This window comes from Rhea americana, unplaced genomic scaffold, assembly GCF_003343005.1.
Source record: "Rhea americana isolate MKP2758 unplaced genomic scaffold, rheAme1 scaffold_16, whole genome shotgun sequence".
NCBI lineage: Eukaryota > Metazoa > Chordata > Aves > Rheiformes > Rheidae > Rhea > Rhea americana.
Window position 1 is genome coordinate 7,467,343 of NW_028185705.1, and position 72,089 is coordinate 7,539,431.

General features: G+C 45.8%; 2 protein-coding genes across 2 annotated transcripts; both read right to left on the reverse strand.

Annotated features, from left to right (window-relative positions):
• Positions 1–6,535: 6,535 nt before the first annotated feature.
• SNTN (sentan, cilia apical structure protein) lies at positions 6,536–9,567 on the reverse strand. Its single transcript, XM_085300013.1, is given in 7 exon segments — positions 6,536–6,757; positions 7,585–7,724; positions 8,189–8,223; positions 8,676–8,782; positions 8,784–8,816; positions 8,818–8,969; positions 9,402–9,567. Coding segments are annotated over 7 exon segments (792 nt in total). The 3' UTR covers positions 6,536–6,598.
• A 5,190-nt stretch (positions 9,568–14,757) lies between these two features.
• Positions 14,758–57,701, reverse strand: SYNPR (synaptoporin). The gene is made up of 5 exons (XM_085300001.1): positions 57,521–57,701; positions 41,687–41,811; positions 24,702–24,900; positions 17,340–17,531; positions 14,758–16,481 (listed from the first exon to the last, which is right to left on the reverse strand). The coding sequence occupies exons 1-5, from the start codon at positions 57,542–57,544 to the stop codon at positions 16,215–16,217; spliced, it is 807 nt and encodes a 268-aa protein (XP_085156127.1). The 5' UTR covers positions 57,545–57,701; the 3' UTR covers positions 14,758–16,214.
• Positions 57,702–72,089: the final 14,388 nt, after the last annotated feature.

Sequence of the window (72,089 nt, forward strand, 5' to 3'; positions counted from 1 at the left end):
ATTAGATTTTTACCTGAAGRGAACAGCTTCTTTAYATCACTCTGTACATAGTACAGTATTAAWACAGCATTTGACAAAGCCACATCTAGTGTGATCTGTTTTTAATTTGTGCTCTTTATTACCGTTTGTTGTAGCTGCCTAATTAAAGTTTGTCAGGCAAGTAATCAACCTTATTTCCATAGTGAGATCAGTTTAATAAGAAGATAATTTTGCAATTTGTTTTCTTTAGTTAATTAGGCTAAACCCTATGAAATCCACATTGTGGGGTACGAAGCCAGGGAAGCTGTAATATTAGTTTAGGGCATCCAAGGAAAGGCGATATTTTACCTGCTGAAGGTCTCCCTCCAGTGTGGTTTTCATRCTTGCCAAACCCAATAGCATTTCCAGTTTTGTAGATACAAACCCTACCACATAATGCTTGGCCTGGATGTCTCCCTTTGTGCATGTTGTCTCCAAACAGAAGACCATCATGTGGAGATGAAAGCTGGAACTAACTACAGAACAACTAGATTGAGAAAAAGCCACCAGCAGATGAGGGAAATGTATCAACATTCATACACAGGCTCCCTCTAACAGCCACAGATATCGGAGTAAACCATCTTACACTCCTGGGAAAGGGAACTAAACTCATTGCTGAAGGACTCTAGGTTGCTGCTAGAGAAGGAAAGGTTTCTAGGTTGGGCTGTAGATCTTTGTCCCTACTGCAAAAGTATTTGACCCATCTCTGGTTCTAATCAACCTTATTTTTCTAGCCAAATCAGAGACCTAGCGTACATCCATTTATCCAGACAAAAAGTTGTTCTARCCTTATCAGCTTTTCCAGAGAGCTCAGATGTTGCTTTGTAACATTGACTAATTACTTAACAAGCCATGCTGCAATCATTTGCAGTAGGGCAAGGCTTCCACCAAAGATCATTTACTGTGACACTTGTCCCCTTTTGCTCCAGTGGTGGTGGTAGGGTGCCCCAAGGCCAAATCGTTGCTGCTTGTTATCGGAGAGTTGCGAGGGTAGAAGAATTTCGCACATCCTGTACATCATTTATTGATCAACCTAAGACAGACAGGGGCTTGATTCAGCAGGCTGATGAACTTCTCTGTCTATCTGGGCTGCCAGTTTTACTGCAGGGTTAGAGGAAAAAAAGCCTTCTGGAGAAGATGCCTCCTTCCATCTGAGAGGTCCTGGCCTCTCATCGACTTTAGCAGCTGCTGCATAGGAATGTGTACTGCGGCCCCTTGTGTTTCCGTAGACACCAAGATCATGCACATAATGAAGACAAAAGTCAGATTATAGGTCAAGAAATAAACAATGAGGAGGAAATAAGCTCAAAGCAGCTCCTCGGCTACAAGAAGAGCACTGTGGGMAACAAAAGCGTGAAGGTGCCACCCCTTCTGAACAAATCCCCCTTCTTGTGGGTCATTGCTGAGTAGGGGTCAATCCATGCAGGACCAGCCCTTCAAGATTGCCCTGCTGCTCCCCAAACCTCCCACCCACCCTACGGAGCTAARTTATTTTTGAGGTGGAGGGTTGCTGCTCCAGCATTTTGCAAGGAGCCCATCACTTGGAGCAGCTCAGCAAGCTGGGGTCCCCACCTGCCCATGAATCGTCTCTATTCCCAGTTCTGTTTGAGACTCACTGGCTCTTTGACACGCTATTACACGTTCATTSACTGTAAAATCCAATTTGCTTTTTGGCCCAGTGGAAGGGAGGACCATTTTTGGTTTGCTGTACAGGATGGCCTTTACAATGCTGCCTTTTTAGGTGCCTTGAACAGGAGGAGCAAACGACAAGTGCACAGCCAGCCTCGGACTCGGGCTGAACCCAGGAGATTCTTGGTGCTCAGCTTGAGCAAATCGGAATTATGATTTTGCCTCCTCTATTTGTGTTGGAGGCTGAGACTGGCTCTCATTATGGATATGCATGGCATAAATTCACTCCTACAATAACAATGAATAAAAGATAAATCCCATGGCTCTGAATCTATCTAAGTCTAATGGCTGATGTGTGTGGTTGGGGATTAAAGACACAGTCTGATATATCTGACCACTGAACATCATTTGCTGTTTACCTTTGCTGAGGGAGGACTCAGAACTAAGGCTATAAACACTTGCGAGGTGAGGGAGCAGCAGATGAACAAAGCAAGGAGAGAAGATGCTTATAGCTTCTCTGGAAACCTTGCAAACCAATGACTGCAATAAAAGTCAATGCAGGAATTAAAAGCTGTCTGCTTGGAAAGCCGTAAAATACACCATTTGTTCTTTATCTRCCTTCCCTGACTGAGCTTGAAAGAAACAGATTTTCTTTTTTTTTCCAGAAGCATTTCAGAGTGCTCCTTCGTGGATAACAAACTGTAACGCTTTGGAGAGAACATAAGTCTCAGACGAAGCTTTTCATCTGCTCTGTAGTGAACTCCTAAGGGACTGCACCACGTAACCTCTCTGAGTCATTCCAACACCCCTGAAGAGGGCTTTTCTATTGTGTGGGTGCAATTTAACTGCTGCCCAGTGGTGGGCTAAGATGCAAACTTGTATCCCTTATCCCTCTCCGCAAGGTGACCTGATGCAATTAGTGCTTGAGTGCATGTTGCAAACAGCTGCCGAAGAAGCTCTCACAGGCCAAAACACATGAAAGTATTGAGGTGGGTGTGTGCATYGCACCCCTGCTTGGAAAGCATGTGCAGCCCAGGCAATTCTTCTTTGATGTGAAAAAGCAACACAAGACTTACTTTGAAGGAGGAGGAGATAGAGCAGGCAAAAAGTCTATATCTGACTGCAAGGTTTCCTTAGCAACTAGGGCCCCAGCACCCCAGACAGGAGGTTATATTGAAGGTGCAGTAAAAACGAGCCAGCTGGGGAGCTGAAAAATACATGCAAAATTGGACGCACGGTGCATGTGGCCTTATGCTCCTGGCAGAAAGCTCCCCGTGCAAAACCCTGCTGTGACTCACCTGCTGAGCATCAGCCAGTTGGGATCTGAGGACTCCCCTACCACCTGTGAGAACATCTTAGAGATTATACTAATGCCAGATTTTCAAAACCTTCCAAGTCCAGCAGACTATAGAGTTAAGGCAAGATCTAAAGTCAAAAGTTGTGGGGAGAAGCTGCAGCTCTATGTGTGCCAACTAAAATATGAGAATGAACTTGCCTTCCTGAGCTGATATTTGGAAATGGGAGCTGAAGACTTGAAGCTGAAGGTTTTAGCCCAGCTCTCCTTGACCCCCACTTCTCCTCCGACAGTCATTTGAAAGCTCACATAACTGCAGGAATGACTCAGGCTTTTCAGAACAGAACTTAAAAAAACTCGGAGCTGGAGTTTGCAGAGCCTCCCCAGGGTGGTGATTTGCACCTGAACAGTGCAGCTGCAAAAATCCCAACCCTACCCCAGCCCACAGAGGTYGGATTTTGACTAGCTGCTCTTAATGTTGTTTTCACTTCCAGGGRGGATCATACACTGATACGATATTTGCACTTGCCAAGGCAGAAAAGCCTGTGGATTTCATTTCAGTTTAGCTGCCTGCGCAACTCTTTAGCACTTGCGTGGGCTCGGCTGTGTGAAATCGATGATGAACTCCCATCATTCCCAATAGGAGCAAGCTAGGAATGAAATAAAACACAACAGTAGCCTTTTAAGCTAGCTTTTAGCCAGCTCCCCAAGGACACAGCCAGACACGCTGTCTGTGCCAGATCAGCTTCAAAGCCTTAGCTGAGAGTGCTCAGGGCAGCCACAAATAGTCTGAGCTAATAAAAGAGCATCTTCCACAGCTGAGTTGCAAACTTCTGCCTACCCCTAGCTATAAGAAGATGCTGTGGCTCTTCCAAGCATATATTTTGACTTTGAGCATCAGGCAGAATCTTGAAGGACTGCTGCAGATTGCACCTTGCACATCCCGTTTGCCTTGCTCAGAAACTCTTGCAGAAACCATCACTGTCTCTTTGGAAAGCCATGGTCTGTCATCCAGGCCTTTAGGAGAAGTCTGAGATAGCTCAGCTCCTACTTCCAGCTCTGCTACAGGTGTTGAGCAAGGCACTTGATTTCTCAGCGCTTTCCTACCATTTGAATATCTTGCCTGTTGAACTGTTCTGGAATTGCCCCTAACTTTGGATTTGTGCTGCGCTTAGCCCAAGAGGCTTTTGATTGAAGCTGGGGGCTCTAGATGCCAGTACACAACACATACTGCATTAGAATAAGAAGGACTTGCATATGATGAGGTGGCAGAGTGAACTGAGACGATAAAAGGCTCTTAAGTCATTAATTCAAGGCACGCAAGATGAAGAAACCTTTCAGCAATAACAGAAGTTGTGTTAGGGCCCTAGCAATTTCAAAGAACACATTCCTAATTGGCTTCACAATATCATTCCTTTCTGCTTTTTGTTGTAGCAGAGCTGTATTATGAAATTCATGCTTTTAAAGTTATCAGTGGCTCCCAAACAAGCTTTTCAGGGCTGTGCAGTGTTTACTTTAGTAATGCGAAAAGCCTACTAGGGACTCTCACATTCAATCCATATTTTTACCCTGGAGAAGGAGCATCAGCTGATTGTTTTAAGCTTTCRCAGATCTTCTGCCTAGCCAAAAAATAAGAGATGAGGAGAAGAGGGTGAGAAACATGAGGATAAATTACTGTAGTTGCATCCACCCTACAACACATCCCTCTCCGTGACTCCTGCATGGATTATGCTGCCAGATTAAGCTCTCACTTTGAACTGGGGGTGCTTGACCACGGTCTACTTCAGAGACGAACGGAAAGGTCGGTCACTAAGAGAGGCTGCTTGTCTCTGCCTGCCCAGTGCTGTCTCCAGGATCACTGGTGCTCATCTTGCAAAGGCAGTTTGCTGGGGGAGCTGGACCTCGCAGCACGGTGCTGTGTACCCACCGGTCCCTCAGTAGGACCTGTGCAGGTTGGGTATCCCCATGAGCAAGCAAACAGCCAGAAACAACTGCTTGTTGATTTTCTTACTATTTCTTGYTGGGGCTTTGGTAGTGCCTATTCTGGCATCCCACCATCAGAAACAGGGATTTAACTAAACCTAGTTTTTATTTGTAGGAGGAACATTTATGAGTGTTTAGCCTCTAGGTCTGCTCATAACGGCAGGCACCAGCCCAGGGACAAATGCCACAGAGCAGCACCTTACCTGTTGAGCTTCATTTCAAAATCCACCACATCAACTCACGTTCCTTCTTTAACTCCATCCCACGTTGCACAAACGCCTCCYGATATTGCACAAAGACACAGTCCTTCCTCTCACAAAACAACTTATTTGCAAGCCTCCTACTGCAACATGTCTTTCCTTTGCAACGACATCTACTACAAAACATCCTGTTAGTTTCTGGAAGCAGAAAGGCTTTTTAAGTCAATGAGTTAAATCTGGCTATTCAGATAGTGTTGATTTAAAGGGCAATGTATATGCTAATTTTKGATCCTTTCTGCTTAAAAAAAAATCCACCAAAACTAAATCATTTTCATCTCTTTCTTTCAGACAAGGAAGAGAAAATTAAAGGGATTGCACTGTTTTGTTGGCTCCATCATCTTCTCTGCTTTATTAGAGGTGGTTAAATTCTTACAGAGGATATTCTGCTACTGAGGTGCAGGATTGTCTTTTTGTACCTTAAAAGGATATTACAGTAGGCTAAATACTGGTTGTCAGATAAGACCTTATAGGCAGGAATAAAACCAAAGATCAGGATCATGAACATTTACTACTGAGSATCTGACCCTGCCCAGGTCCATGCCCAGGCCGTCAGCACCACTCAGTTGCACTATTAGCTGTCCTTTTCCCACCATTCCTAGTCCTGACTGTCTCTTAGCTTTTCTGGTTCCTCTTCTTCACAGTTTCACAAAGTAATGAACTTAGCTGACTGACATGATTAATTAACTCAGCCCTGTGGTCACACAACTTCTCCTCTACCAAAGACACATTGCAAGCCTTGGATTCAATTTCCTCAATGGTGCTCATTCAGTAAAAACTACAACAACAACTAAAACAAAATAGACACGCTCCTTTCCAAAGGGCTAATGGTGGGGTGGAAACCACACAAAGTAAAGTCAATGTTTACCAAGGGCTGCAACAGGTTTCTCCTTTGCTGCTAATTTTGGAAAGTGATGCCTGTTATGGGCAAGGCCTAAGGCTTAAGTTCTCCAGGGCTGACAAGAGAGCCATGGAGAGCTAGTTGGCCATGGCATGCCAGTAGCCCTGTCTCAGTCTGGGCAGGAACGTGGTCCTGTAGTGACAACCCATCACCCCACGGGCAGCACTTGGGCTTGGAGAGCACCGACTGCAGTCCCTTGGGATGAAGTGGTGCTGGAGGACGTGCTCCAGCCACCCACCGCTGCTCAGCCCTGGGGACCAGCCCAGAGGCGGTCCACAGCACACCCTCACAACGTGCGAGGTCCACTGTGTCACTCCACAGATCTGCTCCTGCCGGGACATAGCCTACGATTTATTTCTCTGCACAGAAGTGAATTCASCCAGGTTTCAAAAAGACTTTATTCCGTTAAAAGGAAGTAGCATAAGGTATTCAGCCATTTAGCATTATCTCTGTGTGCTTCACTGTACGAAACTTTCCTCATAATGTGCGTAGCTATTTCTTCTTTTATAGCACTGATCACTTTRTGGTTTTCACATTTCTGATCTCCCGCAGCAGGTCAGACATTAGAGCGAGACTGACTAACAAAATCATGAAGTCTTCAAAATCAATTTTGTTCTCCGACTCCTCATCCAGGGCAGAAATTATTTCCTGGTATTTTGGTTTGCTTTCTTGGCCCTGTGGAGAATTTTAATGAAAGATAGTTAGCATAAAATTCCTTTCTTCCCACTCAGGTTTTTATGTCCGTGTTCATATTGGTTTTCCCTGAAGGTATCCCAAGAAATTCAACTAGAAATATTACTGCAATCAGACAGCAGAACAACCAGCCCTCAGTTGCTGCCCAAATGCAGAATATATCAAAGAGCCCTGTTCTGCACCGACAGCCTGGCAGTGATGAGAGTAGCTGGGAACTGCRGTAGTGTGCCAGCAGCTCCAGAGGACACTACTGGGAGAAGTGCAGTCCTCTCCGTGTCCAGCAGACTGGGGAGAGGAAACGAACACAAACCCACCTGGCTTTAATGTTCAAGACAGATATTTGAACACGTGCYGTGAAGTTTGCAGAAACTGTTAAGTTTAAATACATAGCTTCAGCAGCTGCTGCTTCAGGTCCTCCCTGGTATTTGGTGCTCTGGCAAACAAATGAGTTCCTAAATAAATGTATTGGGTTTCTTCTCCCCACAAACGCATGGTCCCTTCTCACAGCGTGATTTTTCTTTTTAATCTTTAAATTTTTTACAACTGTGCTATTTCTTCATGAAGATGCAGACGGGCATGTCAACAGTGGTTTACTGGTGTCGCTCTCCTCCTTGAGCCCTGTGTTACACACAGGCTCGAGTCACATCAACCAGCCCCTCGGAGAGGCTCTTAGCTGGTCGCTGAAGTCCCGCTTGCGATGGCCCCGCGAGGGGGGCACCGGCGGCTGCGGGACGCCCTCCCCGTGCCCGGAACGGCCGCGAGAGCCGCACGGGGAGCCCGTCCTGCTGGCGGCCCCACCACCCCCTCACCTCTATGAACCTCAGAAACTGGGCTTGCAGCAGGCTTTTGGCTTCCCCTTTGCCCAGTTTGCCCTCGGGGCCGGCGGAGTTGTTATACACCAAAGCGGCGGTTGCAAAAGCTTTTTCAAGGTCTGAGCCTTTCCGAAGAGCTGGAGGGAGAGAAAGAGATGCAGGCTGGCGTTCGAGATATAATTGAAAGGAACCCGTCAGAAACATCCTGAGTGGGTGGAAATCAGTGTAGTTTCATTAAAGTTAATGAGCCTGCAACTGTTTATACCCGCAGAGGGCCTGGCCTACATTTTACTGGGGGGGGGTCAGCAATACACCTTGCATCCCAGAGCTGCCATGTGCCCCCACAGGAGGCTTTCGAGCCCGGCGACGGAGTTCACGCGCCGGGGACCTGCCATGCCGGGGTGGGGGGACCGGCCACTCCAGCCACTCTCCCGGGGCGTGGGGTGGTGGCACGGGGACCGCGTCTGCCAGAGACCCCCCTCTTCCTCCTGTGCAGACTCGGGGTGCGCAAGGTCTCGGCGGCTCTGCTCAGCCACCCCCCTTTTCTGCTGCGTCCTGGGGAAATCCAGCCCCCCGCGGTTCAACGCCGCGGTCGCCTTACCTTTGACGGAGGCCAGCTGCCTGGGGATAGGTATGCTGGTAGYGAGAGAGGAGAGAGGCACAGTTACCACCCGACGGCTCCACTGCAGGTGCACGCAGGCTCTCCACGAGAGCGTTGCCCATTTCTAGCTATTTCGKTTAATTCCCCCAAAGGCGAGTGGCTTTCCTTTACCCCCCCGAAGGAGCGAGCGCCTCCACGATCCGCCGCTCCCGACTCCGCACCCAAGCAACAAACCCGGAGCTTTTAAAAGCCGCTCATCAGGCAACTTGACTGCCGGAGAGGGGCATTTCGGCACGTTTATAGTTCACTTCTCCAGCACGTGCAAGAGCGCCAGGAAGTTTTGAGGTTTTTTTCAGCCCGACCTGCGGCGGCCGCCCGCTCCTGCTGCCCCTGCGTGCGGGAAGCCTCCCTGCTTTCCCTTAAAGCCCGGTTATTTTTTTTTGCTAAAGCGACTGCCGAAGACGCACGGAGCGGAGCGGTCGCCTACCGTCCGGGYACGGGCGCCGGCGGGCTCCTTCGGGGCTCGGCGCGGGCGGGCCGGCCGGCGGAGCGCCGCGCCGCGCCGGGCACGCTGGCTCTGCAGCCGCACATCTCGCCGGAGCCCGGCTGTTTCGTGATCTCCAAGCAACCCGAGCAAGAGCAAACAGGCGMGCGGGAGCTCTGCCCCGCGGCCCTGCCCTGGCGACTGCCTGCCCACGCCAGCCCCCGCGGGGCCTGCCGTCCCGGCGTCCAAACCGCCCGGAAAGAAGAGACTTCACGTAGCAGTCCCCGTAACAGGGGACTGCAACAGATGGCCTGGAGAATTAAAATGTTTTCCTCATTTAGTAGAAGCTAAATTACTGAAGGCTAATGAATAAGGATGTTCACCACCTTACTGTTCCTGGATTTTAATTATCTTAAAAAGCATGGGAAAAGAGAACCTTTAATTTTCCATCTAAGAGTGTCATTACTCAAACAATTCAGAGCTTTTTTCTGAGAGGTTTTAAGCTGTCTTAGATCTCTAGTGCGTTCTTTAGGACTGGCTCATGAATAAAACAGAGCCTGTAATTGCAGTGACGCAGCCAAAACACATATAATCAATGCTCATTATCCCATCAATTAACACACTAAAATTAAACAAGAATTCAGGCTTAGTAATCTGCCAAAAAAAAAAAAAAAAAAAGATCATCTTGATATCATGTTGAAGTGATAATTCCCTTTTGCATCTGCTGACCTCCGCCGCATGGCACGAAGAGCCTCACCTCCTGGTTAATGCCCAGAACGGCGGTGCTTGCTCTTAGCATCCAAGGTAGAAAAAGAGAGCGAGAAGGAGACCCTGTTGCACGTCGCTGGGCTGCTGGCAGCGCTGGGAGCTGGCTTGCGAAGCCAGCCTGCCGCATTTTGGGTTGTWTCCCTTGCAGATCAGATTTCAGCTCACTGCTTCTCTTTTCTATTTGTTTATTACTTTTTTTTTTTAACTCAGACTTCTCAGCGGCTGCGCTCTGGAGCAGGTCATTTGCTTTGCCGGGACGTTAACAAGTTCAGGCACGCCTGGGCGACGTTAGCTCCCTAGCATACATTAATAAGCGCACGCAGGAGTGTCAGCGCGCGGCGCACAGCGAGTTGCACGAGGGAACCCTCGCCTTTGCAGACCGTCGGCTGTGAAGACAGCACGATTTCGGTTTTGTGCATTGACACAGTAATCTGGCCGGCCCCCAAACGCGGCAAGGTGTGCCGGGAGCAGGCCATCTGCTCTGTAGCTATTTTGATACACTCTATTTATGTTCGAAATATCCAGGTGCTCTCATCGGCCGATTTTTAGCACGTTTCACTCGTTCAGAGCATTGTCTGCACAGAATAATGCAACCTCATCCTTACAGCTGCAAAACCTTTACGGGCAGTCGCTTTGCAAGAAGCCACTGTCGCCACCCCATTTTTGGTATTTTCCTGGAGTCTTTCCATTCCTTTGACCTACTCCTTAGAGGACTTCTGCAGTTCAAGGAGACCCACGTTTCTAAAGCGCCGGATGGATGGCAGAGCCCTGGCTCCCTTCGAGACGCCCCCATGCCCCTAAGGAGAGGCAGGAGCGGGCAAGCCCGCACAGGCACAGGTACAGCCATGGGACAGAGGCTGCRGCAATACCCGAGACCGAAGACGAGGTCAGACGATCCCCACTCAAGACCTCACCTCTTCAGCAAACCCTTTGGTGGCTGCCGCAGAAGTGCTGCTAACTGGCACCCTGGGAGGTGATAGCCTGAGCTTTTTGTGACCGGACCATGATCATTTTGAGCTTACATGACAGTTTTTTTTAAAAAAGAACTGAACCTGAGAAGTCCCCACTGCATCTTCTTAGCCCAAAGCAGGCCAGGCTACCACAGCTCTATACTATTTTCCGATCAGTTCCTTAATGGGGAAAAAGCTAGCTGAGGCAGCAGGTCCAAGCGCRCTCAACCTACCAATGCCAGCCAAAACCTGCAGTGCCTTCAGCACTGTCCATCCTCCTCTTCCTCCCCAAGGCAGCAAAGGAGATGCCACYGGGTGCAGGGCCTTCTCCTGCTCTTCTGGATGGTGGCATGCCCGGAGGACACACGGGGCAGCCCAGTTTAACAGGCACGAGGGATGGTATCTTCGCTGCTGGAATGAGCAGCACGTTTTGCACAGTGTAATTTAGCCAACGGCTGTTGCACCCTGCTAGTCGCAGAGCCAAAGCCTCCCACGGCCACCGCTCTCCAGCAGCTGGTGCTTCTGGGTGAGGATACATGGGAGCAGCCAGCGGCCAGGTTCAGCCCAGCCCGGTGATCTCTGAGGTCTTTCCCAGCATGTGAGAAATCACAGCATGGATTTATTTCAGAGGAAAGYTGTGATTGCTCCTCACTGGGGGTGGAGGGGAGGAGTCCCAAAGAGCATGAAACTGGGGCCAAGGGGACCRAACCGAAAGGGGTGAACAGATCCCTCTGCAAAGAGCAGAGGTTCCCGTCGGCCCCGAGGAGGAGCAGAGCTGCAGCCTCCTGCTGAGCCTTCTCAATCGCCTTTATTCAGCTAACATGCTGCTAAGCACCCCCCCCCCCAAAAAAAAGAAAACAACCTCCAAACCTCTGTATTTATTTCAAGAGCTGGGAATGAGGATTGATAACTAAAAACTTAACACTTTGACCCCTGCTATCCTTCTACAACTGCGTGTCATGCTCAATCCTCAGCCTGGGATTTAACTCCAGGGTCATTAATGATTAAAATATTAATGAATCCCACCACTGAGCTTGAGCAGGTAAAATGTCATTTAAGGAAAGCTATTAGAATCAGGTTGCCTGTGGGGAAAATGTCGTTTGTCACTTCATGTCTAGGCGCTTTTCCGAGCGCGGCACGGCGCTTTGCCCAGCGCAGCCTCGAGGGTGCCAGGGAGCTCAGCGGCTGCGGGAATCCCCGGCACTCGGCTCTCCTCAGCTGCATCGAAGRTCTTACTTGTAGAGGACGATCTCAGCATGTTTGGTACATGATTAATTTTCAGATGCAACTCAGAAAACAGTCCTACGAAATAATTTCTCCTCCAAGAAACATTTGGTTATAGGAAATGTACACTAAAAAAAAAGGCATCTGTACTCAGCAAAAGCTACGGTCTTAGTAAAGAAAGATGAAAGAATAAAAATGGAAGAAAAGAAACTAGTAGCTAAATGCAACAGTAGGAATACCTCTCCTGCTCAATTACTAAAATTTCATACCAAAATGCTAAGATCTTCTTGGAAGGGTGTATGGCACTGATGAAGGAAGAAAAGCAGCACGTGATTTTAATACTGAAATGTAGATTATTGCTGCTGTTAGAAAATTCTGGGAGAAAAAGCTCTAGATTTTAATAGAAGGAAAGAATAAAAAGTAATCCCACAAAAGAATAAAGTCAGGCAGAGCATAAGCTAGCATAAGCTAAATAGCCCATTAGTTCACCTGTATAAAGACTTTGACTCAAATCTGGCTTAAAACTAGTAGACAGAGAACTAAATACTTATAATATGATGTGGCAAAATATGAGAAGAAGTTTTTTCTGAAAAGGATGAAATAACAGCAATTTTAATTCTTTTTTTTTTTTTTTTATCTGTCTGGAGTATTAAATGTGAAACTCTGGAGAGAGATTGTCAGGAGCAAACTATAGACAGATGCAATGAATGTTGCATGCAGCTGCCTCTTTCATCAGTACATCAGAGGTTTGGCCAGAAATAATTCAGGGCTGGAGCTCTATTTGCTCATCCAGATTCAGAGCATAAGCAAATTGGAAATAAATTGGAAATAATTAACTTAGGTCAGAAAATTGCAATACAAATTCATGCAATAAGCTCTCTGCGTTCTGGTCACCACTCTGTTATGGGCACCCTGATGGCCACGGAGGAGGTATGGACAGTCATTGGGAAAGTACTGCATACTAAGGAAATATCCAGTCAAGCAGAAGCACAGTCCTATGCGCTGGATAAACTCATCCTCGTGTCCTTGATGTGCCAGGCAGGGAGAAAAGCAGGCTACAATGCCACGAGGTACACCAGAGCCATGCTCCCCGCCTTCTCCGTGGAGAACATTAAGATGTAGCTCAAGAGCAATGCCAAGAAGCTCCTCTTGCTCCTTGGCTTCAGACCAAGAGCTGGGAAACGTTAAGACAACACCCAATCACACATTCGTCCTTGGCTGGGGACTGAAACATGTCTGCACAGTGCTGCTGTGCATAGCAGAGGTACCAGCTTGCTCCGGGTGTGGGGGGTTGTCAGTACTATCAGCCCTTACGTACGCTGTGGATAAGTCTGAGRAGGAATTTGGGCAAATCCCTCTCCTTTCCCAGGAAAAAGGAAAGGCTTGAGAGAGCAGGTCCTGTGCTCCCATCTCCCCCACCACGCTCAGAGGTGTCCGCCTCTCCTCTAGAGCTACACACTTGGCAATGYAAATGTGCTCCCATCCAGGGTAGCTGAGAAATAGGCTATAAAGAGAAACACATGGGAAAACAGGAGGGCCAGCACAGAAGATCAAGGAACATGTTTTTTTTCCCAGGCTGACCTAGTTATTTAGCTAACTGGCAGAGATATTCACTAATGATGAAGCAGGAAAGCAATCAGTCTGCCAGCAGCAGTTTCACAGAGGATGCTAGAGTTTATTTAGCTATTTGTCTTAAAACCGGTAAACATCAAAAATGGTCTTTTTTCTATTGCTGCTTAACATTTTGCTACACAGCCACTATTCCCATTTCAAATAAGCTTCCAATTTCTCAGCAATTACAAAAGAATGCGATAAGACTTGAACAGAGGAAATATTCAGATATATTCCCTTATGTAACAAAGGCAAGCGCACATACCATTTTTGTTTTCACTTTTGCTCCTGCCACATTCTATTAATCAGAGATGTTATAGATGAAGAGATTTTTCATCCCTCCTAAGTCACAGTGAAGACTATTGTGCCCGAAGGATATCTCAGATAGCAATCAGCTCGTCTATATTGTGTGGCAGTGAGGAGATAGTGTACCTATTCCTACTGAATAAAGCAAAGTGCAATTCTTTTCTGAAAAATGCATCTTTTTCACGGCTTTTGTAAACTTCTCCATCAGCTCTGTCCTTCATGAGAAAATCTGTGCTTCATCTTGAAGTTACACAAATAATACTCAAAATAAGTCAACTTCCTAATTCAGACCCCAATCTTACATCAGGAACTGCTTCTGCTGTCCCTCCAGAGAGGTCAACTCTTGAAGCCTAGAAAGCTGCAGTTCTTGTGCTCCAGTGACTACACAAGAATTTCAGCTTGTTTGAAATACAAGAATGAACCTAAGCAAAACTCAAGTTTCCAACCCTCTTCATTGCATAAAAAATTTTGGAAATGTGATCCTGCTGATCTAGAGGGAAAAGCTGATTAAAAGAAAGCCAGATCACACGTAAAAACTTCTCCACGTGCTTCTATGGAAGGGCCTAATGGAGACAACTTGGGATATCCCTGATCAGCTAACACAAAGTAAACTTCTTTCAAACAAAAAGGATGCGTGGAGAAGTGGGACTGAATGGGCCTGGGGGTATAAAGAGCATACTTCCCATCTCCTTCCCTGCCCCACTTGCACAGATTTCAATTTCTTCTGACTTGTCTATATTTAGCATTTTCCAAACTTAAAAACCACAGAACAAAAGAACTGAAAAACCAAATTTTCATTGACCTGGGTTTTGCTCCAGTTTGGAATATAAGGACATTTAGATATTCAGGTTTGTCCTTTCTACAGCACTGGAGATGGCTTTCCAGCAATCCCTGGCACTGGGCTACTTAGTACAGCACTAGGCTAATTTTTCTGACAGGTGGAAAAAAAGATGATGAAACAGGCAGATACTAAATTACAAACATTTAAACGATTTTTTAAAATTTATGATACTGACCTTTAATGACAAGTGTGTCTGCAGATGTCTTGTACTTCGTTGTACATTAAACAATCCTCAGGAAAGTGCTGGCAAACAGTAAGACTATGACTGATAAGGTCAAGCACACAGATAATATTCTATCCATCTTTTTGGTTGTTTTACACTGACATTTTAATACTACCATACTCCTAAAATATGAATTGTATGCAATAACTTTATTAGGGTCAAATAGATATCACAATATAGATTCATCCACCGAGTAGCCATAAATTGGTTACAACAATCATAGAAGAGACTAAGCCATTTAAGCTAAGATGCTTTCAACATTACAGCTCATACAATAAGATTATATACTGTTACACTTTTATTTAGAAATGCAGATGATCAGTTTTTATTAGTATATTGTGCTTCAGCCTTTAAATTGTGTTAGAAAAGATGGTGCTGCAATGGATCCCATATGCTGTTGTAAGGGAGGGCTCAATTCTCCGGGGAGAAATCTGGACAGGCTACAGGTCTGGCCCGGGTGTTTTGAGGTGAATTCCTTTGAACCTGGGCTATTTGGTCGATCTGGTTACATTCTCTGGTAGCACCAAGCTAACGCTCAGAGCAGCGATGGGACAGAGGGATATCCGACAATTCTTAAACAGCATGGATAGAAGGACTTTTTTATTATAAGAGGGCATAAAGGAGTATTAACAATACATGCATTTCCCCTGTTTTGCTCTGTAAAGCATAGGGGCACTTTCACATGGTTTTGTGTACTGATATCTGCACCTCTGTTATCTTAGTTAAATAAATACCTTTGTAAACATATAACACAGTTACTTGGTCCTTATTCTTCACAGCTCACATTAAAAGATTCACAAAACACCCATAGAAATAGTGATTTATAGAATGAATACTTAGCTTAGTTAAATAGAATAAACATTGGTCAGGTACCATATAGACTACTGAATGCCATTTCAAGGAAAAACATTTTAGTTACAAAGCATTCAGAACTTGGGTAAGCCATATATTCAACTCTGCAAAATATATAAAAGATGCATACTTCTCTTAAACATACATTTGACAAAATGTAGTGGCAGAAGTTGAGAAGCTCCATTTACACAGTCCAAACATTTGGTAATATGAAACTGCTTATCCATGCACTAAATTACGGATGACTTAAGTGAAATAATAGTAAAATCTTCTGAAACAAAAGATATAATCAAAACGAATGCTCTGAATAGTCACAGACAGGCAGTTTTGAAAATTTAGGAGCAATGTTACATGCATGGATATACAGAATAATCTGTAGAAATAAYAGCAAAACACTGTTGTTTTTTCACCAAAATGCAGAAGGAAATCTAGTTATTGTATGCATATTAAATACTACAGACTCGAGGCTACAAAAYGCTTCTACCATCGTAACACATACAAAACTACCATAAGGTTATCTCTACGGTACATACTACAACACTGACGCCAGGTCACCACCAGCGGCGAGCGCGCCGGCCGCCCCGGGCTACGCGGGGACGAAGCGCCGCCTCCGGCACACCGGCCACCTCCCCGCCACCTCAGGAGGCACCGYGAGGTCTTCGGCCGACATGAACCACCGCGTCGCAGTACCGATTTAGACCCCCCGAAAGAAAACCTGGTGCCGCTGAAACTGAGACCCATGAAACTCGCTGCGCGCGAGGGCTGCGCTAGATTTGGTTGGCGAAGGAGGTCGGCCCGCTCTGGCCGTAGCCCTGCTGCTGGCCGTACTCACCCACCTGGCCGTAGGTGCCCGGCTGGTTGTAGCCACCCGCGGGGCCGTAGCTGTCCTGGTTGTAGCCGCCCTGGCCGTAGCTGCCGGACTGCTTCTCCATGGTGTCCGCGGCRTGCCTCTGGCCCGACGAGTGCCAGCCCGTCTCCTTAAAGACGAACCAAATGTTGCCTGCCCAGAGGATAAAGTTCAAGAATCCAAAGACCTGGAGGAGACAAGAAGCGGCGCGTCACCCAACCGGCCGGGCCCCGCGGGCACGGGGGACGCTCCAGCTGCCCGAGCCTGCTGCTCTTCTTAACCTTTTGTCCTTCTTCACTGGGAGAAACATCACTCAGCACTGGGGGGGAAATTTTTGCTACCATTTTTCCCATTGCAAAGCACCTGTTGGCAAAACTGTGCTTTTCAGAATAAATGCTAAYTACTGACAAACTTCCTGCTCAGGAATTAAAAAAGAAACAGTACTGAAATTATCAAAATATTTTCCKTTTTACTTTCAAAGAAAGGTTCACTTTTTAGGTCACAATAACTTTTTGTCTGAAAATGTAATCTGATTTAAAGAAACTCTGAAAAGATAAAATTGAAATTATTTAATATATCTAAAGTATCTAGAAAGATATTTAAAGAAAATATTTAGAAAGAGCTAAAGAGATTGCTCGGTTGGCCAGAAGTCATCGTTTTGGGTTTTTTTAAAACGTTTTGAAGACCAATTTTTTCTTTTTGAGGATTTTTGAAGAAACATGCGCAATAAAATCTTTTCTTCCTCAAGGAGAATCACAGAATCCTTTTCACGAGCTCGGTGGTGTAAATGAAAAGTAAACAGGCTAATCAGCACACTTGGAAAGATGCTTTGCTTTTTCCTAACCCATCCCGCTCACCCTGCCGCTGCAGCTGGCTAGCTCTGAGTCGGGCTCTACCTTTCTCTGCAGCAGGATCATAGATAATTCCAATCAAAACGCATCAGCTACCTGGTTTACACCATCCGATTTAGGTCGATACGCAGGTCCAAGGAGAAGAAAATATATTTAGAAGGTAACAGTGGAAAGCAGCAACCAAATTCACTTACAACCGAGGTGTTTAGGCTCGACATAACAGGACTGCGGACAGGCAAGCATTTGTTGGACTGCTGTTTGCAGGCTGACATCAGCAATAGCACTTCATCCGGATCCGTCGCAATCTTTACATCCGACAGCCCCTTGGCCCAAGCAGATGAGCCCACTAGCCACAAGAAGGAGAAGACCACTGTCACAATGAAATCCTAAAAGACAGATTAGGTTGGAGCATTATACTGCTGCATCCACTGGGAAGAAAAACATTAAAAAAATCAGCAGAAAACTGAAAACTTGCGTCAGAGGAGAGAAAACACAAAAGCCTTTTATTTCCTGACGGGTTGTGGTTACTGTCGTAACCTGCAACGATAGTCTGCAGAAGGGCTTAACATGCCCAAACGGGGAGAGCCCTGCAGTGCCCCTTTGGACCTCCGGCCCTGAGACCAGGCGGTACCAAGTGCTGAGCTGCCTTGAAATCTGGCCATCCGTGGTGCCTGGCTACTGCATTAGGAGCCATTTTAGGTGCTGTTTAGATGCCTTGGAAGGTGATGAGCCCTGCTGAAGGCCAGCCCTCACTCGGGGCACTCTACCCACAGCCAGCATAGGTTTCTGCTAGAAAACATTTCCATCAGCAGCAGCATCTCTGGCAGAGCCCCAAACTGGCTAATCCCCAGCTACCAAATGAGAAGTTTTCTCACAGGCTACAGGTAAGATCAAATGTCCCCATTGCATGAACCATGTAACTGCCAATTATCAGGAGCAAACAAAYAAACAGAAATATTTGCCAAGCCCAGAGACTCTTCAGCTCTTCTCTATCCCTGGCAATTCATTTCTAGCTCCCATCCATGTGAAACCCAGGGAAAATGCATGGTGCTACCTTGAGGATCTAACAGCTCCTAGTAGCTCTGCTCTGAACCACTCTGCTCACTTTTCCTTCAAAAGACTGTCAGGAGCATGCACATGCAGAAACTTTTCCTTGTCTTGGCCAGAACAAGTGGCCAAATGACACCGTTGTTGTGTGGGTTTGGGGGGAAAGGAGGGAGGAAGTGTGATTTTTCAAGCTTTCTTGTGTCTTGTTAAAACAGAAGAGCCTTTCCACTGTCATATTTCATCCCATCTGTCAGCCCACAGCAGATGGTAGCGGTGCCAAAGTCTCACATACCACTAACTGCATCACTGTGTCTTGCTATCCCATCTCCCATGGAGGCTGCTTCCTCTCGCTTGCCCTTTCTCCTTACAAAGTAAAGGTGTACGTAAAAGGAAGAGAAAACGTTTGCGAAGAGCACGGGTGCGTTGGGTCGCCAGCCAAAGAAAGAGGTGCTCCCTGCGAAATCCGAGTCTCGTCTCCAAACGCAGCTGACRCTGGGGGAAGGAGCGCCGTGCCGYGCCGYGCCGYGCCGYGCCGCGYGAGAGGGGCCACGCGCCTGCTCCGCAACGCAAGGCGCGAGCCAACGCTCCAGCCTCGTCCCGAGGAACCGACAAAGGATTTCTCCGCTCACACAGATGGGATTAAATTAACTGCGCTTGGACGCTATCCCGGAAGAGAGCTCTCTCCCTCTGAAAGATGCCACCGTTTATTTTCTGCAGGCTTGTGTCTGCCGCGGGGCTCGGATTTAGCCTGACCTCGCTTCACGCCATCCAAGTGGGCTCTCTTCAAGAGCGTGCTGCAAAGTCCAGGAACTGACAACTATCTTAATACCCGCAGAGACTCAGTGTAGGCAGAGGCATGTAGCCCAGGGTACATTTTCCTTTCAGGGAGATTTCCAGCAAAAGAAATTATCGTATGTTAAAAGTTCCAGCAGTAACTGAATGAGAAATGAACTCCTAGAGGCAACAGTTTAATAGTAAATATTTTCCTAGAAATTCCAGCTGGTAGAAATRTCAGATATTCTCTAAGCTGAGGATTATGATGATATATGCTTCTTATTTGTTAAGAGGCTTGGGATCTGAGTGCCAAGCCYGTGCATAGGTTTCCATCGATGCTATGAGCCTGGGACACGCCAGAGGTTTGGGGCACACGTTTTGAAAAAAATCACTGAGACTTTCCAAATGGAGCCAGACTGTAACGCTTTGCTCACTTTCAAGCTTTTCCTTTTTTAGTAAATTTAATCCCCTGCATTGTGTTAGTTTTGCTCAATTTGTCTGTTTGCCTCAAATTTCTACTTACTGCCACTTATTTATTTTGCTGCTATTGTCAGAGGCRCTGACTCCACAGCTTGATTTAGCTTGCAAAGTTCATCAAGCRGATGACAACAACAGAGGATCTTCAGACCTGCTGTCAAGCTCGCAATCCCCCTGGCAGTGCGCTAAACCTTGCCWTTCCTCAAGCATCATTTGCTGATGATTTGTCACTGACTGTCCTATTTGAAAGTGGATTTGAGTCCAAAGGAAACCCACGGAAAGGTCCCATCTGCTGCAAGGAAGGGCCTGCAGCCCTTTCACACAGCTGCTCCTGGAAACTCTAATTCTGGGGACAAAGCCTGGATGGGTGCAGGGGACAGCTCACCAAAGGGGAAACATCAGACAGGAGGACTTGGAAAGGAAACCATTGGCCCTCCCCAAAAGAGGTGACAGGGCCAATAGCTTCTCTAAAAGATTGGACCAAAAGGCTCCTGAAATGTACAGATTTTTCAGCAGTTACTTTCATCAAGGTTACAGGCCTGGATTCAGGCTCTGAGGATTTCTTCCATCTCCTTCTTCCCCAAGAAGGAAATGACACTATGCACAGAGTAAGAATATATGACTAGAGCAAACTTGAATCTTCCCATTTATTTTGAATCTTTGCTAACCCCCAAGCTTTGGCTGGAACCTGAACYTCTCTTGTTTTCAAGTGGGTTTGGATTTCTGGCTGAACATTTTCACAGCTCTGGGTGGAACAGAGTTACAAGATAATGACATGCTGAAAATAAAAGTGAATTTCAAGCTAAGCTGTTCTGTGGCTTAATGTCTATCTGGGGAATTTCTTCTTGGTAATTAAAGCCAGAATGTCTGCATACTAAAACAAATCTTGTATTTGAATGTTTAATATCCCCATAGCATGTTTTTTTTCCTCCTTTAGAACAAAGTAATTTTTGTAGTTGCTCTCTTGAAATGATGTCTACAGACCTCTTCAATGTGTATTGTTGTATGGTTACAGTGCACTCCTAATTGCAAAGTTTCTTTTTCAGATCTCAGTAGAGACGCTTTGGTCTGCTTACAGGTGCCTTCAGGAGGGAGGCAAAATAGCAACATGTAAGAGAAAGTAGAAATCAAGATTTAAAATACACTGAATATCCAAGACCAGAGTTTTTAAGAGTTTGGTGAGGCATACATAGGGAAAAAAAATGCCTTTTTCAAATTGAAACTTGGTGTTATTGAGTCTGCTGAAAATGTCTAATTGGAAGAATTTATTATATGTTTTAGGATGAAACTGTGACTGCTCCTTTTCCTTTCATGATAACTGAAACATTACACTTTGCTCCCAAACCACTAGCTTTTTACAAAATTCACGTATTTGCTGGGGCAGTTAAGTGTGGCCCCTTCAGTCTCTGGAGAGCAGCTTTGGGCGTCCCACTGCCCAACGCAATCCCAGTCAGCCAAAAGGGCCTGGAGACAGCATGCTTTCAGCAYCTCTCCACAAACATTTCCAGCCACTAACGCTCACGCTGCAAAGCCTTTTTGTTCAACAAACTCCCCCTCTTCTACACTTAGAGCGTGCAAGGGAGCTGCTCCTCAAACACCAAAGCTAGAGACCGTCCCAGTGCGAGCCTCTCGGAGCCGCCCGTGCCACCAAAAGGTCTCCCTCGCAGCGGTTCGGGGAGAGGGGAGCTTTCCTTTCCCAGCCAGGGACAAAGCACGGAAAGGGAATGCTTTCCCCACCACAACCAGCCTAGGAAGACCAGCAGCAGCCAAGGGGGCCCGCAGCCCTGCGAAGCGGCCAGCAGCAGGGCGCTGCAGGCAGCCAGCGTCCCCGCGCAGTGGCATTTCTGCTCTTTTTCAGCAGAGACGGGCGTCATCCTTCCAAACGTCACCTGCGCCTCTCGCACGCAGGGCCGCCGACCCCACAGGGGAGGGTGCCCACCACGGGGGTAGGGAAGCCGATGCCTCGGGCTCTTCACTTGCGCTGTGTTTTGAGCAAGGTCCCACTCCAGATTTTCTACAGGATGAAGCTGAGAAAGAACTGCACATTTTTACCTAGGGTTTATATACTGCAAGCTTGTTTCTGGCAGGGAAGCCTGGAGCCTGTTGGGAGGCACTGGTGTGCACAGCAAGGTCACCACGGCTTCAAAAAGAAGATGACAGAAGTGGGCTGAAATAGCTCTTTGAAATGCAAAAAGTTCTTCAGCTTATCCAAAGTTTTTTTTTTTTTTAATCTGAAAAAGATGCAGTCTTTGCTTCATGGACTTAAATGTCTCTATTCATTTCCTCGATATTTGCGGGAATCTTGTGTTATTTTCTGGATAGTAAGACAGATGGGAGGAAATAAGATACGTATAACCAAAGATATCTCCAAAAAGAACAAGGCATTTACCTTAACTCACTTGGCGCACAGGATATGTAAAATATCTAATGCCTTTCTGCTTAATGTAATTGTTCACAGGACTCCAGATGCAAAGAAAAGATCTCATCTTCTTACGCAGTGTAATAATCAGATTATCAAGTAATCACTATAAAATTGAAATATATCTTTCAGGGTTATGTCAGTCACTTTTACTGGCTAAATCATTTTATGCAATTATGCAAAGATTAAAGCTTAGTTTTTAATTAAATAATCTTTGTTAATCTGTGCTTTTCTATTAATTGATGGGAATATTAAAGTGATACACACTTAGGCATTAATGTACATGCTTTTTCATAGAAGACCCACAGCTTTCCAAAGACAACTTGCTGTCAGAGGGTGTGGAGTCCAAAAACAGGAGTAAAGTCCAAATGAGATACCGATATCTATTGACAGTGAAAATTGTCTTCCATGTTTCCCTGATTCAGAGATAAATGGAAACACCTTTCTTAAATCCCCTCAAATTTCAGCACAGAGCTGAAGGGGTCTGGTTACTCCCTGCTTGCAAGCACCTGAAATATATAGGTGAGAGGCAGATAAGTTTGGGGGTATTGAGTGCTAATCCCCAAAAGCTGGCATGCAACTTCAGCATGACATTGCTCACTGAATAAAACATGACAGTGCTACCAAAACAGCTGCAGAAGAGTCGATGGCTTCTCTTATTGGAAATATTTCCTTGCCATTACATCTTATTTAACACTGAAACTTAAAATATTGTTCCACAGTAAAAACGGTGTTTAGCTAAGATCAACACAAACAAGTGGATTTCTCCATAGTTGTACAAACAGCGTAAACTTGAATCATTTTTGGATTAAATTTTCTGTGAGTTTCTTGTGACCAACTGCTTCTTAAATTCTTTATAATCATATATTCTGCATTCAGTCAGGTCTGCTGTAATTCAATACACATTGGCACTCCTCTTACTGCCTTAACTTTTTTTTTTTTTTTTTTTAAGTGTCTTTTCCCCAAAAAAGTAGGGCTGGCAGGTGGGGTTGCCCTCCTGGCAGGCTTAAACCCAGCACAACCCTAAGCCACCTCCCTACACTCTGGCGGGAGCCGCTTTCGCTGTAGGACAGACAGAAGCGTCTTTATATTCTCAACAAATAAGGTAATTTAGCCTTGGTTTAAAGATTGGGAAATCGCAAACAACGGCTTTAGTAACAGACACCCATTAAATTTAACCTGTAGATTCAATTACAGTCCATTACACAGAACAAATTAAATTAATGCCACATTGATGCTGTAACGGATTGCAGCGTGCGTCCTATAACAGGACTGCAGCAGTATTATCAGGAGAGTCCTGGATAATCACAACCTGACATATTAGCATTATTTTTCCTTTTTTTTCTTCTRTCATTTCACAAGATAGTGTGGTTCGTCAGAAAAAGAATTATTTTCTAGAAGAAAACTAAAATGGCAGATCTCTGMAACTAATCCTTTGATGAGACAGCGTGAAATGAGTTATTACTTGATGCCAACTGAATCACGCARAAGCAAGGCGCTTCATTTATTTATTGCTTCTGCAGGGACCCCTTTATCTTGCCTATTCTACCACTCCCTTTTCTGTGAAGATCTCTCCTCCTTTCCTCATCATTTTCCAGGGAGAGAAGAAAGATCCCAAAGACTCTTAAAAAGCTGAAGTTTTATTTCCTTTAACATGGAATGAAAATTTTTATTTCTGCATCAATTTATCAGTTTTTGAATGATGTAAATTTAAATAAAAGAATTCACTTCTTTCAGCAGGAAAATCTTTCTTCAAAACCTGGTAACACTAAGATTGCCTTCTCACTTTTTTCTTTATCTTTCATTTACTGTTACTGTAGCTATTTCTTTCAATAGGTACAGACCTTCTGCAGCAGTGATTTGTTTTCCTTTCTAATATGTTTTGCTGCTGTTTTTATTGGTGGCTTTCAGTTATTTACAGAACAGGTCTCACCAAATGCCTGGTTTCTGTCACTCCTAAGCTTTAGATTTTCTGAAATCCAGAACTAATTTTTCCTTAGGTCAGTTCTCACTAGCCTTCCCCTCTTTCAATTGCTCTCTTCAGAGCAATACTTCAAAGTAACATTTCCTTTACTCTAGTGTTACCTTATTCTCATAGGAGTAGAGAGATTGCCATGGAAGAGAGAGCATGATGCAACCCTAAAAACCTACAGATTTGGAGACCTAAATAAATTCAAGTGCATCTAGAGTTCAACATGCTGCCCTTATTTAGCAAGACCAAGGGGTGTRTCATGATTCATGATGCTCTAAAAGTTAGTAGAAACATAGACCAAATAATTCTGACAGATTTTACATCCTTGATTTATAAGAAAACGCATACACAATAGGAGTTGCTCTTTATCATGAACTTTTAGGAATCCACAAAAAAGAAAGGCACAGGCAGCCGAGGGCTACGTGTCATGATAACTGGAAGGTGAGGAAGCTCATGGGCCAGTGTGGAGACGCAGACGGGCTGGGAGCTCAGGACAAGTCTGGAAGAGTTGCCATGCTGTTCTCCACAGCAACCTTTTCAAACCAYGGGAGCAAAACTGCTTGGCTAACCCCAGCATTAATTAGCAACACACTCCCTCCCTTGGGCCAGGGGCATCGCTCTGCTCGCCCGCGAGGTGGATGCCTCTCTCCTTCCCTGCCTGCTGCCGTGGACCTGTGGCTCCAGCCCCAAAGCTGCCAGTCCCCAGCTGTGCTCACAGGAGCGTTACCCCGCAGCCGGCAGCGGCAGGCAAGCAGGGAGCTCTGCGTTAGACAGGAGCTAAATCCAACCTTCAGAGACCACAGTGGCTCCACCACTATTGGTGCTGGACACTGGAGTCACCATGAAGCATAGAAGAGGCAYACTTACAACCAGGGGCCCTCTGTTGTTTTCACGGTACTTGTTCTGGAAGAAGATATAAACCACGGTGGCAGCCAGTGAGTAGAGGAACGCGAAGACTGCGATGGTGACGAAGAACTCTGCCGAGGAGGAGAAGTCCCCTATCAAGGAGAGCTTTTCTCGGCGCTTGCCTTCGCAAGTGGGCGCATCGAAATTCACCTGGTGTAATCTGGAAAACATCCCAAAGAGGAGAATCTGAAGCACAGCAAGAGGAAGCCATTACCTAAATAGAGTTACATTTGTTCTGTTGTCCCATCTCATTTCTGAAGTGCATTGATCACCTGCATGAAAAACAGGCCCTATGAGCAGTCTCGTGGGCTGCGCTCTTCAGAGCTGCTCATACACACCAGGTTACTTCTGTGTGAGTCTAGGTGAGAACTGAGAGCCTAATTACATCTTTTAATCACTCCTTTAATCAATCTCAGAGAAGTTGATGTGCCAGCAGTCTGGCACAATTCCTTTCCTCTCTGGGGTTTTGCCACAGCAACAACTGAAGAAAGATAATAAAATATGATCCGAGTCAAATTTTCACAGCCAAGGAGGCAGCAAACAGGTTGTATCCTTATTAAAGCCATGGGATACCTGGGTTTGGAAGTTCAAAACTTTGACTATGGGTAATCTTGCTTAGTGCAGAGCAAGTTTACATCATGACATCAGCCCACGATGCTGTGAGCTATACAGTGCTTCAACGGTAAAGGCTTTAGGACGGGGTAATAGCAGAAATACACCAGYTGGGTCAAAGGAAGTTTCACATGCCTTGTTTTAAACAGTCACAAACTATTAACTTGTGCTCATGTCTTGCTTGTAATCAGCCACCAAAACTAACAGATCTGTGGTTCTGCCCAGCAGCTCCTGCCAGACCCTTTTTCACCCTAATATTTGTAAGTTCCACACCAGAAAGAAAGAGGCTCCCTGGTGGGGTCCTCTGGCCGGTCCTGCCGCATGGTCCAGGTGAGCCTCTGTGGGGACGAGGGGCAGGCAAAGGCTGTGAAGGGACCACGTTGTTCTGCTCTGCGCAGAGCACAGAGGGGACAAAACCAGCACAAAGTTAACAGCAGCAATTAAAAAAAATTTATGATCTGGTGCTGAGAAAGGACAAGGCCTTCTGGGAGACATTCCTCTGCTCGAGGGTAATTAATGTGTGGAACAGCAAGTCAATGGAGGYAGCAGCTGTGAATATATGACTAAATAAAAAGTTAGGTCCCTAGAGGAAAACAAAGTACCCACAGTAGAAATCACACGAGATGGACTAAAGGACTTTGGAAGATTGCTTGACTTTTTGCTTTTCCTGGTCCAGACTAAATTTATCTGAGTGTGTAGGCAAGCCTTTTCCATCAGTGGCTGATGCATAACATCAACTACTGGCCTTAGGCACTTTCTTCTGAGCTTCTGCTGCTATAGCATTGGTGGGATTAAAACACGAAACGCATCTGCCTGGATTGCAGCATTTGGGAGATGAGCAGCGGCTGACTCGTCTCTCCTACATGACCACAGCAAAGTCTGATGAAAACTGAACACACCAGAGAGACTCTAACACTTTTGAACATAATCAGTTTCCTGGCATCAGTGTGCAAATATTTTCCATCAGGGTTTATTGTCTTTTCCTAAAGGAAGAAGGCACTAGGAAATCCTTTTTTTTTTTTTTTTTTTTTCCCCCTGTCCTTGCAGTTCTGCAGCCTAGAGGATGCATCCAGAGGGATGCAGTGACTTCTACCCACTTGCAGATCCAGGGCCCATCCATCAGCCCAGATTTAACAACTCAACAGGAATGTGTCTAGGGCTGAGCATTTCCCCCACCACCACCCTCAAATCACCAAATACCTAAGCAGAATTTTCTGGATCTTAAATAATTAACCATATCTGTTGTGCTTGACATACTACACTCAGGCACCACGGTTACTTTTTCATGGCCTCACTGCAGGGTGCAGTATCCACTTTTCCAGCAAAGCAGAGCAAGAACGCTCTGTCCTCTCGGGGGAAAGCCAGGGTCTGCTGTGATGGCAGCTGCACAGTTCTATGTTACCATCTCTCACACTGCAAATAGACTTTACAGAATTGCTCTGATCCTCACATTACTTCTGCAAGCACTGTGGAACCAGGTGAGCTACATTAAATACAATCACTTTGGGAAAGAAGAGCAAGGCAATTCTGCCTGTATTTCATCACATAAAACAGGTCTTCAGGCTTTTTTCCCCACCCTCCTGAAGTCCTGAAATAGCCCACAGGGCAATGCAAGGTGTTGCAAGTATCTGCTCAAACTCCTGCACATGCCAGAGGTGAAATAACTTAATGAATATTCAAGTTTAAGAGCTGGCATTGCTGCCCACCCCTCACACCCCAGACTGGTATCAGTCACCATAACTCCATCTAATCTAATCACCAACATGCAGGGTGTTGCCAACCTTTTCAAAACACTGCAAARTAACCAAGGCCACTTTCCGTTTCTCTCTTATTCTCCTGACTGCATCTCARTTCTGCATCTCCATGAGCCAGAGAAAGTATTCACACATTATATTAATGTCTAACTCATGCATCCTCCCAGCAGTGCTTTTCTGGCCAAGCATCTTTCAGGGATATCAGATATATTATGATCACACAAGCCTTCTTCCATCACATTATTTTTTATTCACTAGCTTTGCTTTTTAGGTTTCTCTAGCCTCTGCAAGGACCTGATAGTAACTGGTACCTCTTGTGGCCACCTCACCTTTGCCCAAGCAGTTGAGATCTCAGTCTTGCAGAGGGCCCTGAAATAAGCAGTAACTCAGACCCAGGAAGAGCAGAAAGGGGCAGGGGAGAGGCGAGCCAAGCCCTGGGATGGCTCGAGTGCTAACTTTGTGAGATGCATTCAAAGAGTTTCTTTAAAGTAGGGTAGGATCGGTCAAGGGAAGTCCAGTTTTACTAATCAAAACCAACCTGCTTTGATCTGTAATGGCATTCAGAGAAAGCTCTGACTCTTCCACAAAGCTGTTGCTGACTCAGCCCTTCTGGGGGCAGGACTGCTTGGGGATGACTCACAGAAAATTCACTTCYTCTACCTCCGCCTCCTACTTTCAATGCAATTCTACCTGGTTTGCATCTTATTTCCTTTGACCTTTTCTTTCAACTTCTCTCTTATCTCTCATTGCTTACACCCCATCTTTTTCTTCAGATCATCCTTAGCCAACATCTTCCTTCTGCTGCTTTTCTATCTGTAGCACCACTCCCTGGATTTCACCATTGCCTCTTCATTTCCTAAGTAAATCAGGAGCACCGAGAATGACTCCTTGTAATCATGCATTTCATTAACATATGAGCAATACTGTGGGGCTGCCTTGCCAGAAGTGATTTTCACTGATTAATAGACAATGAAAATAAGGATCATTTCAGTAATAAATGTAACTGATTAAGGGGGGAAAAAAGTGTCATTAAAAACATCCCACCTCTCAAATATACACAAGTGTTCCTCAAGAAATGAAGCAGACAGTGATTTTTGCCTTGTGCACTGCTAAGCACCGTTACTAAGTCAGAAATAAAATTGATCACCCAAGAATATGACCTTACACAGCACCCTTTGCACAGCAGCGTTAAGGCAGCCTCGCTGCTCATCGCCAGCGACTCAATGCCCTGGACCTGCTGGGACACTTCGCTAAGAGCAGCAGCCACTGCTGAACCTTCCAGTTCTGAATTCCCTCAAATTCATACAAATCTGAAGCGAGTCCAAAGGCAGTCACGTTACACCCATGAAGTCRCAGCAATTAAAGGCTCGTGAGACTTCCTCTACCACTTGGCAAGCTTTCCACTGCTGTGGGAAATACGATGACAAGACAACTGTATTGTTTAGCTTGACGAGATCAAGAGGGCAGGAATGTTTCGAAGGAGAAAAAGGATTTTTGCATTGTTCTGCAATYGTGAAGAACAGTTTCATTTCCCGACACTAATTGCCCGTACTCTGAAAACAATACACAGAGCCAGACACGCTAAACAAAGGCTACAGCTGCTGCAGCTACTTTGGGGAGAGGTTGTGCTCTCTCCATGCGAATGTGACCTTGCTTTTATCTCCGGGTGTTCCTCATTACGATATTCAAAACACGATTTGCTTTTCATTATGGTCCCTCTCCTTTTGACCGGCAGCCCCTGATGACCCAGAAGCACAGAAATGATCAGAGCTGAGCACACCAAGGGCCCTTCTTGTCCCATGTCCTATCTCTGCCAGCAGACACAGACACAGTGATCCCCTCTATGTCCCACCATCACAGGCATCAGCACTCATGGATTTACAGACTCACAAASCTGGTGTTAAAGAGCCACTGTGAAGCTGTCCCCCATTAATTCACCTAATCTCTTTGGATTCAGGAAGGATCCTGCTCTAGCAAGCACACAAGCACGTGCTTAGCCTTGAAGCCAAAAGACCGTACGGTTAACAGTAAGCACACGCATCGGTATTGCTGATGAACAGACTCTAATTTCCTCTTCTGGGCTTTGATCAGTGCCTGGATTAATAAATAAAAGACAGACAAGTTTTACCTCAAATTTCTGAATGGGGGTTAGTATTTCTCCGCTCACTTAGCATGCGGTGAACAAAACAGGCAAAAACAAACCCTGTTTTGGCAGGTTGTCCTATTTTCTGAAAATAGCATCTTGTAATCTCCCCCCCTACACCCGCATATGACATCCTGGAACATAATCTGCAACACCCACACACATGCTTGCGAGAATTCAGAGACCCATTATCCTCTCATTCAGGCTTTATTTCCCCCCTCACTTATTTCTGGTACTCAAAACTGTCAATTGTATTTACTGTCTACAAAGCAATCGGAGAAAGTCAGCACTGGAAATTCGTTACTGCAGGTAGCGCCTGTGGAAGAATTTGTTGTGAAATGTTTACCTTGGTTGGTAATCTTCAAAATGAGGGATAAATGATATTTCAAAATACAGTAGGGAAATGCTGAAACGAGCAGAAACAAGRGCCCCTTAGCTAGTCAGACAGCTCTGGTGAGATACAAGAATGTGACAGCTCTTCTGCCTTTCTTTCCCTGAGATTCAAAATAAAAACATCTCTTTTAGTTGCTCCTGGAAACACTGCAGCTCCTCTTGCTTCAGAGGACTATGCTCAAGTGCCTTCACACCAGCACCTCCAGCCAGCTGGTCTCTGGGCAAATACATCTTCTTGAGGTGCCAAAGGTGGATTTTGCACAGGTTTAGTGGAAGGACACTAACAAATGGAAGCCTTTCTGCTTGCAGAGTTCATTATTCCTGCAAGACCTCCCTAGAAACAGGCATCCCTCAATGTTCAGTGCTAAACCCTGGTTATCCGAAAGGCTGCCCACATGGCAAATAAAAGATTTCCTTACAGCCTTTGGAAGGACAGGCAGATCTGATTTCTGTGGCTTTCTTCTCCTCCATCTAACAGACCTGTAAAGGTGGAGGACCCTGCAGAAACAAAGCCACACTAGGAGCTCTGGTACACAACATGAGCTCTTGGGGAAGGAGCCACCAAAGGTCCATATTTTTGCCAATTAAAACCATCATCCAGGGACTCCCTTCGATCCAAGCAGTTGCACCCAGGCATGCCAGAGCTGTGGAAGGCAATCTGTCTTTTCAAGGAAGCCAGCCTGGTAATACCACGTTTGATCCGCCTGAAGTCATTAAAGCTAAAATTCTCTTCAGTCCTTCAAGGTCAAGTATCTGAAGTGTTAACATAGCCCTGGACAGCTGGGGAAGACATGGTGGGCTTAGCCCAGCAGTGGGATAGCAGGCACCACAGGACCATGATGGTCTCTCCTCTTCTGCACCTGGGATATTCTGGCAAAGTTTCCCACCTCCCTGCTAACAAGAGGATTTCTTCCTCTAAACCTGTTCTCTAACAGCTCTTCCACTCTTTCCTTTAGGAGAGGAAATTACCATTTGCTTGAGCCTTCCTGCTCTTCACCTTTCCCAAGAGCCCTCAGCACTCTTCTCTCTCCTTCCACCAAGGCAGCAGAATGGGGCCTCAGCACATCAGCTGCTACCACACATCTATTGGTGCTAAATCAGCCCATTTTTCTCTGGCAAAAGGAAGAAAAAGATAAAGTGCTCTAGCTGACTTGGCAATCCAAGTTTGGTCTTTTGTTTTTTTGCTTTTCCAGAGAGACCAAAGAATATTGTTTGCTGATCAAAGCACATTCAGTTTGCTGATCAAAGTATTTGGTTTGAAATTTCTGTCTTAGTCTCACTGAAATATCTCAGTTTCTTCCAAAAATACCCAGTAGCTCTCTAGAACTACTCAACATTATACACTTCAATCTTAAATACACATACGAACTTGCGAACATTTATTCCTAAGTTCTGTGCAGGACATTTGAGCATCCTAAGGATTTGCCCCATCTCAGGGCTGCCTGCAGTGGCTTACCCAGGGATGTGCTTTGCTCAGATGCAAACAGAAATCCCTTCTGGACACGAGTCCAGAGCAGGCATCACCCAAAGAAATGCAAGATGCTGCAGCAAATTGCCAAGGAAAGCAATAGCAACCTATATTCTCTCCCAGGTTGTGTCCAATAAAAAAAATATTTTTTTTCATCTCATGTTTTCAACTTCATAACTTGTCAGGTTCCCAGCACTCACACATAGCTGTTGTGCAAACATTTGGCCAGTACTGTTTTGCTACAGTAAGGTTTTTAATAGGACAAGCTGTCAGCCACAGTTGCTGTCTCAACCCCCCACACTGCTCATGCCACACTGGGAGAGGTGGCAATTCCTCCGCGCTGGCGGCGTGGGCGCGCTGCGACGCTGACCAAGCATGATGCAACATGCATACGTCCCATGCTCCATCCCATCTTTTGGTCCCTGTTGTCTGTCATGCATCTCCTCTGCCATTAGTGTAGTGAGCTGGAGATCCCTGAGGCATTCAGGTCTCCAGGAAGCAAAACACCAAAATGTTTCTGAGGATTGGGTCTAAAGTCTCTGGAATAAGGGGCAGTTGCAGCACAGTAGAGCACATTGCCCAGTGGCGAGGGGGGAGATGGCAGCAGTACTGTGCCCACAGCTTGCAGCCTTCTCCCTGCAAACATCTTTGCAAAGCTCTTGGAGAGCAGCTTTAGGTTGGAGATTCATTCCAGACACATGCCAGCCATTGCAATGAACATCCCCAGACTGTACACGTACGCTGTAATTCAAAATCTAGTACCTCACCGTAACACCAGAAAGAAAATAAAAAGGCTCATTATGGAGTAAGCACTGTCAAAAGCTGAGTGGGTGATCTCAACCCAATTTCCAAGCCTGCATCCACATCCAGATTTATCTTCCATGGTATTTTGACAGCTCTTCTCGCAAACATGTGCTCTTCCTTACTGCACAAGCAGAACATGGTACTCAAAGATATGCTCCATTGCTCTTTGCAAACCTGTATACCTTTCACACAGCAAATCAGGAGGTCTGGAAATCCCAGAGGAGCATATTCATACTGTCAGACAGCAGTTATCAAATGCTAGTTGCACAGGAAGAGCCCAACTGAACCTCTAGCTGCACTCCAGCTCATTCCCTGTCCTCCTCCAGACAGGCACAGGACTATTCCCAGACTAGGAAACCTGTCAGACAAGAATGAAAACTACCATTTGAAGCTAAGACCTACACATCTAAAAAAAAAAAAATGTATCAGAAGCAACATAAAGCAAAGGTGTAAGTAGTAGTGACCAATTCTAATCATGTTTCCAAGGAGGGGATGATAGCCAMCCCTGGGCACTGCAGCAATCTGTGAACACTGAGCCCTGCTGCTAGCGCCCAGCTAATGCGCTTKGTTGCTGCTTTCTTTGATTTGTAAGGTTTGTGCCACCTCCAATTCACCTGGTGTTCCAGAATCACACGGGCAAAATCTGTGCAAAAATCAATCCAGGTTCTTGCGTATCACCTAATGCTCAGCCAAAACCACCAAAAAGAATAAATCCTTTGCCCTGGGAGAAAGCAGAGTTCACATACAGTTTAATCTAGGTCTGTAAACCCTGAAAACAGAAGTTCCAATCTCAGTTCCAGCTAAGTACAAGAACAGTTACAGAAGGTACAGCAACAATCCTTCCTTTGTATCACATTTTAACATTAACATTGTACTTTAACTATAGTTTTCCCCAAATACATTGTCCTRAGAGACTTAAAGTAATTAAATTCAGGCCTCTGCAGACACTTAAGGCATGACTCCAGTGAAAGGATATTTTCATTCTAAGCATGCTTCAGTGCCTTTTCTCAGCAAGCCTGTGGACTTGCACACAGGCTGAGCAGCAGCCAGGGCAGGAGCCCCGGCAGACCCACAGCTCTGCTGGCCAGCCTGCAGACAACTGCTGTCAGCTGCATGCTGAGTGACATGCAAAGTGCCATTTCTGGAAATTCAGAGAGCATGGAAGTAGGTACTTCACCAAGAGGGGCTATGGTTTGCTGCAGTCAGATACTCATCCTCTCTGGAGTCTATTGAACAAGGAGAAATACCGCATTAAACCGCTGGCAAATAAATTTATGCAGAAGTCATGTGTGGGAGCACACCAAAGACATCTCGCTTGCTGAATCCCCTACAGTCCCAGGGAAACGTTCAGGACCTCCTGCACAGGGCACGTATGTTTGGGAGCAGGGGAAAGACACATGTTTGATTGCTGCCTAGCTGGGTCACCGCTTCTCTTTGGGGGTACRGGATCAAAAGCCAAAGCAAAGCAGAAGGGCTTCTGCGTTGCCTGCGCTTGTACTGGCAGCATGAAAAGATGCAAAAAGAAATCTGCAAAGAAAGTTGTAAAAAGCCTGCCTTTTAAGAAAAGGCCTTTGTGGCAGGCATAGATAAAACACCATTATTTGTACAATACTGTAGAGATCCTTCATGAATATATATTAAAAAAATCAAATGGGGAAAAAGTTGCATATATTCATAAAAAAGTGACTGCCACTTTAAGAACCAATTCATCTAAAGCACTAATGTAGAATCCTGCTTGTACCAAAACAATGTTAAACAAAATACTGCACCTACAATGCAAAAATAAGTCAGTCTGGATCAATATCATTCAAATTCATCAAAAATCCAATTGCTCTGGGTGCCAAAAGAAAAGCTTCTATGATTTTATGAAGATTCAGGAAGCAGCACGCACCCTTTGCTGCAGAAAACACCACGTCCAAAACATTGCTACCACTTCTTTTCCCATTTACTTCCCAGCAGTGGGAGCTCTCCTGATCATGCCCTGTGTTCATGCAATGCTCATACATGAACATTTGTAACAGGACACAATAGCTGTCCAGGCAGAAGAGCTGCAAAGCAGGAGAAGTCTCCACTGTGGCCCCAGTTCAGCACACCAGGACACAGCTCCTTCATGCTCCAAGGGATTCAAGYCTACAAAGTAAACATTGGAGAACACGGAGGGAAGCAGCAGCTGAAGACCCCTATTTCTGGAAAACTCCCCCCACCTCACCCCAGCTGCTGAGCTGCAGCCCCACCTCCCACCACATCTGTCCATGGGAGTGAGCAGTCTCTCCCTGGCTATGCAACAGACTGAGGACTTCTCTGCCATTTTACAAATATTGGCATAAGTGCCAGTCAGACCTCCTTCTCTGACCAAGTCGAGCAGAGCATGCAGTCTAACACATCAGCAGTGTGAATGAGCAAAGACTTTGCACTTGCATAGCCACCCTTAGGTGGTGGCTTCTTGACTGAGAACAAAACAGCTTGGCACAAAAGTGAAGCCATTCAAACCAACAAGCAAATTGTGGAAGCAGCAGATGAGCTCCTCCTCCACACCGCAGAACATCAGACAAGTGGAGGAGAACATGCCCAGGGTCAGTGGCAAAGAAAGATGTGGCTGTATCAGATGTCCGGTGGTTTTGTATAGCTCTTAGGTGCAAGCAAAGTGTCAAGTGACTGGAAGCATCTCCTAGATCCTTTCCTTTACTGTTGGAGGAAGGATGCTTGCCTTCACACGCAGCTCGAACAAGTGACAAGGGGCAGTAATAAGCACTCTTTGGCCACATTGCCAATCCTGRCAATTCCTCCAAACTGTGTTTGGAAGACTAATCAGGGCAAGGTAAAGGCACTGATGAGCTTAAAATCAGAAAAGCCACAAAATTGCCCTTATTTTACCTGCTTTAATTAGATGAGCAGTGATTTCATGAAACTCTCAGAAGACAGGAATTGCAGTACGCTTCATGGTAATGGACAGTCTGCACTTAGACTGGATATCTAACTGTAGTTGGTAGCTTTTGCCTTTTAACTGGACTAATAATTGCATTTCACACCCTTACAATACACTGGTTTCTTAAATTTTCTCATTTTTTTAAAAAAAATAGTGATTATTGATATAAGTACAGACATTTTCTTCAATTCTACCATCCTTCTGGTCTCAAAAAAAAATGAGTCCTGTGGGACATGTGTGAGCACAGAAAAACAAAGACTGCTCCCAGAGCCCACAGGGTTCCTTGGAGATCCATGGAGACTAGAGAACATCAATTTGCACAAGCTAAGCATTTGTCCTTAAAAAAAAAAAAAAAAATCTATAAGCAAGTAGCCTGTAGCCATACATGAGTAAACAAACAAAATCTGATCAGGGCTCTAAATTACAGCATTCACTCTGATAATAACTAGAACTGGTTACAAAAAGGTGAAATATTTTTCCATTAAAAACAATGTTCATCCAAAGCTGAAAAATGTATTTGTTGAGCAGACCTGAATCACCTTTTCCCCGGCCCCCAGGAGAAAATGTAAGAGCAAGCAACTTGAACAAAGCCAATAGTTCATCGATTAGAGCACTCAGCCTGGCTACATAAGCTCCGTATTCAAGTCTTATGGACTTATTTCAGTACAGAGATTTGACTTCTATCTAACACCTTCACCATCAGGAAATCCAGGTGCCAGGGACATGATGTAAATAGCTTAGAAAGCTCTTGTCCTAATGTCACTATAGAATAAAGCCTTTTAACTGGGTTTTCACTGGAAATTTTTTTTTCTCCCTTCTCCAAAAAAGAGCCAGCCCTGTAAGTTACCAGAATGTATGAATCACAAAAAAAGTTAATGTCTGTATTTCCTGTTAAAAAAAAATAGATTTTAGGCCTTTGGTCTGCTTTGTATCATTAGGTCACATTAAATATGAAGAGACTCATGTGAAAGTATCACAATTAGAGGATTCTGTATCCTGAAGGATTCATCTCCTGAGCTTTACTCAGCAGGATGCAACATTAGGCTCTTCACATCATTTCCAGTTTCTACTAACAGTAGTTAAGAGCTAGAAGTCSTTGTTAGGCAAATCTATTCTCAAAGGGCCAAAATTAGGCATTAAAACACCCACTGAGACCAGGGTTTGAAACTCTGTTGTGGAAGAAGATAATTAAAGCTGTGACCTAGCCCTTAGTGCCTGTCCTAAAGGGCCAGTTTATATAAGAATATTGCTTAAACCTTTAGCTTCACTGATGTATTATTGAACACATTTGCTTGCTAATTCAGATGTTAACCCCAGATCTGCAGTGCTGGAGGAGGCAGTCACAGTTTGGCAAGAAAAGGGGCTAGAGTAATACAGCTTTTGTGGGCTAAAAGACTGTAAAGCCATGCGGGACCACTGTGATCAYGAAAATGGGCTCTTAGCCAAAGAATACTACTTGACAACTCCTGCAACTGCCATTTCTGCAAGACCAGGCACCAAGGACTGCCCTGAAGATTTTAAAGATGAAGATTTCTCCCTTCAGTTGTCTTATGAAGAAACTTATATCTTGTCATCCAGATCAGGCCAGGRATACCTGCAATGATGCCATGCAAAACCCTTATGTAGGCACATAGCACCTGGTCTAGCATTTTTGTCATTTTAAAACACAGGCAGTCAGCTGAGATGTAGCCCACTGCACATCCTCTCACTTCTCTGGCTCTTCAGCAATGCCACAGGAAAGCCCACAGCAAGCAACTCCAGGTCCCCAGAAAGGAATGGATCGTGCAGAGCTTAACCAACTCCTCAACTCCCCGAGATCTCTGCCAAATCTTCCTGAGGAAGAAGGGCATTTATGCTTTGGCACCTATCAGAGTATACCACAGCAGGGTGCAGCACCCCCAAACCTTACATCCACRCAGGAGGGGCACCTTCTGTACAAAACATCTACAAAATAAAACATGGAGCCTAGGGAACTAAAATTAGATGACTATTTCCCCCTATTCTCTGCCCTAAACTGGTTTTGCAGGCATTATTACTGGTCTGAAAGACCAACCCTGCTAATGACCACAACTCCTAAGTGCCAGACAGGCATGATTGTCTTCTTGTCTTCTCCAAACACGTCCCAGGCAGCAAGAATTGTCAATTATGGTTTCACTTGCCCTGCTAGCTGCACATCTCCCACACAGATGTTGGGTGTTCAACGCAATGCCTCTGACATAGTTCTACAACGACTTTTTGGTAATTCCTGCAGTGCTCACTCCTCCAGAGACAGTGTCCTCCAWGGTACATGGTGAAACAGATGTGTTTTTAAAACAATACTAAAACTCAAGGTGTCCAACATTAAGGCAACTGCGGAAGCATCCCACATGTCTGCAAGTCAGCAGCGCAGATGAGCACCAGCGCCCARCAAGTTTAAAGACGATGCACTAAAGCCTATGCATCAGCAGCTCCTGGTCTCCCAATCATAAGGGATGTTTATACTCATTTTGCCCAAACAATGTTTTCTACTCAAACAAAATTTACTACAAGYGAGTTAAAAAGTAACAAAAAAGGCAACAGTCAGTACATTTTGGCACAGAAATGTGCTAATATTAGTGGAGACTTTTTCCAAAGAAAGATTGTTGCGAAGTGTAGCAAGTTAGCTACTTTCTTCTTAATTATCATCTGTAGCTTTTAAGTAGGTAATTTAGGCCTGGCTGTCATATTTCAAATGAGAGTAGCCTACCCAATGCATGTAGATGAGGCACACACTTTTAAGGGTGTTCAAYTGCAACATTTTTATTCAAATGCAATACTTAGTGAATGAAAAACTCCCATCAAATACAATTTCCTTSCCTTTTCCTTCAGATACAAGGCTTACTTCCAGAGACAGTTTTACTAGATCACTGGAAAGATAGTAGTTGTGATGCAAAATAAAACAAAAATCAGTATTCATTTTGCTCATGGCTGTGACGCAAAGAACAACGCAGACATATTAGTGCTACCAGGCAAACAAGCTCTCTGTCCCACTAGAAAATATCACTCAATTCTCCCAACATTTACTTACATATGCACATACCTACCTTAACCACTGACTTAGGTAAGACTCCTTGTGTTTAAAATTTTGTCATGCACTCCTCTTGGCCAATAGGCAAATAATTTGGAGGATGAAGACCACAAAAAGGCAGTAGATATCTCACATGAGTTCCTATGCTGCCTTTCACTTGAGGGTATGCATACAGCAGGCTAGAGCATCTCCCGAGCCAAAGTGAAAAAAGTTTTGGATCAGGATCTATCTCAAGACTTAGCAGACAGCACACTTACAGGGATGGTACTGAAATGCTCCCTTCCCTCTTCTTTTAACTGGAAAGATACAGCTTGTTATCTATTTTATTAGATTCCTTTCCTGTGTTGCCTTTCTGCCTGCTCACAAAATAGTGACTCCTTCTCATTAGCAGATATTTTAATCCTTGAAAAGCCTTGTCTGTCCTMGTTGCCCGGAGCAAGCCAGAGCTGGTGTCACACAACTGGGAGCAGAGGGAGGCAGTTAAACCCATTGCTTCCCTCACGAGGCTTTTTGCACATTAGGTATTGGCAGAAGAGATGCTGCCGTGCCTYCGTCCCCAGCTGCCTCCACCCCTCCCAGCACTGGTCCCAACAKGCTGCGTATAGCATCACGCTACCACCACGCTATTTGATCAAGTCATTTCTCCCTTGGCCAGGAGCAGGGATTTGCAGAAATTAGRCAACCACAGAGCAGTGGGTTATGATATTAAGTATTTCCGCTTGGCTGTGTACTCCTTGGCTATGCAGCACCGCATTATCAGAGCACTTCTGCTATGCAAAGTTTCATTTAAATCAGCAGCTAAAGCAGAAGTTAACAGAAAATATAGGGAAAAGTAGAAACAATCTTAAAATCAATTAGGACATGGATTGCTCTAGCAGGRCATATGGAAAAATATGCAAGAGCTCCAGAAAACATTGTTGGTCAGTCTTAAGGTTTGGACCAGTGGTTTCGGGGGTTTTTGCACATTACAGGCCAGCTAGAGGAAGCTTAAGCAAATCAGTGTAGCTGCAGCCAGAAAAAGCATCCATCTCATCTCCTGTTACTGAAGGGAGCATGGCAGGTTCAGGTTCAATTACCCAGGAGGGACTCAAGCTCATCTCCTCAGCAATTTGCCTAGTGTGAGCCCGGGTACAAGGTCCCTTCGAAATCACTTAGGTCTCATTGCCAAAGCACCAAAGTCCTCTTGCCTGCCTGAGTTGTTCTGTTGAAYCACACACTTTTGCTTACTTCCTTGTATTCTTGGCACTCGCTCATCAGATTACCAAGGTCTAGCTGGGCTACTCCTGGGGGAAACAAATAGCCTCATGCTCACAGCAACAGGAACAAGAGGAGCTGCTAGCATAGCTGCAGGTTTCCCAACATTTTAAGTCATTCTGGAAGATGCAGCTCAAAAAGCAGCACTCATGTATTCAACCGCTTCAGTACCACCACTGCTGACAGCCATGACAGCAACTAGTGTCATCAGATGTTTGGCAGCCTTCTCCTGCCACCCACACCTCCTCCAGTTGTCAGCCAGTAATCAAAATGCTGAAAGCATTTGAAAAGAAGTTGCCATGTATCTGGACTTACTCAGACCTGGATGCATGAGAACCAGAGGGAATTCATCCCACCTGTGCAAAGCCTACACAGGCTGTGGGACACAGRTCTGCAGAGTGAGCTGCACCCTGCAGAGCCTGCTAAAATCTGCCCCACACAAGCCCAGAACTWCAGAAGGGCTCCCAAGGAAAGGAAGGAAGTGCCAGAAGAATAAAGAGCACTTAGAAAACAGGCATTGCCACTGTCGCACAAGTCACTTCAGCTGCCTTCTCAGACTGTAACTATGCCTATGCCTCTTCCACTGGGGAAGTACCCACTGTATTAGATCAGGATTAAAAAAAAAAAAAAAAACCCTTCAGGGTCACAGTGTTGATGAGGAAACCTGAGCTCAAAGTTTGTCTGCTTTTCCCAAGGGTTTCAGCTGCTCTGAAATATCAGATTTCCTGCCTTCTCTTCTGTTTGAGAGCATCGCCTCTCCATGCTCTAGAAGGAGCCTGGGAGCAAAGTGGAAAGAACTTACTCATGAGTAAGTCACAGGAATATTAGGTGAAATTCAATAAAAAGCAGTCAAGTTCCACAGGTAGCACTGGACCAGATTTCCAAGGCACACAGCTGCTACTTCTTGCAGCCTGTATGTCTCTGGACACTTTTTGCATGTCCATCCCACAGGTTTGCACACAAAGTTCAGAAGTGCACAAGAACAGGAAGCATCTTCATGCTTCTCCCCAAAACATCAGTTGTCTAAGTGTGATCTCCTTCTCAGATGCAAATTATATATTATCATATATATTTACACATTTGCAAATATATTTACATTGTGTGGCCGCCCATGTTCATGAGGAGGAGCCTGCACTGACTTCCCACACTGCCCAGATTTCACTCAGCCATAGTTGGGACCTGCACAAGAACAGTTCAAGAACCCTCTATAGCTTCAGTCCCAACTGGATCCTTTCTGCAARTAAACCCTATTTTGCATCATCTTTCCAGCCTGTTGGAATGTTGTAATTACTCAGCAATGTTTCCAGCTTCCTAATAAGCAAAACTGTAGGAAATTGCAGATCTGGTGACTTTCCTCTAAAACAAATTGTCTGCATGGCCCATTAAAACACCAGGAGATACTTGCTGACTATTTTGCTCAGTTTTATTAACTTTTTACATAAAGTAATATTTTATAATCATGCAAATTAAAAGCACTTTATTGGAGGGTATATTCAGTAATGAATGCTGGAAAGATGACCTATTYGAAAGTGAATCACATTAAACTCATAACTTAATTTTCAGAATTCATCTCATGCATACTAAACAGAAGAGGGGAAAAAAAGCAGAGTTTCAAGGAAAAAAGAACATTTGTAATAGCAGGAAGTATGACTCTGCAGTAATAAATATATGCCAAGTAACAGCAGTAACTCAAGGAATCAACTTTAGTTTCCGCTGTTAGGAAGATGGTGTATTTTAGAATACGCTAAAACAGTAAATACTACTATGCCTGGTCTATGCATAAAGCAGTCATAAGCAAAACAGCATGTGATTTCCCAAAGCAGCATAATAATTTCAGAGTCACAGCACACTGGGTTTGAGATTGGATTATATACTTTTCTTAATCATCTCAATTCCTTAAACACTTGTACAAAAATGAAACACAGGTTTCTACTGTGGACTTGATATCTTTARAAGTGTAAGACTGGATGTTTTGAAGCAATATCCTTAACAGCAGGAACATTTTTAGTGTTTCTTTACACAATAGCTTGCAAGAGTACTTAAATAACAAAAATCTGTTTTCCTAAATCACTAGTGGTCAGACATTTAAAGTATTCAGTTACCCAAGAAATGCAGACAGGCAGTAAGCAGAATCTTCAAAAGCACTTCAAAATTATGGTTAAAACTTGTTTTATCTTTTGCTTCCACATCTTCATGGAGTGGCTCTTCCAGGTCCTTACAACTTGGATGCTTAACAGCTCACAGCTTGACAGCTACTTTATCTCCATTTGTTCTTGTGCCAAAAATGTCTTTGTCCTTTTTCCCATTTTGCTCCTTGTTTTCCACCTTCTACAGCTTCTCTTGGGCCYCTGTCCATGTCTGGTTTAACCAAATTCCTCCTTCCCACACACCCCRCTCCTAGACATTGCTGCAGAGAGCTCAGGAGCCCCAGACTGGTGCTTAATCACAAGCCTGCCACAAGCAACAGCAACCCCCCACCAAAAATAGGCTCTGCATCAGCCCCCACCCTCCCTGCAAACAAACCGCCAYGAACAAAAGCAGATTACCTGAAAGGGTAGGCAAAAGCTATGTCAATGTTGAGGTCACTCTCCGACTTGTTCGCACAGTCCACACTGAGGCGCAGTCCTCCAGAGTACCCACCACATGTTGCAAATGCAAAGATTGCAAAAAGCTGTCAAAAACCAAAAAGCATTCATTTTATTTTATTGCAGCAACCCAGCACAAAATATACCCGTGCAGCAGCACTGTCCCCCTCAGGTTAAGTTATCCATCACACTGTGCATTCAAAGCATTGCCATACATTCACTTATGCATCCTTCTTGGAAGCCAATAAAAAGATCCAAAAGTTGAAGCTCTCTTGCTCACATATGCAGGAACTATTTGTGCTGACTATCTCAGCCCTTCTCTCTGGTCTCAAAGCCCACTTGGGATTCACAACATGGATGGCTTATTTAAATTATCCTGCTGACAGATGAATTTGGACCAGAACAGGCCAAATATTGACTGAGYACAACGAGTCAATCCTGGGAAATAAAACACTGGCAGAAATATTTATAAGGAGYAGCCAAGAGTAGCAAGAAGAGACCTCTCAGCCACAAGAGATGTGATCATCTTCCCACTACAGGGCAAAACACAGACTCCTGCTGTTCCTCATCCATTTCCATGAAGCTATGTATGACTAAACAAACAATTTCTAGTTTTAAGTTACTGTCATAATGCAAATGGACACAGAGATACAATAAACTGACACCCTGCAAAACAGGAAAAAATTAGGTCATAAGCAGCTCAGGCAAATCAAACAYGAGCAAAATGTTAGGGTGGATCTGATTTGATACCCTATTGCAGCTTAATCTTCCAGGAGAAAAGGCTGAAAGACAAAGCATGCTGGCCATAGATGCATAGCCATTTACATTTTTTCAATGCATCAAGCATTCAAACACAAGAAGAGGAATAAGTATCTTAAAGCTCCATTGAAGTAGGCTGCATTGGAAGACGCAGAAGTGGGGACAGGTCATTTATGCAGTTGTAACTTAAAATCAAGCAAAAAGCCAGATTTTGTTCCAATTTAACTGCAGACCTGAAGTAACATCAGCTTTAACAGAGTTCCTCTAAGATCTACAGCAGTGCAATCATGAGAAGTGACAGATAAGCTCCTGGATCACAGTCAGTCAAATAAACTGAAAGGCAGCTATGCAGAAGAAACAAACACAGCACATGTACCTGGGGAAAAAAAAATCTGCATTTGGACACTGYAGAAAAAATACAGCAAGTATATGCAAAGGCAAAATAAGGGAGCATTAAACACAATATGAATAGATAACAAAAAAAAGACATCCGGCTGCTGCACAAAGCTCTGCTGAAACATGCTGTTAACCTGAACTCTCCCAACTCCAGCACAAGCAAAGCTGGGAGCATCAGTGTCCTCCATGGACTTCAGCTTGGCAAATGCATCATCTCCCCAAAGGTTGYCAGGTTTGGGGGCAACCCCTGAGCACTCGGGGCAGGGATGGCTGCAGGGTGATCTACCRAGTGTGACAGAGCAGAGCAACACAGCAAGGGCTAGATGGGAGATGAGGGGAAGATGCACAGAGGAGCAGAGCTGAAGCACAGCTCCAGGAAAGGTCAAAAAGCCTGGCCTAGCATGAGGCACAAGGAGCAATCACTAGGGAACAGGCCTGAACATGAATTTCTCTAGCAGCTGGTTTTGGACCTTTACTACACAGCAGCAAGTGCAAAATTGCTGCTCATTATCAGCTCTGCAGAGCCTGCTGTGCTAGAAGCCCAAGCCCATCCCTCCTCTTTCTAGCAAGCATGCTAAAAATAAAGACCTCCAGTCTCCCAGATGGGTTTTACTGGTATGCAAAGTTTGTAACACCGCTGTCCATCTCCATGTGGCATTTCCCACACCTCAGCCGCACATGCACCCGCCCTCACAGCTATCTGAGCAGGCTCCTGCACCTGTGGGGACCGAGCAAATACAYAACACAGCCTTTCCCCCACTACTCAGATGTACGCTTTAATACTGCCCATCCCACCAGCTTCACCTGCCTTAAGCCCTAAAACAGCTTGGCCTTGAGCTGGAAAAATCTGGAAGGTATGATGTTGAAAAATAGCTTGAGTACCTCAGGAAGAAAATTATGTGGGGTAATTTTATGCCTTGCAGACATGTGAAGAGCAAAATGAAACCCCAACAAAACCCCTTTAGTTCCTGCATTTAAGTTGGCAACAGCCACATAGTAACACACTCGAAGAGCTGCACAGCCAGGAAAACGAGACATTGCCCAGGTACTTCCATCCCCCCAGCATGATGGATCACCCTTCAGTACCAAAAGGTGATTTGCTTAAAAATCTTGACATCTAACAGCACAGAGCAGACCATCTTCTGAGAAAGAACGAGAAAGGAGGGCAGCTGAGAGCAAGGCACCGCTTCACATGCCAGCCTGGCACTTGGGATAAYACCACGAGTTCCCATCCTGCCACCCACTTCCAGTGCAACCAGGGTGTATCGCTTGGGGACAGACTTTCAAAGGGATTGAAGGACCCAATGATACAGAAAAATAAGAAAATATTGATTGGATAGCTTCCTTATACCAGTCTCACTGGCTAAGTGAGTAGGTAAAAGGAAAGCTGAGGTTCACTGTAAATTAGCTTGTTAAACATTTGCCCTGACATAAGTGTTCCTACTGTAATTCGTCCTAAACGAGACTTAATCATTTCCTCTGTAAATACAAGGAGCTGTTCTGCCCTTACATGGGTTACAKCACTGAAAATTGGTATTAATCATCTCAGTTTAATTTGTGAGGCAATGTCAGAAAACAATGTATTAAGGCGAAGAGGAGAGACTGGCACTGACCTGCTTTCTGGCCTAATTAATGGAGTTGCAAATGCAAGCATTTTGCAGAGGCACAGGGAGTCACAAGGATTAATACACTGCAATAAATAAAGCAGGCACTGAAGGGTGCAGTGCAAGAGAGCTGCCACAAACCAGCAGTCATAKCTTCCATTGCCCATCAGCCACGGCACGGGTGCAAGCAAAGGAAAGGGATGCCTCTCAGACACAGCTSTCCTGATGAAACAGCTAACATGAGGATAGCATGTGCCCCTCAAACCCAAGGGGCCAGCGCTGCACAAGGACTTTAGCACCCTCATCAACACAGCAGAGACTGTTACTACACAGAGAAAATATCTTCCAGAGCTTGCAGCTTTCCTCTCCCGAGGAAAGGCTCGGGCAGCTGAAACCTCAGCACCTCAGTCAGCTTAGATCAAGCCTTTCCTTACCCCTGAGCCCCACACCCAGCTTGGACCAAAAGCTTTTCGGATGCTTTCACTCACTCAGCAATCCCTTGGCCTCCTTTCTTCCTTCCTCTCCAGCCACAACCACCAAGGCTGGCCACTGATTTTGAGCCTCACCACATGCTCTGGCCACAAGCACCAAACAGCATCCACAAGACAAGTAGGAAGGAGGTGGGAGTCAGCTGGAGACTTTTATACCTAACCAAGCRAGGGCTTGGCCAGCTGGGGCTTGGCTCTCGGCTGTGGGTGGATCAGATGTTGCTAGCGGTGGCAATTGCACAGCTGCTAATAACGCCCAGCTGGCTCCCACGGCTGCCCTGGGGACACCCACACTGCACCTTTGTGGAAGTGTATTTACATTTTGCATTGTGGGAGAGAAGAGTGAGGGCTATACACTTCCCTGGCATTTCTTGATAAAGCAGCAGGTATAATTCTCCTCTTGCTCAAGCAACCTTCTCCCTCCCGGATCTCTCTCTCTTTTTTTTTTTTTTTTTTTTTAAGTTTTGCTACTTTATGTTGTCAGTTAAGCGCCTGGTGCATTAAGCCAAGATTTACTGGTCAGGTTTTGTGCATGCCGTAATTCTGTGGCAGTTGCAAGAATGTTGTAAACACCACTGTATTTTATTATAGCAGGATTTGTGTAAATGGCAGTTGTAAACCCCATAATGGGAGCTTTATGGGCCAGATTCAGTAAAACCTCCGCCTGCGAGATAATTTTATTGAATCTGGCCTCTCTGAAATTGAAAAGTTTATGGAAAAAGAGAAAGCATTTCCCTATGTTCCTATTTACTCCTTGCCTATAAATCCACACTCAGCRCTAGTCCCATCTGCGCTGTGCCCGTGTATCTCTTTTCCCCTTCATATTAGATAAATCTTCCGAGCAGCYAGTTACCTCTAGCCGTTATATGGCGGCTGCCGCCCTAAGGCTCAGCGCTGTGCCTGCTTTCCCCGGAGAAATCACAGCTCGGAGAAACGCGGTGCCCGTGGGCCAGCATCCACCCGCAGCCGTGACCGCGCCAGCCGCGAGGGCAGAGCCGCTCCCGATGGGAACCTCGTGCGGTTCCCATCCTCCCGCAGGAGGCTGAGGCACCAGGCACCCACCGGCAGGAGGTTATCCCTCATCCCTGCCCCGTGCAAACCGCCGGCCCACAGCCTGGGTTCATGCTCGGCGTCAGATGAGCGTCCCCCACACCATCCCGCTTGGTGAGTCCCAGCACAGCCCTTGGCTGGAAGATCACCCGTCCTCCATAGGGTGCCCGACACATCTTTAACAAGGCTGCACATCTCYGAAGATAGCTGTGCCTTCCCATACGGTGATTAAAGCCCCTTCCSCTGCTTATGCCATGGTGATACTCCCTCTGAGAGCTTCCAGCCTTGGCTAGCACTGTTGCTGTGTTTTTGTAAGCAAGTCAGGCAGGTCTTGTAGTCTAACTTAACTGACGAAAATTGTATTTATTATGGTCCTGTATAATAATAAACAGTCTTCACTGTAGAATAGGATTAGCACGTTATAAAGATCAAATACACTGCTTAGCACTTTGAGAAAAAACAAAATAATTTCCCACAGAGCACACGCTTCCGATGCCACTTCAGGGGAGACAAGCACTCACCACTTGGTTTATCAGACCACTTGGAAGCCCTGCTTCTTCTCTAATGCCAGGCTTCAATGCAGTAACAACATATCCTCTGATTTTGTAGAAGGGAGCTGTTATTTACCCAGGGACAGGGGTCACACACACAGCAGTCAGACAGGGAGGTGCGTGTATTTGCACTCATGCATCAAGTCGCTCGCCGCCCRCCTTCATTTCAGCTGCCTGTTGAACAAGGCTCCCAATTGAAGGCTCTTCCCTTTATTTCACAGTCCCAACATCCCTCTCAGCCAAAAGGTGCTGGTGGAAATGGAGCCCTGAAGAAGTTGAAGTCCCAGCTGTTTATTAGACAGTTGGCAGTACCTTCGTGCACGACCCCAGACATCACTCATCCCACTATGTAAGTGAAAAATGGGATGATTTCCTATCGCTTCTCTGCATTTGGCTTTCAGACAATTTCCCTCAGTGCCTACTGAGCGACAAGTTTGGTTTATGAACCAGTAGAAGGCAGAATGGTTTCTGACAAGTTGAGCTAAAAGGTTTATGTAGAGCATGTTACAACTAAAACATCCTGTTAGGAAGATAACACTGTCATTTAAAATTGATGAAACTTTTACATAAGCTGCGAGCATTTCCCATGAGCATGTTTCCCTAATGCACCCATCTTCTAAGCCCAATGATCCTGCGAAGCTCAGGTGGGGCCTGCCAGGGAATGCACCCCAAATCCCCAGGCAGAAAGGTGAGATCCCACCTCGCCTGCTCCTCTTGATGCCTCTGTGCCCTTTTCTCTGAAACAGCTAGATCTTAGAAAGCAATCATGATAGCCTTGCCCAGAGCCATGAGAGCAAMCGCAGGCTGTGAAGGACCTGCAGGTCAGTAAGCACATTGGTCTTCGACACTTTTGCTTTGGGCTGCGACAGGCAAATTGGAATTAATCTACTGAACATTTTCCAAGGAAGGTTTCACCCCCTCCCATCTCCATTTCCTCCTTAATACTCAAAAGCCAACAGGAACATCTGACATTTTTAAAGAGCAACATGAAGCATTTGAAATATTTAATCATTTTTATTAGTTGTTTTACATATTTAAAATGTTTTACAGATCGACATTTTTCTGGCATGATGTTTGCATAAAAGATTTCTCTTTCTCCAAGCTCTCCTTAATACAGAGACAGCAAACGTTTGCCAAATGCGATATTGCTTTACCCCTTCCCCCACTCGCCAAGGCCAGCTCAAGGCACGAGCACAGGGCAGGAGCGTGCTGGGCTGGGGACTGCTCCAAGCGCCCTGGAGGTAGCACCCTGCAGCCAGCATCTCTCACCAAGCCGAGTGTCTCATTAAACTTACATTATTTATTTTTAGAGCAGAACCAGTGACTGAACATTATTATTAGGACTGTAAAGGGAGAATCAAAGACACTAAATGACTGTACAGGAAAACATTCACTGCCAAGCCAACGGCCTCAAATATGTTAGCAGCGAAAGATTACGAAGCACTCTCTCCTCCAGTTCTCTGCTGRTTCTTTTACAAAATTGGCATTTTTCCCATGCAAATCCAAGCTGCAGACTTCCTGGAATCACTTCTCCCACATGCAAGCCTTTGTGCACTGGAGATTATCAGATTATTGACTTTGGGATTCCTAATTATATCAACTTGACTGGTTGATAAATCGGTGCCGGGCAGCACCGCAGCAGACGCAATGCTGCGGGGGAGCCGGGGATGRCTAGCAGGAGTCATGTCCTCCCAAMGGCTCCCCAGGGAGCAAGCTGAAATACYTTCTCCTCTTGCTGAGAAATAGAGTGTAGAGCAAGGGTCCACTAATTGCTGGGATTTATCACGTCCCCTTAGAAGTAAACAGCAGCCTTACAGAGAGCAATCCTGCGTCCGCCCAGATCTGCTCGGCATGGACGGGCAAGTGTGGGGGTGAGGAATGATGACAAACGCCTCAGAGTCTGGGGTTTGAAGGACCACATAGTCCTCATTCAGGGGCTGTTGTGCAACTATCCAGTCATCGACCTGGTAGGACCTATGTTTCAGCATGGACCACTTGAGTGAGCATCCAACACGCATCAGAGACCACCCCAAGCTGGGACACGCACACCCCTGGCTCAGCAGTGACCCTGGCCAGCAGAAATGCAATTTCTGGCCTAGACTGGTATCAGTTCAGTAGGGTGGGTGGGAAAACAGTTGCTACGCTGGGGCACTTTCATCTCACCCCGCTGCCCACAGCTTCACACCACGGCTTAGTCCACCGGCAGCAAACCTCTCTTTTACCCATTTTGGCTCCCTGGCACGGAGAGCTGCCCTCGATGGTGCCGCTGGCCTGGAAAGACCAGACTCCAGCAAGGAAAGTGCTGCAAGCTGCAGCTCCCCGTGGCAAGCAGGAGTCCTGCAACATCATCTGTTTGAAGTACAGMATTTCATTTAATGCTTTACATTTTTCAAATGAAAAAAATTTGGTTCTTAATACAAAGATTTATGGAAACGAAATTGGGGTATTTTTAGTGAGTAAAGATCATGTTATAATAATTTGGTTCTACAATATTTTATTTCCAAGGAGACAATTTTCTCTCTTTTCCTTTGAAGAAAATCTTTATCTTCTTTATTCATCTTTCATCGATTATTCTAAAAACCCATTTAGCTTCACCACATAATGGTATGGTAGCCTTTTCTCATTATATTTTAACAGAATAAAACCCAACCGTATACGGGCGGATTAGATAGCCATTCTTTGATTTAAAGAACATTGTTCCTCCAGATGGCCAGACAGAATCTGTGTAATGCCTTCCCTATTTATTAAGCTCAAAAYGTAATGTAAGCTGATGAGATGTATTTCATCCAGTATTTAATGGGTTGGCCATAAAGTTGAAAGCTAATGCTAAGGTTGGCAGGATGCACAGAAGAGTTAACGTGCGGAAAATTTAGACATATTTCTAGCATCTTGTTGGAGTTAGTGACATGAGAGGTTGTCAGAGAACAAAGCCACTTGCACGATATGGGCAGAGCTGCTAAGCTGTTCCGGCCGGCCGCGAATCATTTGTCAAATGTTTGAGTTACCTGAAGACATTTACAAGGACCTGAGGTATTTTTTCTTTTTAATTGTACAAATTGCATTTTGCACGTGGACTTTGACAGCCTGGCAATGAGTTTTCCACAAAAAATACACCGATACTGCGGACAGATTTATGAGTACCTGCRGTAATTACTGTGTATATACTACTTCATCTGGGATGTATTGTGCAAAGTGGTAGTTTTACTATGTTTAAAGACTGCAGCTCTTTTTTCCCCCCAAGCACAGAGTAGCCTAGAAGTCACTGCAGTCATTGTAACTCCACGTTTGCACCCTCTTCTGCTAAGGAGGTGGGAGCAAAAGTTAGACAGATTTGGTGAGATTTGCCCATACGATCCCTGAATATCTCATGTTGTGACATCTATCATGTCAGCACAGACATGCATTYCTCCTCGGGCCTGACAAATTTTCCAGTCTGAGACCGCTGGTAAAGAAGAAACCCGCAGCTCTCCGTGGGGGCAGATGTTAGGAGGGTGCCCAAAGCTGCTGCAACGCTGGCCGAGGAGAGCGGCCGTGCCTGCACCTGGGCCAGCCGCTCCCGCGCACCCACATCACCTTCGGTGTCAGTCACCTGCCAACACCGGAGGCAATCAGGAATGAAGCCAGCCTCATGTAAAGGAGATAGGTAAAGGTAGCATTAATCCTGGTATTGTTAACMGTAAGGTGAGGTGGTCTGACAAACTTTCAGGTTCATGCATAAATTCAATTCTGCTATTGCTCCCTCTTGAAAACACAGGTTTCACRAAGGCTTTAGAGACTGATTATGTGGGATTTATTGTGCAGTGAGTGTAAACATTTGATTACAAAGTTAAAAAGGTTGGATGGTTGCTTGTTTGCTTGCTTGCTCGGTGAGTTTAAAAAACTCCTCTGGCTCACTGTCACAGAAGGGCAGAGGTGAAGGGTGGGAAGGGTCCGTGGAGGTCTCCTGCCCACCTCCTGCATGGAGCACAGCAGTGCCGGGCCCCCCGCAGCTTTGCCGAGGCAGGGCCCAAAAACCCTGCCACAGCCCTGGACAGCAGAGTTTGTCCTAGAGTCCAGCCCAGGCTGTCGCTTCCCTCGCGGGCGAGCAAGGCTGGAGCTGAGGACGGCCAGGCTGAGATGTTGCTTTCCAGAGGGCTGGCTTGCTTCCTCTGGCTCACAATATCCCCTAAATACTGTGTGATCCAAGTTACTACTAAGTAGGATTTGCTCCCTCTAATAAACACGGGGATCTCCGTTAAGGCAAACTGAGCCCACGTGTGTGAGGCGCTCTGAGAAGGGAAAGTGCCTCAGGACTTAATGCCACCGTGATCCCTGATGGTTAATACAGCTTCATGGCTGCAACAAAACTCAAGCTTCCTCACCTCGAAGCGGGAGCACTGGATGGCAGGGGAACASAAAACAGCTTGTAAAAGCCAGTGTTACACACATTGGAGAGTGTGTGTCCCATGCATCAGGCTGGGGCTGGGGGCAAGGCTCCTTTCCCAGCATGGGAACCYAGCCCCAGCAGCGAGCACTTCCAGCATCGCCAGCAGGCACTGCCAGGCAGGCAGAGTCCCCCGGCAGCAACGTCTGTAATTGCTTCGTTATCTAATTTGCACCTTTGTTCTTTCCATCAGCKTTGTCCTCTCTTTCCCAGCATCCCCTGGTAGGTCTGGGCTCCGGTAGAGCATTTTCCTGCTCTGATTACCGTGCAGCCAGTGCACACAGCGGCAGTGATCGGTGCAAGCGCTCCTTTGACCAGAAAAGGCGCTGACAACCAGCTTCCCCGCAGAGGTGGCACAGCATGGGGACGGGAAAAAAACCCTCCCGGGGCCGGTATTGCCTAAAAATTATCATTACAGGAAAGGCTCCTGTGCTTCAATCACGCTGTATTATTTATGACCTAATGATAGCCCATTGACTAGGAGGGATTATACATTCACTAAGATGTTTCTGGGTGAATGAAAGGGCATTAACCTCATTACTRTCATGTCTGTGCTCATCAGAGGCCATTAGGAGCTTCCTCTCAGCTCTCAGGACTGCTGTGTAGCTACTTGGTGTGTCACCTGCTCCCTCTCCACCCACCCTCTCCCCGCAAACATGCACGCGCGCACTCGACTCTGCCTCATTTCTCAAGTAGATTTAAGGAAACGGGGGGAAATTATCTAGACTATGAAGGAATACAGACTGAGATTAAAGMAGAGAACCCTTGGGATTAATAATATTGTGCAAAAGTCCTGTCCCAGGAGGATTTGAGAGTGCTTTCAAATTGCTAAGGAATGAGGTCTCCAACACCTTCCTACCTATGGAGCAATACTCTCTGGCATACGATGGACCAGCATCATCAAGGGCTGAACGTTTTCCTGAAAGCCTTAGATGTCTACATGAGCAGATCAAGGGCAATCAAGGCTTTTTCTCCACTGCTCGGGCTCAAAGACTGCTTTCTTGGCCCCAACCCAACCTCCCTGAGGTTAATGATTAGAGAGGCTTTAATGATTAGGAAAACTTGATTCCTCCATCACCCAGCTTTGCCCAGGTATCCCAAACTGCAGGACTCACTGGTTCACCTCAAATCAGTTTTGATGGAAAATTCTCCCACTGGCTCAAACCTGCACATTTGGCCCTGTGCAGGATGCTGAAAGATGAATTCACTCCTGGCTAACTATGAGTACACATGGTAAAAATAATTTCTTTCYTAATATTTAAAATGATAGGCTATAAATGAAAGTTTGCCCTGCTGACCTCTAGGAATTCACTGGGAACATTTTGAGCAAAGAATGTTTTCAAAATTAAAACCTCACTCTCCTGTTCTGTTCCAGAACTTCTCTCATATTCTGGCCCCAGRGATGGCATTGCTCTGCTTTCCAACAGTTAATCATAAAGATCAACATCTAAACAYATTCATTTTTAAGGAAATGATATTAACTGTGTCCTTAAACTGAAGAAAGACTCCTTATCTTGCTAGACACACTTCACTGGGACAATTTAAGTTGTCACTATTTCCTCTACACCCTCATCCTCACTGTGTTCCTCCACACATATCTTGCCTATCTGCTTTTCTTTTCACACCCTTTCACTCATGTTTTCTGAAATCTGCAGCTGTACCTGGTTCTAGAGACACAAAAGAGGCAACAAAAAAAACTTGGAAAAAAAACTTGCGTGAATTCTCCCCATTTTCTTTGTGTTTCAAAATACTTGCAACTGTGAAATAATCAGGCTTCCTTTTCTTTCTCTCAACTGCTAGCAGCTGTTGTGCATCTTCTGTGTCATTGTGCATCTTCTGTGTCACTTCCCGAAGTACTTCAAATCCTACCAGACACAGGAAAAAGTAGGTCCTTGTTCCCAAACCAATAATGCATCAATATGCGCCTGGCTGTTGCAGTCTTTATACCTGCGCTGCTGGAGATGATTACCTAGATTTTATATCTGCAGATTCAGACTTGTGGAATAAAACCAGACCCAATAAAATAAGGAAGCAAAGAAAGCATAAGCAGAAGGAAAAAAGCAATAGAACATGCTATAAATTCAGGATCAGGTAAAAGCTAATTATGGTCATGCTCACTAAAAAGAAGAGGACACAGCAAGGAAGATAGACTTATTAATTATTTGTGTTATGATAGCACTTAGAAGCCCCAATCCTTTATCTGGCACTAGCTGTGCTATACACGGCAAACACTCAAATATATCTTTGGGTAATTGCACATATTTTTAAGGAAAATGTGCAAGTGCTCTGTTCTTTCACCTTCAGCTGTTTCTGTTTGTTGATGCTAAAGGAGACCAAGTTAACCATCAATCTCATTTTGAGCAGCTCGCTGGATGCACACGGGTCAAAGAACAAATAATTCAGCATGAGGGCATCCTCCGCCCACAGCTGGAGTGGGCAAACAACAACAGAGCCCCCAACGTGGGCGTGAAACATGTATGTCGACAGGGCATGAATATACACGTCAACATCCCCATCCTAGCCCGGAGGGGCAAAACTCTCCTTGTCTGTCCACAGGGACGTTTCATCCTCACTGACTCCGCKCAAGTTTGATTGCTTTTCTAATTAAGATACATTTTATGGTAATCTACCAAGCCCCTTAGACTAAATCACTCAGTTAATCTGTTGTTAGTGCCCATATGTTTACAGTTTTTGAGCCTGCTGCAGCATATTTGCTTTACCAGGGTGCCGGGGAAGTTCAGTGACAGATGAGCTGCTGCACAGCGATTCAGGTGGTGCACACAACTTCTCCCTGGAGAGCAACACCATGCCAAAGACAGACATCACTGACACTCAACATTTKGGGAAGAAAATGAAAGGCACAGCACTGCAAATAAAGCACCCCATACTGATCACCTGTCTCCTCCCTTGTCAGTACAGGAGGGTTCAGCACATATTTTTTCATTTTCCTTTCTTCCCCCCCGCCCCTTCCAAAATAATAGGTTGTACACGACAGGAGAGGAAGGCTGAAGAGTTTTGCAGTATCCTCACGTATCTGGCCCAAAGCTTGCCTACCAAAGCAAAGAGGAGGTTTGTTGCATGTTCAAGGGCATTGAACATCCCCCTGGGTAAAGATCAATGATCAAATTTGAAAATTAAGGACAAGCGAAGTCAGAACCTGTATCTGCACTAGATATAGAGTAAGATAAAAACTAAGCAAGAGCAGTACAGTTCTGCTCCTGCTGACCTGATGCACCTAGGCAGGAGTGTGTGGACCAAGCTCGACTCTCAGCTACAGCCCTCGACACATTCAACTTCTGAAGGGTTGGTGCTTTTTACCACGTGTCCYGGTGAAGAAGTGTATCACCCCGATGGGTCTGCCTGGGCTCTCCTGAAACTGTGCATCTTTGCATCTCGGACATGCAGGCAGTGGGCTGGCAGGCAGCAGCTTCATCACTGTATATCCACGTTGGCTGCATCTTGCCGAGGGTGACACATGCAGAGGTGACTGATGTTGAGGACTGCACACACAGGGAGGGGCAGAGCCTCGGCTGCATATGATATCTGCCGTTACATGAGGCTGCCTGCGTTGGCTCTGCCGTGCTGGTTGCCARACACAGACATAGCGCTTGCCAGTCCCTAACGCAAGGCTCTCCTCACCCCGTCACCCCCGCCTGCTCCCCTGCCCCCGGTGGTACCGCACAGGCAGAGCCCAGTGAGGACCTGGGGATCCTYGGATCTGCTCACATCAGCTGGGCTGAGAGCCCCAATCTGTGAAATAATACATATATATGCATTGCATCTCTGAGGCTCTAAAACACTATTAGTTGAAGCAACTACCATTCAGCTAGCTGAGGAAAAGAGCCCAAAGGCAAAATCAGGAAAGACCAACCTCTAGGTCAGGTTGCCATCTGCCATCCTACGTGCAGGGAAATATTCCCTGCAAAAAACAGTCATATAATTGTACAGGAACTCCTAATCAAAAATGACATGAAAAATAAAACACCACCTGCCATCACCAGCAGTGACAGGCAGCTGCTATCCAATATCAACATGAATACCATTTTCCCTGTAGAGTGCCTATTGATTTGAATGGGATTAACAGAGGTGAGGAAAGTATTCATTAAGTGTTCCAAGAACTTGGCTAAAAAAAGAATATCTGGCATTCATGAGGAGCCAGATATTTAGGAAATCAATCTTTTAAGAGTGTAAGGAAATTCTCTAGGAACTGTTTGCACTACTCCAGGCTCTGCTAAGTGCTACACAGCCAACAAGACTGTGTTACAGTATTCCTGTGTTCAAAGGCATATAAGGCCCCCAGGCTCTAGGAACGCTAAAATAACGTTTCAAATACCTTTCAAATCCTTATGCAGCTGGTAGACAGAGACCATGACTCTTCCAACGCACTGGCATGAAGCTCACATTTTCAAAGCTGGCAGGTCATGAAGCATTTCACTGTGAATCTGCCCCACCAAGCCCTGATCTGCACAGCAGCCTGAGGTCATTTCGGAGAAGATGATGCCATGCTCTTCAAAAGCTGGTGAGTCTGCTCTGAAAAGTGAGCGGTGGGTGTCGGGGATGGGATCAAGGAGAAGCTGCCCTTAGACCTGCTAACACGGAGCAGCTAGAGATGGAAGAGCATCACACATTGCAGTGTTAGCACAGGCAATACTGGAGCAAACATGCATAAGAAAGGCTGTGTGATGAACCTCCTGACCAGCTGCTGTCCGACAGGTCTGAGAGCGTCCACACACATGCAGAAACCCCTTAGCTCGGCAGGGCTCAAAGCGGGAGCCGCGCTCCTCGCTTCGTCTTGCCCAGCCCAACCGGGCGCCCTGAGCATCATCCCTCTGCTTCCCTGGAGGATGCTGCGCTGAGCCACGTACCACGGCTCGGCAAAGCTGGAAACCACTACTGTTGTCCTCAGGCCAGCAGGATTATGCTTAAAAAGTGTATGAGATTTGTACTGCTGGGACGCCTATGCCCTCCGCACCTGAGGAATTCAATGACTGTGCAAAAGACGGTAACTGTTACGTGCGCCCTAACACTGCGCCAAACRTACGCGTGCAGGGAAAGCCACGCAGCAAAACACACCTGGTGTTTCTGAAACAGCAAGCACGTAAAAATCAAAAGGCCACTGAGCCGGGTACACATCAGTTACGTTTTCAGAAAGGGAGCAGAGCGGCCGCCCCGTGGCCCGGCCGGCCGCCCCGCCGGCCGCCAGCAACCCGCGCGCACAGGCCGGCAGGTCCGCCACAGCTCCCGCGGAGCGGCCCGCCTTCGAAACAGCCCTCGCACGGGTGGGACGGGAAGCGTAACCACCGCGCTTTGAAAAATCTGCAACAATTAAACTGTTCCAAAGCCAGCTTAAAATGACTAAGCAGTTGTTGCCGGTTTGAAATTTCTCCCTAAAAAGAGTTCGCTTAGTCTGCCAGACRCAATATCCTTACCTTCTCTTATGGGTATAATAAACCCAGTTACATCCTTCTAACGTCTTATTAAAGTACACTTCCTACATCTGTTAGCATGCAGTGGTATCATGAGAGTATGTAGATTATCCTGAGTCTAAAACGTTGATTTTCCAAGGAGTTATATACTCAGGCATGTTCTCGTAGCAGCTCCAGCTTGTACTCCAGCTGGAGTTTCTAAAGACTTCTGAAACACCAAAAAGATCAACTCCCATGGATGTGATTCAAGTAGGAAAGAATCAAAGTGCCAAGAAAATGAATATAATGCTGCAAAATCAAATATTTATTATGCAACCTGAAAGCGTTACAGCTTTACATCTTATTTTCCTCAGCTGTACCACCACAATCGCTGCCTTGAGCTGCCTGGAAAGCACAGCAGGAGCTGTGATGGTGCGCGATAAATAGCTGCATCTCACTGTTATTTACAGGTAACAAAGAGGCTCCAAGTTAGCCAAGAACAGGGAGGAACGAGGCTGCGGAGCTGTGCAGAGGCTCAAAAGGCAAAGCAACAGTCTACTGACCTGTCTTAATGATTTTACACTCTGAAAAGAAAGCTATTTTGTTAATTACTGCAAAGATTTTATTTCATTAATACATTCCTATGAGGAGCATGTTACTGCCCATCTGCCACACTTGAGATTGATATTTCTCACGTAATATTCACGTAATATTTCTCAGTCAGATATTCATACTTTAGTTTGATCAATATTAACCAGCCGTTACTGAAATTTTTGCTATTAAACATTGCTGTGTTATTTTTCTGGAGCCTTTGATTAAAAAAGCCAGAAGAAACAAGATAAATCAGAATTACTTTCCCCTTAATCCTCACTTTCCACATTACTGCTGTAGAAATGAAGCGCAAAACAAGTTTTCAAAGCAGGCACCCCTCTCTGCAAAGCAAAATACACACAAAAATATTTCAGTATATACAAAAAACATGGAACAGCTGGGCACAGTATGAGAGTACAAAGAAACCAAACCCCAAAACAACTTGGTGGGCTTCATGATTACTGCAAACCCCTACTTCTCCCCCAAACAATACAGTTACACAAATAAATACATATGCATATAACTTACCGGAGCAAATATCACCATACACATTTACAAAACGATTTATAATCCAACTTGCGTCTCCGGAAATAAAGCAAGGTTTGTCTCATACTAAAAATAAAGGCTCCCAAAAGCTTCTCACAGGAGAGGGAGAGAGAGAGAGAGCGAGAGAGAGAGCACGCGAGAGAGAGCACCAGCTCCTTGTCTCTCTTTTTATGAAGCAAATAAGGAGAGCAAGAAAATCAATGCCGAGAGAAAGTGAGATGATATACCAATCAGGCAGCAGCCTCTGCCTTATTTGCAGAGGGATGGCAAAATGGTCATATTATTAGACAATGACTACACGCAGCCTAAGTAGAGAAATCAAATTCTTTCCCCTTGGCAAGAAGCTGATTGCTTTGTTGTGGTGCAGGTACCACCACGGCATGCTGTGAGATGCAGCCCATTCCTCACTGTTGCTAACACAGAAGTGCTTTATTTTATACAAATGCTCTATGAGGAAAGAAATACTTCACAGTTCTAGGCTAAACTTGCATGAAGGTTAAGCATCTTCCAAATCTGTGACACTTAYAAGCTGTCAAGGGGGCAGACTTCCTTGGCTGCTGGTTTTGGGGGGCTTCCTGAGCTATTTGTTACATTTTGACAGATCTCCGCAGTATGCCTTTCACCGGATCTCATAAATCTGTGCAGCAGCTAAAGCAAAGAGCCCATCCAGAGAGAAGAAAAGAGCCTTCAGGTCCCATTTATTTAAATGTGCCCGGAAGTTCTCACAGGGCTAGACCTCAAAACCAGGTCCTCTTCTCAGGACTTGAACTTTTTCCTCTTTTTGTGTACCAAAGCAAACCTATGGGATACCCATGGRTTCCTCTGTGAGCAGGGGGGTAAGTTCTGTTCAGTTAATTTACCCAAGCCAAACCTTTGCTGCGTGCCTCTGTGCTGGAAAGAGGGGGACGAGAACGTACAGGACAGGATGCTCATCACCACAGATGTACAGGCATCTGCTTGTGAGTGTGATACACAGGTGGCAAAGATCTTTGGAAAGATCTTCTCCAGAAGCAGAGAAAATTAGTTCCTGTCTATTACATGACACTTCTTTGTCTCCCTGCAGAAATCTCACATTTACCCCTCCTGGGCAGCTGCACAAAGACCCAAACCCCTGTCCCTGTACAGCCTCCTCCCGAGAAAGGTTTTAGGTTGGTCTCATGTGTCTGCTCCACATTCAGGACTTTGGCACTCTGAGAGCACAAAAYGAATGCATAGATCCCTCTCCTCCTGCAAAGAGCCTGGCTCATGGCKTAGGCTGTGGGGCTCTCCCACTACCCATCCAGAGTCATCATCCCGAGCCCATTGCCCTGAAGCTGCGTGACATAACACGGACCATGAATCACCTCGTATGCCATTTTATCATCTCTCAGCATTTCACCCTGTTTTCTACATGCTACAAGAAATACATGCAAATGCTTGTGACTCAACAGATAAAACACAACGCGAATTCAGTAGAACTTTCTCTTTTATTTGCAGACAGACATTACATGCTGGTATACAGAAACACCTGCTGGATGACAACAGTTCTCTACRCAGCAAAATTTGAGCACACTCACTTTTCTCTGGCTGCCTTGGGATTTGCATGGTGAGATGAGTGTTGGAATTAATAGGGAACATCCTGAAGACAAAGCAAAGGAGACTGAATTTGTATGATAATTCAGTTTTTCTGTTCTAGRCCGGCACTTCTAGGTGCTGATGCAAACACAGCCCAAGCACAAAAGATATTCAAAAAGCCTTTCTTTTTTGTAAGGGTGAGCATTGTAGCTCTAGGTCTCTTCCCTACAAATGCGAGTCCCATTGCCATGCTGAAAGATGCCACTTGTGACATAGTGGCCCCGCGTTTCCAACAGACACAGCAAAATGGTGGCCTGTGCCATGATCAGGTGACACTGTTGGGCTGGTGGAGGTCTTCCCTTGCACATGCAATAACTGCACTCAGCAGCCACGCTCCCATAATACAAGCTGCAAGGGAAATGCACGCTCCCATAATACAAGCCTTGCTCAGTCAGGCGTGGCCTGGTCAGTCCTGGCCACCACGTCTTCTTCCTGGAGCACAGGGTTCACACATCACACTTTTTTCTTGCCATCTCAGGGGAAGACAGGGGAGCCCAGAAAGCAGGTTTTGGAAGACCTTTTGGAAGTTCCTTTGTAGCACAGCTATACYGAGGTATTTGTGGCAATACAATTAACAGGGCCACAAAACATGAGGCTTTCATCACATGTCCACCCACCACCACGGCTCTGCCATGCCAAGTAGCCAGTAGAATAACCAAGTACAGCRTAGACTGAAACAGCAACATGACCTGAAAGTCAGCCATGTGCAAAGGTGACCAAGGGCCACACCAAGCTTACCACCTGCTGTGCCTGCCCGGGGTGACGCAGCTTCTCCCAAGTCCCTCAGAGCAGCTCTCTTTCCTCTGAGCATCCTGTGCTATACTCCTGCACATTTGCTGAGGGCAGCCAGTGGATGTGCAGCCTACTGAAGCTCGCTAGCTGGGACAACTCACTCTGTGGTCTTTCTCACAGAGCTCAGGAACAACTCAGGTTTCCAGCTGGCACTGAAACTTGCTGCACCACATGGTAACCAGCGATTTGATGCAAGGTGTGTGGGTAAGGGAAATGCAAGCACACCTCCCACCTTCATTTTCTAGTGAGACTGTTTTATTTTTCCTTCCCATTCCATCACTAGATTATGAACAGCTACACAATTGCTTTTACTGAAAAACCCACTGAAGTCCTCTGAAAACTTTGAAAAACACCCATTAAACCCATTAAAGTAATTTTACAGACATGCCCTGCATGCTACCATCTTTGAGCCCTCCTGAAGTGGTGCCCACTTTGGCAGCTGCACAGGATGTAGTGGAAGAAGTACTGTAGCCAGAGCACGATGGGCTGCAGCAGGCGATGACCCATCTTATTGCATAGCTCCTCCAAGCAGTACTGTCACACARGCTCCATAATACAAAGAGATCAGAGTTTGAGTTTTTCCGAACTAGTGACACTTCGTGAACGGATCAAGCCTAACATTGCTGAAGGTGGACGTGTTGGTGTCTGGTGATGAAGCAAAATGCTCGTGCCAGGCTGCAGCAGCGGATCCTGCAGCATTTCAGGCTGGTGCATTCTTCTGCTTTATTAGATTGCTTTGCAAAAATTCATCTGAAATATTGGATATGGCATTCAACGTCCCGAAGCGTAAAAACARCCTCTGCCAACGCCAGCATTGTTTTGACATGTCTCTCTCAATACTGTATCAGAGCTTTCTACTTTTGGTTTTTAAGTTGGGAGTTTCAAAGCAGACTAAAAAGCTTCATGGGATTTGGGTTGTGAACTCCTTTAGATACTGCTGCAAAGCTCTACATATCCAGGAGATTTCTGCCAGCTTTGCTACATCACTCAAGGGCCTGAAGAGACTTAATCCCTGCTTGCAGGAGGTTCATGACCAACACAGGTAATAGAGACACACTAAGACCAAAAACAGGCAGCCTGGTGGGAATGCTTTGACTCTCTTGGGATAGTGGTGTTCGCAGGAGGCATCCGTGCAAAAAGAGCATGMGATAGGGCACCTCTCTCTTGGCTCCCCACCGCCTTTGGCTTTCCCTACCCTGGAGGCACCCACAGCTGTGCACCCACTGCTCACCTGGAGGGACAAAAGGGCAGGGTATGTAGGAAACCCAAAAGCATTAGTTAACTCATGCTTTCCTACTGATGCATTGAGTGGACACTTTACTGCTAGCRTACTTGTTTATATTACCACTACCCCCAGAGCCCTGTTAATGCTTGCACGTGTACTTCCAGCTTTATAGATACCTCTAAAATCATGAACACTATGGTGCAAACAAACAGGGACTGACTACTTTACTGGTTGCACCACGGAGGGACCTGAGCTGGACTTCTTCAGTGTGTGGTACAGTGGCCCACTGCTTTGTTGCAACCACACTCAGCTCAGTGCTCTGGAGAAAATACATATCAAAGGAGCAGGCTGGAGGCTGGCAGAAGGGCTGGGGCTCTGCCCTGGCCTTGGCCAGCAGCAGCATGGGAGCAGGTAATTAATGAATGTGGAACAGCTGCCACAAATAACTTGACAGCCCAGGATGTATTAAAASAGCCTGCTTGGGTGCCAGCAGAGATTTTCACATTTCCCTCTCAATCTTTGTTTAAATTTGGGAAGACACAAAATTAACGAAGTCTGAGATATAACTGGAACCCACTTGTTTTTCTCACAGAAATGGAACATTTCCTAATGACCCCCCCCCCTTCGTGCCACTCGACTCGGGATGCAAATATTGCCGAGAGTTTATCAATCTGCGGCTTGTTTCACGCAGTTTGCGATGTTAATGAGTAAACCAATTTTGACATATTATGTAAGCCAGTTTCTGAAACAGAGATTCTTGGCAGGCCAAATGTAAACACAGACACCCTCTTGCATCCAATTTAAATGAGCATGTTGCTGAAAGGACTAAGGGCTTGATTCTGTTGACTTATTCCTGATTTACTCCAGTGCAGGGAAAAAAAAAAACTTCAATTGAATTGCTAGTGCGGAGCAATTTGCAAAATGGATCTAATTTTGAAACATAGAAATATGCTGGAATAAGCTAATGCAGGGTAGTAACTTGGGCACTGGGGAGAGGCTGTACTAGCTCATGATCCCAGCTTACAATGTGGAGCACGCATGCCATCCCAGGCAGCGCTACTGCGGRAGACAACAGCTTCCCTCTCCTCGCTGTAAAGCCAAATTTAGGTCCAATCAGTGGCCCACAGGTTGGACCAAACCCAGAGGGYGACTCCCTCCTCTTGCACTGCAGCCCTGCAGAAGGGCAACAACTGCCTAGGGAGACGGTAAAGCCCAACAGCAGCGCCAGCATTGCGAGCCACAGGCTGCCCCTACCACAGTTAAATCTGGCCCATGGGAATGGAGGGCACAAACGGATATTTTTCTCAGCCACACACAAAGCCCAGCAGCTGCAGGCCTGTACCACACTGGTGCACAGCTGGGTGCTGAGATCCTATGAGCTGCTGCCTTGCCCACCTGCCACACCTCAAGGCTGCAGAGCTGGCACCTGCCCCAGCRCCAAGACAGGTTGACCTCCTGCATGAGTGGATTACATCCAAGTTTCACAGACAATGATCTTAGCTGGGACAACATGCTGGAAGGCATGTGCATTGGATGGCAGATGACTGCAACCACCAGGAGGGCTTTTTTTTTTTCCCCCCCACAACTGCACAGGGTAAACCAAAGGCTGTTAGCTCAAGGTGTGGAGTCAGGGGTAGGAGAAGAGCGATGTATTTTAAAAGCCCCATAAGAAAGGATTTGCTGGGGAGCTGAACAAGATTTATTAAAGTGAAGAGAGGCTAGATTCAAATCTCTCATTTGCACTTTTCTCAAAGCCATCTGGAGCATTTGCATCTGCCAAAAGCATGGTGTATTGCTGTCAACAAGCAAAAGCAAATGGTGTAGCAACATACCTGAAGGTAGCCTTTGCCCTGCTAATGGCTCTGGGCATCTCCAGGGTGTTTTAAAGCTAAAACACAAGCATGAAGTCAAACTGTGATGCTCTTGCCATGGCTGAGGAARAGTAATAAAAAACATGCTCTGCTGTGAGGCTGAGCATGCTGCCACAGAGGAGAGTATTTACTGTGTGTGTGTGTGTCAGAGATCCCAAAAGGCATGAGTAGAGCTGCAAAACACAACCTCGTACTCGATCCCTTGTGTCACTTCATCATATCAGRACCAAGATCTCATTTATTACACCTGGCTCTTTTGCATCGTAAAACARAAGAGAACAAGAGGAAAAACACTTCCAGCCTCCAACCAAACACCTCATCTCAAGCTTTCAAGGATGAGAGCAAACTCAAGAGCTTTTCCCTCGTAGCACTTTCAAGCTATGATCACAAGCAGCAGAAATGCCACAGATCTGCTGGCTCATCAAGTTCTACTCTGCAAGTTTGGAAATACACACTTAAGTAATTCAAATTTTTATGGCACAAGGAAAAAAAAACACACACTTAAACCTGTCTAGACATGAAAAAGGAAGGACAGGGCTTGAAAGGAGGGTAGCTGACAACATCACTTGGGATGCCAACCACAGGAGAAGGATCGTGTAACCTGCCTACGCACTAGGGCACATCACAGTGCACGAGCTGCAGGGAGCAGCAGTGTTTGGGAGAGAAGCAGCCCCACAGACCTGCAGGTGTTGCCCAAATTCTTATTCAGATTAGCATGAGTCCACCTCTTTGTCACCTTCCAGCACAGATGCTACCACCCTAGTACAGCCCCTGAGGTGGGAACAAGGCCCAAGAAGTCATTGCTACAGGGCAGCTGAAACTGCATTGTATGATGGAGAGACCTCCCCTCCTTCCCATGATAGTTTATTCACACATGGTGTATTACAGTAAAGGGTAGGCAAAAGAATGCTCCATTACAATAAAAATGAGTTGATGTTAGAAATCTTAAATGATTTAGCACAATTGCTGGCCATTAATTAGAGCGAATCAATCAGGAAGGCCCTCACAGACCATTCAAACATCCTCTGGACTTCTGATGCTCAGACCAGTGCTACTGGCATCCCTTTATTCTTGTTGCCATGCTTGTTTTCCATCTTGAGTCCTCCTTCTGCATGTCTTCAATACCAGACACTAAAATTTTATTTATATAGTTAATATATATAAAAAATCTGAAGGCCAAATGGACACACACCAGATGATGGAAACAGCAAGGAATAAAAGTGAATTAGATGAATTCCCATTCTAATTGTAACTATTTAACAAGAAGAAAGAAAAAAACCTAATTACTGTCAACTACAAGTTTTCAGCTACCCAGCCAGCAGAACACTGTTATTAAACTACTGTATAATTACCTCTTTTAGTCCACTTCCCACAGAAGTTGTGTTATTTCACTCAGAGATACACTCATATTGCCTTCATAACTAATCCTGTCAATTGAAATCCCTAGGCTAGTACAAAGATAAAAATAGCAAGGAGTTGTTTCGCTCCCCAGCTTCCTCTCAAAGCACATTTCTGTGCTGATCTTGACTTGGTCTCCGGCCCAGATTGACACCGGGCATCTGGGCTGCAAGAAGTCTCTGTCCCTGCCTTGCTGGAGACACCAACTCTGTGCCAGTGTTGCTCTCTGGTGGGCACGCACAGAAACTGCTGAGATGAATGAGGAAGAGATGCACTCAGGGCTCCTCACTCTCCCGCTAGCAGGTCACTCCTGGGGATTTCTGCACACATCCGAGTCAGCTCTTGCAAGTCCCACAGCAGGCAGAAGAGAGTGCTGCTGCTGCTGCCCTCAAGAGCAGGTGGGAGCCAAGCAGACAAGAGCAACCACCCAGTAGCCCCATAACATCCCAAATGCAGCTCGGAAGCACTTCAGCTGCCTCTGCTGAAGGGCCCCTTGCACAACCCCATAGTACAAGATGGGCAAACAACCACCCCACAGTGGCTGCACCACCAGGTCCAATGGAAACCATGGGGAGATGACTTCTACCATGCTGCCTCTATGAGCCACTGCCGTGTGACATCACACTGAGCTGTGGCACCATGAGCTCCTTCACTCATGGTCCAGATGCCTGGTCCACATGCTGGGAGCACCAGGAGCCGTTCCTGCRGAGGAAGACAACACTTTGCATCAATCCATGAGTGACAAAAGTGGGGAGGTAGTTTTAAAAGCTGTGCAAAATGCTCTTGCCATGCATCACCCCAGAGCATGGAAGAACCAGCATTCAATAAGCCCCAGCGCACTGGGACAACGCTTTTTAGCTGCACTGAAGCCATTGCTTCCTGAGTGAGCCTGAAACATCCTCACCAGCACTCARGAGGGATCCCGGGATGAAAAAGGCTGCTCGCGCTGCCTCGTGCACACAGAGAGCATAAGTGTGCTCAGTGAAGCTCTCTACAGCAACGCAGCAATTCCCTGAGCTACATTACTTCTTCCTCTCTCCCTCCTTCAATTTATTCGCTTTACGGTTTTGAGACAAAAGATGACAGAAAATCATTCATGCCACTGCATGCGGCTGGCAAGAAGCCCCGGGGTGCTCTCAGGTAAAGCAGGAGAATTCCCAGGAACCACAGCCTGGAGAGCCCCAGAGCARCCAGGCGCAAGGTGCTCGGTGGAGATTTCCCCAGGAGTCTTGGCACCATGCGTGGCTGCTTCCAAGGAGCCGGACATCACAATTTGTAGCCAGTGAGACTACAAAGAGGACACCCCGGAGCCAGCAAGGCCTGTGGTGCTGTCAGGGCTGGAAATAGCTCTCAGCAYGCTCTCAGATTTAATAGAAACATTGCACAAATGCCAGCAATGAGAAAACCAGCCCTGCTTCAGGCAAAGGAAGCTRCAGGTTTAAGAACCTCCTTGCCCAGAAAGCTGCGGAGTGAGGAGAAACTCAGTCTACCTTGAGAAAACTTGCACCTGCCCTCTCCCCAAGCCTTCCCATCCCCAGCCTTTTGGGGGTTTGAAATACCTCCAGAGTAGGTAGCTCTCCTCCTTGGGCTGCACAGACCCATATGGGCTTCAAGGCAGRGTAATCACTGCTTTACCCTTTCTTTACACAGCTAAGAAGGTTAACATGACCAAAGGAGGTTAAAGTCACCAAAGCCAAAAGGCACCTTTGCAGGTGGATCTGCTGCTGAACTGCCAGTCCYCGATCTATTTGCCAGCACAAAGTCCCTATCCCACAACCCAACATCATGACATCAGAATTATCCCTGGATGTTTCTCTAACACYGTGTCCAAGTACAAGACAAGAAGAGTAAAACACAGAATAAGAGAATTGAAGCAACCAGGTACATGGGCAGGGAAAGAAAAATGCAGAAGTAAGGGCTGGTTAACACACAGCATGCAAAGAAACTCAGGTGACSTAGAACAGATTTGGTGGCATAGGCCAGCCTGCCTCTCATGCAGCATGGCCATGCATAACTCCTCTCTGGATTTTCAGCCAGGGCCTCACAGTGAACACACAATCACTTTTATAAACCCTGGCCCTGATATCTAAGTACATCCCTGGGGACTGATTCTTCCAAGTCTCAAATGCTGCTGAGGGCTTCTGATCTTCTCCCATCTCCATCAGACTCTAGTGCACAYGTCCATTTAGATTTGTCAGCTCTTCGTCCTCAAAGGACAAGAAAAGAGTCCTAGGCTATTCTATGCTCCTCCTGATGTGGCACAGTGCATTTTAACAACTTCCCACCAACCAGCAGCATATTTGTGAGGAGGGATCTGAGAGAGGGGAGCACAGACTCCATGAGCTCCATGCAACTCAAGGCCAGCCCACCTTTCAGATTCTCAGTGCTTTGAGTATGCATGAAAATGCGTGCAGGGTCTGACTACTCCCAGAGTTAAAGCACTGAAGATGAAAGGGTAAAAGTGTATTTCTGACTGATTAGTTAAGGGGGGGGGGAGAAAAAAAAAAGCTTTGATAACATCTAATTAGCTGTGGGTTTTCAGATGCAAGTAATGCATTCATCTCACCATCTACTTCCTGTATCCTTGATGCAAATAATCAAGGAATGCAAGGTTTGTGTTTACAGCTGAGAGGGGAGCCTCAAAGTGAGCCCAAAGGCCACATCCAACCATTTTAGCCAGCTTCCAGCCCAATACTTGTTCCCAGAATTGGGGTTCTCCACTAGTCAATGCTTCCCTGCTCCAGTTCCCTGGACTCCTGCAGTCCTTCCCTGGTCACGTGACTACATTCATCATAGGAGTAAAATGCAGCTAATTCCAATGAGTGCACACCATGTGACAGACAGCCTTGAATGCAGGAGACAGGAGCTGGTTTCATGTACCCACCTCATGACACTCAACATTCACACTTTTGTCTTGTGATGGCTGCATTTCTGGTCACGTAGATGACACCACSCAGAAATGCTCCCAAAGCAGTAAGTTGTCCTGTGTGACAAGACCAGAGTCCACTGAAGAAACTCCACATGGAGAAAGAGAAGCTGGAGAAAGGTAATGGGTTGGCCATTTGGTGGCATATTGAACCACTCCAAGTGATGTCCAGACAGACAAGGACAGTGTAAGACTCAAGTGGTGGACATGACACGGTGCCAGACATCTGCTTAATTCTGTCTAAGACTTGTTGACCTCTGAATATCATGAGGACATCCTGTATGTCCCAACTCTCAGTAAAGCCATTCACACTCCTGAACACAAACAATACAGCCAATGCAAAAAAGGGGTAATATATTACCTGAATCAGCAGGAGTCTTCCAAGTACCAAATTCAGGAGGGTCAAGTGTTGAAATACTGTATTTCTCCTGTGAATGAAGGGAATGGTGCATTTTTTCCCATTTCAAGTTAGGCAGCTGTACGCATTTAAGTGGAACTTTCCCATAAACCTCAGAGGTGTTGTCCTTATCCAGTCATCAGCAAGATTGTGTAAATTGGCTCATTCTCCTTGGGCTTCTGGACATTTTGTACATATAAAATTCAAGTGTTTATTATTTCTTCTTGATATGCAGCACCCCCAGGAGCACTTACTGGGTTTRCATGGAAAACACTGGAACACAGTGCACAAAAGCTCTCCCATGTATTAGATCTCAGCCTCTCATTTCCAGTAGGGTAAAACAAGACTCCAAGTGCCTAGTACATGCCTGCTGGGAATTTATGCAAATGTATTCTACAAATAATCTTGACAAATAATGCTCAGAGCAAAGATAACCTGAGATTGTTTCACTGAGACTGAACGTGTCGGTTAGGTTATCAGACACAGAGGTTGGCATGGCAATGAGTTCACTTCTTGACTGGCAAGCATGAGCAAGAGGTTTTATCCACAACTGAAAGGTGACTAAGAAAAAGTAAATTTAGAGCACACTAGCTGTTCCTGACTTTCTTTTTTATAGCCCATATTTAAAGTTAAAAAGACTGTCTCAAACTCGGACACTGGGCAGAAACAATTGCTGGAGTCAGAAATGCAGAGAAGCATGATGTATTGCACCAAACAAAGCATTTTCTCTTACTTCACCCAATATTTATTTTCTCTGCAACTGTGCAATTACATCAAGCCATTGTTGCAGTTTATCTTACTGTAGCTTTGTTTTACTGTAATTTTTGTTGTAAAAAAAGTACGTCCCTTCCTCCTTGAAGCGATTAGAATGTCATTCATGTCACTTTGGATGTGAATTGAGCTACTCCCAATAGCTACTCAATCAGGAAAAAAAAAAACCATAATCACCATAATTACTGGCGGCATCTAATTAACATTCAACTTCCTTTCCACAGTGACTACAGCTGGACATCCTATTTATTTCATGCTAAAACTAATGCTCTCCTAATTATTTTCCGTCACACTAAGCAGCCCACCTGTGTCCATCTTAGCTGCAGTTTGCTGTTTTGATTGCTGTGCCAAAAGGAACGTGAGGCAAGCTAACCCTCTCCACACATTACGAATGCTCGAGCTGCAACAGGTCCTGTAACAAATGCACTGTGTTAACGTGGGCACCAGCTCCCACTTGTTGTACATCTGCTTGCTCTAGGAGCTTCCCTGAACAGGCTTCCTCCCCAAAGGAAAAAAAAAAAGGCAGTGAAGATGTGTTGAGTTTGAATTATTTGCCATCTACTTCAAACGACAGATCCAGCAGTTTGCTAAATACCGCCTTTTTGACATCACAACTGGTCCAGAAGGCTGCAGATGGGTAAGAAGTCAGCCAGGAGCAGCTGCCCGCAAAGGGAAAAGCAAAGCAACCAGCTCCCTGCTGGACCTGGCAGGGCTGGCGGACGGAGGAGGGCTCCTGCAGTGCAGTAGATGTCTCTGCGTTTCCAGTGTGTTCATTCAGTGCAGCAGCAAGGAGAGGAGCAGCAATGCCTGCAGCCACTTGAAGGCACCACTGCAGAGCTGTGCTTGGAAAAGACACTGCTCTGGATTTGACTTCACAAGAGAGCGAGCAGAGGACAAGCAGTTCCATGAAATGCATGCACCCCTAGTTCCCAAGGATGCTGGGCRTCATTTGCTGATTTCCAGGATGGTGGTCTATCCTGACCACCTGCTTTGCTGTGGTACAGCATGCAGGCAGGAGGGCTCTGGCTACACATGCATTGGCTTCAGTTTGGGCTCCCACCAAGGCCATTCCTCAGTCCACCACTAGCCACAGCTTACTCATGTGAGTCAGRAGGTGATAGCAGTCAGGGTGAGGGAAGCCACGTCATTCACTTATACACTTATASCCACAGACTCTGGTATGTCTCAGTCCTGGTCTTCATGCTGGGGAAAACCTTCTGCTATCACCTGTTCCATCACCCAAGCTGTAATTCTCCACATCTGCAGCCATAGGCACATCCCCAAGCCCCTTCTCCATGGGCAAGGGCAGAAGTTAGCTCACATGTTTGGCTGTCTAGCTGTCAGACTTTTGCTCTCCCTTCACCTTCTGCAGGCAAACACACTTTTAACCACAAGCTTCAACTGCGAGGTGAGGTGGAGCGTGGGAATGCTGGCATGCCTGGGCTGCAGCACAAACAAGGACAGGAGTTGAACAGGCAGCTCATGGCGATGCATGATGCCCTCGCACGAGGCTAGCTGATGTTCCTTGGCCTGGTGGGTACAACAGTAGCCGCCAAGTGCCCTTCGCAATGAAAAAGTAATGCCTGCTCCTGCCATCCAGAAAAGCTTCATATCATTAGCTCTCCACTTCATGCCAAAAAACTTAGCTGAAAACTTATTTTCCTTCTTTTGCCTATACCTCTCAATTTACCTCTTTGCTATTATCTCTCTAATCATACTATTTCACCCTGTAATGAATGCAGTGTTTGCAGRAATGATTGCTCTGTGAAATTACCTTGTATTTGCATTTACATGCAAGTCTTCTTTACTATATAGAGCAGCTATTTAAAGGGGAGTGAGAAAGGAACTGACAGACACCAGGAAGCAGCTCTGGCTGAACTTTTTCCCAGCTTGGGAATTACTAACGCTTCTTACTTTTTCTTCTGTCTCACTTCCATTTATCATCTTCGGTGTGAACCTCCACAGCAGCCTCTCCCTCTCTAGGGGCACTAACAGGTCTCAGTTCAAACCAGCCATAGACAGCATGATCACATGCACTTCATTTGCTCAGGAAGTGAAACTAGAAATAATAGGGCAGATCAGAAGTTGCCATAGGAAGCCCGAGTTTCAGAAAAAATAGAATTGCTGCATGCAGATTGCTAGGACAGTCTGCATAAAGAGCCCCACACCCTGGGCTATTTATACAAAAGTCAAATAGCTATGGTTTCAATGCAAACAAGAGAACTGCAAGTCCCAATAAAGCTAGAACTTCAGTATCTTTAAACTCTGCATGAAATTCCTCCCCACTGCCACCAGTGGCTCAGTAAAGTATCTCTGAATTGAATCATCCAGCTCCCTAAACTTCCAGCTCCACAGAGGATCAGCTCATCTTGGGAAGCCAACTTGTGAAACACTTCAGTCAAGACCATAAGCAGATGATCTAACTTGATGAAAATGCCCTAGCTCTTATCAGGTCTAATCAAACTAAGAAAGATCAGAGAAGTGAAATATCAGCATTTCATAAATCAAATACCTGGCTGCATGCTTGCACTGACTCTCCAGGAGYGCTTGTGTTTGAAGGACTATTGTTAACTGGTATACTTTGCCTTGCTACTTTTCAGAGAAGAGATTGATTGTTATAGTTATCCCAAAGACGCTATTTCCCAGCCCCCAAAACACTGCTAAAGTTGCTCAAGTGGACCATCTAGGTCTCACCTAGCTTCCCAACATGCACATTTCATCTGCAGTTTGCAGACACCTGGTCCTGGGGCAGCCTGCAGGCATTGCCAGCTAGCTCAGCAATGGAGCCCTGCCTAGCATATCCAGCCCCGGGGGCTCCCAACAGGGACAGAGCTAAAAATCTCTCTGTACCTGGGTTCCTTGAGAAAGGCATCTGAGAGCATTGGCAGAGAAGGAACCCTCACAGCTCCCTGAGGTCTGTAACCAAGAAGAACCGGCCTGAAGATGCACAGCAGAGCCCAACCACCTCATAGCTCAAATATACATCATGGTGGGGGGGGGGAAGAGAGAAATCAGGTTCTCCTGTTTTGCAGCTTTTGCTCCTTCATGCATGCTCCCACAGCCAAACTGGAAATGTGGCCTCTGACCGCAGCTGTTGGTCGTTGCTGTCAGGCTGCACACAATTYGCTGATCAAACTAGCAAGCAGGCACATTATTGAAGGCAGGAGCTAGCAGTGCTAAGAAACCGGGGGAAAGCATCAGGACAAAGCAAGAGCACAAAGCATAAATCCCAACAGCCTCACCAGTCCCTGGCCAGCACTGGCAGCTCTGCACTTCAGTCGATCAAATGCAGRTCTGTGACAAGCTCCACCAGCACAAACCAGCTCTCACCCCTCCACACCACCCACTGTAATTGCCAACGAAGCAGAAGACACCAGCTCTCGCTTCACGCCAGCCACATTAAGCTCCATAGCAGAGCACATTGCTACCAGCTTCTCACTTCTGGATGCAGTGACCTGTTTGCAAGCACTGGGGCTAACAAAGCCTCGCAGCAGTGCAGCGGCCTTTTCAGTGCTCCTCACTGGGGATTCTCTGGTATCTAAAGAGGTTGCACTTAT